This window comes from Musca autumnalis, unplaced genomic scaffold, assembly GCF_047663935.1.
Source record: "Musca autumnalis isolate F117 unplaced genomic scaffold, ASM4766393v1 scaffold_2, whole genome shotgun sequence".
NCBI classification, from domain to species: Eukaryota; Metazoa; Arthropoda; class Insecta; order Diptera; family Muscidae; genus Musca; species Musca autumnalis.
In genome coordinates, this window is record NW_027411755.1 from 249,938,372 (window position 1) to 250,010,460 (window position 72,089).

Consider the following 72,089-nt stretch of genomic DNA (forward strand, 5'->3'; position numbering starts at 1 on the left):
AAAAAATTTTAAAAATTATTTTACGGGTCCTAAAATAGACGTAGATTTTTTAAAAATTATTTTACGGGTCCTAAAATAGACGTGGATTTTTTTAAAACAGATGTGGAACATTTAAAAAAAATTTTAAAAATTATTTTACGGGTCCTGAAATAGACGTAGATTTTTTAAAAATTATTTTCCGGGTCTTTGAACAGATGTGGATTTTTTTAAATTATTTTCCGGTCCTTAAAACAGACGTGGATATTTTTAAAATTATTTTCCGAGTCTTAAAACAGATATGGAATTTAAAAAAATGCCAGGTCCTAAAACACACGTGGATTTCTTACAAATTATTTTCCGGGCCTTAAAACAGATGTGGATTTAAAAAAAACCGGGTCTTAAAACAGGCTTGGATTTTTTAAAAATTATTTTTCGGGTCTTACAACAGATGAGGAATTTTTAAAAATTTTTGCGTGTCTTAAAACAGACGTGGATAGTTTAAAATTATTATCTGGATATTAAAACAGACGTGAATTTTTTAAAAATTATTTTCCGGGTATTAAAACAGACGCGGATTTTTTAAAAATTACTTTCCAATGCTAAAAATAGATGTGGATTTTTTAAAAACTATTGAATTTCGGGACTTAAAACAGATGTGGAATTTAAACAAAAATTCCTGATTTTAAAATGGACGTGGATTTTTTAAAAATTATTTTATGGGTCTAAAACAGATGTGGATTTTTTAAAAATTATTTTCCGGGTCTTAAAACAGACTTTGATTTTTTTAAAAAATATTTTTCAGGTTTCAAAACTTTTTTAAAGTTTTAAAACAGACGAGGTATTTTTAATTTTTTTTTAAAAAACATTTTTCAATTTTAAAACAGACGTGGAACTTTTAAAAATTATTTTTATACCCTATACCACAATGTGGAAAGGGTATTATAAGTTTGTTTTGGTAAAAATTCATGTAACACCGCGAAATATTCGTCGGAGACCCCCAATGTGGTATACCAATCTTCATATCTCGACGAGATAAAGCGATTTTGAGATGTGTGTCCGTCCGTCAGTCCGTCCGTCCGTCCGTCCGTCCGTCTGTCCATTATAAATTGTAAACACGCTCCAGGCCGCAATTATGGACCGATCGTCACGAAATTTTGTATGGAGGTCGGGTTCAGATCAGAATAGATCCCTATTCTTATTGGTGATGATCGCGAAATATTTAACGGGTGAAATGGACCAAAAACATAATATTTATCCAATTTTCTAGCGGCTCTGTAGGTCTCAATAATAGTCCGATCAACGCGTAATTTTAAATAAGGTAAGAGTATATCACAAAGGAGAAGCTTGAAATTTGAGATGCGATCGGATAATATTTAGAGGGTTAAATGGACCAAAACTTTTGTGTGAAAATTGTGAAAAATTTTAATATACAGCTTATATCTTAATTCCTGGAAGTGACATTCCGGACAAGTGAGATATACTTGAAAGTGGAACGCTTGACCTTTCAATTGATGCCAATTATGTTGGTGTGCATGATCAGATAACAGAGTTACAGCCTAAAATATTCCGTTATTTGTTTGTAGTGTAATAATAAACTCGCTAGAAGTCGCAATTATACATCAATAGTCACGAAATTTTGAACCGGGTAAGAGTATAGGTCGAAAAAGATGCCTACAATTTTAAATGATGATCTGATATTCTTTAGCGGGCAAAATGGACCATTACTTTTGTATGAAAAATATAAAAATTTTATTTTGGTCGATATTTTACTTCCTTGAGGACATATATATTTCGCAAAGTAGCCTACATATGGAAAAAACTACTGACCTTTTCTCTGATCTAAATTGCAATAAAGTGTTGCTAGATAACGGGCCTATTGCCTAATATATAATGGGTTTCTGTGTAGAGAACCACATTTTTATCCCATGCTACATATTGTCTCTCCAAAAGATTATGTAACACCACGAAATATTCGTCCTAGACCCCTTATTTGGTATGCCAAAATTCATATCTCGACGAGATAAAGCGATGTGTGTCCGTCCATTAAAAATTGTAGACAAGCTTAAGGCCGCAATTATGGACCCATTGTAACGAATTTTGTAAGGAGGTTAGGTTCGGGCCAGAATAGAAATGATTAGTTTTTGGTGATGATCGTGAAATGTTCAGAGGATGAAATGGACCAAAAACAAAATTTTAACCAATTTTGTAGCGGCTCTGTAGGTCAAAATAATAACCCGCAAAATTTTAAAGAAAGTTTGAGTTTATGATGAAGGAGAAACGTACAAACCAACGTGAAGATCAGATAATACTTAGCGGGTTAAATGGACTGAAACTTTTGTGTGAAATTGGTAAAAATTTCAATAACGTAGCGGTTAAACAACGGAAGTAGTAGTACTACATAAGTGGGTTTCATTACATTTTAGTTTGTGTGAACTAAATTTTCCTTTCCTGCTACAAAAATGTCTTTGTCATGCTATACAACTTTATGGTTTTGGTTATAAGTATTATACATTACATCTCTGATATTTGATAATTAAATTTTCACAATCATTGAAAAGAAGTTCCGTGGAGAGCGATTGTCCAGGGATAGTGGTATAGGGTATCCATGGTCGGCTCCGTCCGACTATAGACTTTTCTTACTTGTTTAGGTTTCAAAACTTTTTAAAAAAACATGTTTCAGTTCTTAACATGTCTCAGTTCTAAAAACGTGGAATTTTAAAAAATTATTTTCAAGTTTGTACCCTCAGCATTTATGCTAATGAGGGTATATACACTTTCGAACGGGAAAAATGTGCCTCATCGAAATAATGGTTCTAGACGAAATCCGTTTCAGACAATTTGGAGTCGATTTAGCAATGTCCGTCCGTCTGTCTGGCTGGTGCCCACGATTTGGTCCAAAATTTGACTTTCGTAATATTTTGTCCAAATTTAGTTTAAGTTCCAAGATGGGCCATATCGGCCCACTCCCTCAGGTACCTCCCCCACGAAAGTTCGAAAATGTTCGGAAAATTTGTGCGCAGGATAGCTCTTGAATGGAGTAAGCGAATCTGTCCATACTGTGCACATCGGGAAATTCTCTGCTACAAGACATAGATGAGGTTCCAATATAGACTCTAGCAGTCCACACAGTTTAAGACCTGTTCACGAATCGCTCTGATTTGTATTGCAGCAGCTTGTATTCGCTGCCCCCATTAGGACAATACCAACTTTTAAAGGGGCAAGTCCATACATCCTCAGAAAATAGCCGGAAAATTGTAAACAACCCCCTATGGTACTGGATCAGTCGATTCAGCTCACAAGTTGGCATTCGTAATATTTTGTCCAAAATTAGTTTAAGTTTGAAGATGAGCCATATCGGTCCTTTCCTTCAGGTACCTCCCCCACAAAAGTTCAAAAATGTTCGGAAAAATTGTGCGCACGATATCTCTTGAAGGGATTAACCGATTTGATCCATATTTTGCATCGTGAAATTTCTATCAGACATAGATGAGGTGTCAATATGGACTCTATCGGTCCACTTCTTCGGGTACCTCCCACACACGATTTCGAATAAGTTCAGTTTAAGACCTGCTCTCGAATCGCTTTGATTTTTGTTCTGACAATTTATACTAGCTACCCCCATTACGACGTTGTTGTTACCAGTTGTTTGAAGGGCAAGTCCATACTTTCTGAGAAAATGGCCAAAAGTTGTAAAAAAACCCTATCTGTAGTTCGAAGATGTGCCATATATGTTCCCTCCTTCAGGTACCTCTCCCACAAAAGTTCAAAAATTTTTGGAAAAATAATGTGCACGATAAATCTTGAAGGGAGTAACCGATTTGGATCTTCTAATATTTTGTTCAAATATAGTTTAACTTCCAAAATAAGCCGTAAAACAAAGTTCAACATTTTTGTTTAAGTGGAGTTTAGTGTCCGTTCGAAGATCTTTTGCAAATTTATACCGATGCTACTCGTTGGGGTCCTGTTTACAGCGATATTATATATTCAGTGGACAAGTCCTGACATTGTGGTACAAAAGCCCTAAGTTATAAGTTCTAAGTAAAATTCTGAAAACCCTCTAAATAGCCGGTATTTCATCTGTCCGTATACGAAAGTTTCAATCCGCATAGGCTGAGGGTATATCTCTGTCGGCTTAGCCGACTGACACCTTTTTACTTGTTTAAATAAGTTTTAGGTCTGAACGCAGACGTGGATTTTTCGAAAAAAAATTTAGAAGTGGAGTTTGCAGAATTTTTTTTTCACGTTTTAAAACTGACCTCGATTTTAAACATTATTTTTAGCTTTTAAAAAGACGTGGATTGAAAAATGTTTGGGGTTTAAAACGATAGTGAATCTTTAAAAAAATATTTTTCAAGGAGTTGAGTTTTAAAACATTAGTCTTCAGGATATGTATTTGTTAAACAAAATATTTTTCAATCAAGGATTGTTTTAAAAAAATATTTTCAGGACGAGGATTTTTGTTAAGAAGTAATTTTAGGATGTAGATTTTTAAAAAAATTTCTTTCAGGATGTGGAATTTTTAGCAAATATATTTCAAGGGGTGGATTTAAAAAAATATTTATATATCAGGGTGAGGCTTAAAGCAATGATGTGACATAAAAAATATTTGATAGTTGATTTTTTATTTATTTTATTTAAAAAAATATTTCAGGGTGTCGGTTTTCTTAAAAAGTATTCTTTAGCACGTGGATTTTTCCAGGACGAGGATTTTTAAAAAAATATTTTTCATGACTGGGATTTAAAATTTGTTTTCAGGACGTGGATATAAAGAAAACATTGTTCAAGATGTGGATTTAATTTTTTTCAAGATGAGTATTTTTAGAAAATGTTTTTTCAAAACGTGGGTTTAAAACATTTTTTGAATTTAAAACATTCAAGACGGCGATTAAAAAAATTATAGTTTCAGGGCGTAGATTAAAAAAGATATATATTTCATGACGTGTATTAAATTTTTTAGAATGTATTTAAAAAATATTTTTTGGTACAGAACTCTACATGCTACATCCAATTAAGATAAAAAACTACAAAATACCTGAAATCGGGCGGTATCATATAATGGCTATATCAAAAAGGAAAGCCCGATGTATCACATCATAGAACTTTACGCATCTGTGTAAAATTTTAGCATCTTAAATCAACTTTTTTATGCTGAAGTAACATATCATCTGGTGGAAGCTACATATGTCTTCAAACGGTTGCACATTGGTCTGTCATGGTTTAATCCATCCCTATGTATACCCTTCCCTCTTAAAGTACTACCTTATTAAGCAAACAAATACTCCCAAGATGCCCAAAACAATTTCAAATCTAACTTCCTTGGAATTTGAAAAATCGCAAAGCATAGTGGCATGACATTCAATTTTTGTTTGCGATATTTGACATTATTTATTGAATGCTCATGTGGTGTTCATGTATTGGCGGCATTGTTTGTAACTGTACTCAGTCAATACTGAAATCGATGCCTAGGCTTTGCTTTAAATGGTCTGGGTTGGTTGGTTTTTTCAATTTCCAGATTTTTGTTCATTTTGCCATTTAATGTATCCCTCGAGTAACACTTAAACGAACGATTGGGTTTGGCAATCGTAGATTCTCCCATAAGTGTTCGTTGTGTAAACATTGAGAGTACATTTGGTGTGATTGCTGTTGCGTAGAGAAGAAACAACAGGAACTACAGCAGCGGCAGCATCAGTTTGCACCAATATGATGTCATTCAAAGCTACGTGATGTTGTTACCGATGATGATTAGTTTAGGGGGGAGTGTGGAGGAAGAAAGAGAGTTTGGTTGAAGCTGCCGCATCCTTTGTTTGCAAGGACAATTTCCATAACAAAACCGGGCCATAAATGTTGTTGTTTGTTTGATATTAATTTCATTTTGGGTGAAATGGTGGTGATGATTGTTTTCGATGTTTTGTTGCCCCCTCTTTAATCTGCTGCGTAGTTTTGGTGTGATGATTTTGGTCATTTAGTTAAATGGCAAAATGACCCATATGAAACCTAGAAGCAAGCATTTAAAGACCAACAAGTGTTTAATATTATCGGTTCAATGCCCAAACAAAGCCTAACTTTCAATGAGTTTTATAGCCATTGCTCGGCAATGTATTTAAGTTTTATTTTTATTATTATGACTTTTTGCTTTGTTGGGATTTCACATGTTGAAAATTAGATAATTAGGCTATTATAAAAAGATGAGAGAAGAAGAAGAAGATCTAGGAACATAGATTGCCTGTAGGTATGTATTTTTTGCTCACTGGTAACATTTGTTTTATGCATTCATAAAACTTAAAGTCTAAATATTTAATGGGATTTTTAATGCCATTAAAACCATTCACTTTAACCGCCCATTACGGCAGTGAGTTTGTCTTTTAATACTTTTGCTGCTGCACTCTTTTGGTTTATCTTTAGGAGAAATTTGAATTATTGTCTGTCTTGATGTGTAAAAGTGCGTATTTACTTTTAGTGCACCCTTTAATATTCTTTAGCAAACTAATACACCATTCATAATATGGTGGTGTAGTGTGTTAATTATCCTCGGATGACCTCTAAAAAATATTCTTACAAATCTAAGTTCAAAAATTATTAAAGAGTGACCCCCAGTCGTAAAGCCCAATTAAAGCCATTTTTCGTGATGTTTTCCAAGAAAAATATTCAACTTTTTTAGTAGATGTTCTTTATCTGAAAGACCATATCTTAACCTACTTCCTGAATTTTTCTTGTTGAAAAATATTACGTAGTTTCGAGGCAATTGACCGTCTACCAAACTCTGTTTTTATTAAAGCGGTTTGCGGTGCCAACCCTAGCTCGAAAACTTATAAACCGATCGTCGCATATTTTTGTATGCTTATTTAGAACATAAAGAGCTAGTCCTTCATCGATCGATCGATTTTTTTTTTTTTTTAAATACGTATTAGGTTTTACGGAAATTATGGAACGAAAAATCAAAATTTCAATTTTTGGCTTAAAAAACTGAAGTTTTTGCTCATAAAACAGGCATTAACATTTTTAAAAATAAAATCGATCGATTAGGATTAGTTTTTGATGTCCTTCATAAGCCCACAAAATTTTATGAGAACCGGTTTATTAGTTTTTGAGCTAGAGTTGGCACCGTTTTAGAAATGTCATTTCGAGAAAACACGTTTTAAGTTTCTATGCAACATACAAATCACAATGATTTTTTCCCTTCCAACACTCCCCAGCAAAAATCCTCATTACAAAACTCCTTTCCCACCCATTATTTTAACAAGGGCATGTCGCGCGAAATATCTGGTTATTTTGTAACTACTGAAATAAGTAGTCAGAATCTACTCAGTATCTTCTTATTTCAGTGGTTACCATATACTTTGTTCAGTGGTTACAACCAGATATATCGCGCGACATGCCCTTGTTAAAATAATGGGTGGGAAAGAAGGTTTGTAATGAGGATTTTTGCTGGGTCATATCTCAGTCAGTTTAGTTCCGATCGACTAAATATTTTTACCACATATTCTATGTTACTTATACTTTATTGTAGGTCATTAAACATTTTTATGATTTTCTGAAATTTGCAAGTGGGCGTCCGTCACCCCTTAATGAAAAATGTCGTTAAAAACGTATTCCTGAAATTTGCGTTTAAAAAATATTATTAAAAAATATTCTTTAAAAGATATTTCTAAAAAGTCTTAAAAAATAGTTTTTAAAATGTGTTAAGAAATCAATGATCCGTAAAAAATTCTTAAAAATATTATAAAAAACTTTTTGCAAAACATATTCTTAAATAAATATTTGTAAATACTCTATGGTTACAAAAAAAAAAAAAAAAATAACAAATCCCCGGTAACAAAAATATTTTTAAAAAATCCATGATTTCAAAAATATTTTTAAAATTCACAGCTACAAAAATTCCGGTCACAAAAAACCACTTTAAAAATACTTAAAAAATTATAAACAATTGCACCTTAAAAAGTAAAAAAATCCCCTTTAAAAGATTTTTAAAAAATCCACATCCTTACATATTTCACAAAAGAGATTTTGGAAAATCTACGACCTTAACACTTTATTTAAAGAATCCATGTATTAAAAAAAATGTGTTAAAAATGTATTTTCTTAAAAGATCTATGTTCTTAAAATATGTTTTTAACCAATATTCAGGTTTAAAAAACACGCCTTTAAAAATGTATTTAAAAGACTCATGTCATTTAAAGATGTTTTTAAAAAACATTCAGGTAAAAGTAAAATGTCAAAGTAAAAATGTTTTTAAAATATACACGTCTTTAAAAATATACACGTTTTTAGAATTTTTTTTAAAAATATCCACGTCTGTCAAAATGTTTTTAACTATCCACGTCCCTAAAAAATGTTTTTAAAAAATCCGCGTCCTTAAAATATGTTTTTAACAAATCCACGTCCTTTAAAAATGTTTTTAAAATAATTCACAGTTGTAAAAATTATATTTAGAAAATTCCACATTTTTTTTAAAGAATCCACGTTTCCAACAAATGTTTTTTTAAAGAATCCACGTTTAAAAAAAGGTTTTTAAAAAATGCATGTCGTTAAAATAATCAACTATTTTCATAATCCACCTCTTTATAAATATTAAAAAAAACACATTCTCTAAAAAGAATATTTTCACAAGTCCACATTCGTTTCCTTTTAAACAAATATCCACGTTTGTCTCCATATAAAGATATTTTATTAAATAACCAAATATCCATATAAAAATATTTAAAAAATCTACGTTTTTGTTAAAAAATATTTAACAAAAAACCACGTCCTTGAAAAATATTTTAAAAAACCACGTCTTCAAAAAAAATAATAATAATAAATAAATAATTTAAAATGCACGTCTTCAAAAAATATTTTTTGAAATCCACAATCCTAAAAAAATTTAAATATTAAAAATATTATTTAACAAGTAAGAAAAGTCTATAGTCGGACGGAGACGACCATGGGATACCCTATACCACTATTCCTGGACAATCGCTATCCACGGAACTTCTTTTCAATGATTGTGAAAATTTAATTATCAAATATCAGAGATGAAATGTATAATACTTATGACCAAAACCGAAAAGTTATCTAGCATGACAAAGACATTTTTGTAGCAGGAAAGGAAAATTTAGTTCACACAAACTAAAATGTAATGAAACCCACTTATGTAGTACTACTACTTCCGTTGTTTAACAGCTACGTTATTGAAATTTTTACAAATTTCACACAAAAGTTTCAGTCCATTTAACCCGCTAAGTATTATCTGATCTTCACGTTGGTTTGTACCCTTCTTCTTCATCATAAACTTAAACTTTGTTTAAAATTTTGCGGGTTATTATTTTGATTTACAGAGCCGCTACAAAATTGGTTAAAATTTTTTTTTTTTGGTCCATTTCATCCCCTGAACATTTCACGATCATCACCAAAAACTAATCATTTCTATTCTAGCCCGAAACCAATCTCCTTAAAAAACTTGTTACAATCGGACCATTATTGCGGCCTTAAGTTGGTTTAAAATTTTTAATGGACAGACACACATCGCTAAATCGTTTTATCTCGTCGAGATATGAATTTTGGCATACCAAATAAGGGGTCTAGGACGAATATTTCGTGGTGTTACATAAACTTTTGAAGAGACATTATGTAGCATGGGATAAAAATGTGGTTCTCTACACAGAACACATTATATATTAGGCACTAGGCCCGTTATCTAGCAACCACTTTATTGCAATTTACATCAGAGGAAAGGTCAGTAGTTTATTTTCCATATGTAGGCTTCTTTGCGAAATATATATGTCCTCAAAGAATTAAAATATCGACCAAAAATAGAATTTTTAAATTTTTTCATTTTTTCATTTTTTTTCACTATTTTTTTATGAAAACTAAATCCACTTTAATATTTTGCTATACCTATTAGTTTCGCGATATTTTGAATATATTTAATTGCACTTAAAATATAGATTGTACTCACAACAAAAAATATTAGTCAAATGTTCCGACTTTTGAAGCTATTCTCCAAAAGATCGCGTTCGAATGAAACAAAAACTAATATATTTTTAAAAAGGTCAGAGTTGCCAGATGTTGTACCAAAATTTTGACATTCATTTTTTATTTTTGGCCAATGAATGGATCCACTGTGCATTGTAAAGGGGGTCAGTTAATTCAAGTTAATTAAAAAAAATCAAAGTGATTCGAGAGCATGTCTTAATGTTAACTTATCCGAAATTTTGTGTGGGAGGTACCCGAAGCAGTGGACAAATATAGTCCATATTCGAACTTTGAAGAGTTATCGTGCGCACAATTTTTCCGAACATTTTTGAACTTTTGTGAAGGTAAATATGTTAAATATTAAATATTAAATAAATATGTTAAAAATTCACTATTTTTAATAAAATAAAATATTATTAAAAAGCTAAATTATATTTTCAAAGGATTAAAAAATAATTTCAAAAAATGCACATCCTTAACAAATTAAAAAATAATTTTAAGAAATTCACATCTTTAGCAAAATATTTTCAAAAATTTTACGTCCTCAAACAACTATTTTCAAAAATTCTCCGTCCTTAAAAGTTTGTTGAACAAATATATTAAAAAATGGATGTAGTTTTAAAAATACGTACCTATGGGTACGAAAAGTACTAAATGGTACTAAATTTTGTACAATTTGTATTTAGGTTGAACGGATAGAGCTGGAATCCTGTAATTTTGAACTAAGTCTACTGTTGGAGAGTAAAATGGAAGTAGTGTTGAAAATTCGTACTTATGGGTACGAAGAGTACTAAATGGTACTGAATTTGGTACAATTACGATTTGGGCGAACGGATAGAGCTGGAATCCTGAAATTTGAATTAAGGCTGCTGTTAGAGAGTAGAATGGAAGTAGTTTTAAAAATTCGTACTTATGGGTACGGCAAGTACTAAATGGTACTAATTTTTGTACAATTTGTATTTAGGTTGAACGGATAGACCTGGAATCCTGAAACTTTGAATTAAGGCTACAGTTGGAGGGTAGAATGGAAGTTGTTTTGAAAATTCGTACTTATGGGTACGAAAAGTACTAAATGGTACAAAATTGGGAACAATTACGATTTGGGCGAACGTGTGGAGCTGGAATCCTGAAATTTTGAACTAAGGCTACTGTTGGAGAGTAGAACGGAAATAGTTTTGAAAATTCGTACTTATGGGTACAAAAGTAATAAATGATACTAAATTTGGTACAATTATGATTTAGGCGAACGGATAGGGCTGGAATCCTGAAATTTGAATTAAGGCTGATGTTAGAGAGTAGAATGGAAGTAGTTTTGAAAATTCGTACTTATGGGTACGACAAGTACTAAATGGTACTAAATTTTGTACAATTTGGATTTAGGTTGAGCGGACAGAGCTGGAATCCTGAAATTTTGAATTAAGGCTGCAGTTGGAGGGTAGAATGGAAGTAGTTTTGAAAATTCGTACTTATGGGTGCGAAAAGTACTAAATGGAACTAAATTTGGTACAATTACGATTTGGGTGAACGGATGGAGCTGGAATCCTGAAATTTTGAACTAAGGCTACTGTTGGAGAGTAGAACGGAAGTGGTTTTGAAAATTCGTACTTACGGGTACGAAAAGTACTAAATGATACTAAAATTTGTACAATTATGATTAAGGCGAACGGATAGAACTGGAATCCTGAAATTTGTATTAAGGCTGATGTGAGAGAGTAGAATGGAAGTAGTTTCGAAAATTCGTACTTATGGGTACGAAAAATACTAAATGGTACTAAATTTGGTACAATTATGATTTGAGCGAACGGATATAGCTGAAATCCTGAAATTTTGAGCTAAGGCTACTGTTAGAGAGTAGAATGGAAGTAGTTTTGAAAATTCGTACTTATGGGTACGAAATGTACTAAATGATACTAAATTTTATACAATTTGGATTTAGGTTGAACGGATAGAGCTGGAATCCTGAAATGTTGAATTAAGATTGATGTTGTAGTATGGAGAAAAGTGATAAATTTGGTACAATTAAGATTTGGGTCTCGGATAGAGCTGAATTTCTGAAATTTGGAATAAAAATTGTTGTTGGAGTATAAGATTGGCTACTGTTGGATTGTAGAATGGAAGTTGTTTTTAAAATTAGTACTTAAGTTTAGTTTAAAGTGGTATTAAATCTGGATTTAGGGTGAACGGATAGAGCTATAGCCCTGATATTTCGAATTAACATTGATGTTAGAGTATGGGATTGAGATAATTTAGAAATTCGTACTTCGTAGGCTACATTTGGAGTGTAAAATGGAAGTAGTTTTGAAAATTCGTACGAACAGAGCTGGAGTAATGAAATTTAAAATTAAGCTTGCTGTTGGGGTGTAAGATGGAGTTAGTTTTGCAAATTCTTACTTACTAAATTTGGTACGGTTTGGATTTGGGTGAACGAATAGAGCTAGAAACCTTAAATTCGTAATTGAGATTAATGTTGAAGTGTAGGATTGAGGTAGTTTTGTAAATTCGTACTTAGGGATACGCAAAGCACTAAATTTGGTATAATTTGGATTTGGGTCAACGGATAGACCTAGAATCCTGAAATGTGGAATTGAGATTTCTGTTGGAGTGTAAGATTGTGGTAGTTTTGGAAATTCATACTTATGAGAACGAAAAGTACTAAATTTGGTACAATTGGGTACCGATAGCAGTGGAATCCTGTTTTTGGATTTAAGATTACTGGTGAAGTGAAGGATTGATGTAGTTTTGGAAAATCGTACTATTGGGTGTAGGGAATCTGTATTTTTTTGTATTTGTGTCCAATGTTGCTCTCGCTGTTAATTTTCAGTGTTCGCCCTTTCCATATTATATATTGTTTATTTGTTTTTTATATCCTTTCCGCATACGAAGTAGCGGGCACTTCGCGAGTATTTAGTAAATACGTTTTCCTTTAAAATGTATTTAAAAAAAATGCATTAAAGAAATATTTTCAAAAAGTACACACCTTAAAACAACATTTTCAAAAAATCTACGTCAAAACATCCAAGCTTGGTTCTCATTAGAAAATGTTTACAAAGTCCACGTTTAATTCTTTTTATAAAAATATGTTTAGCAAATCCACATTTGGACCTCTGACTGCCTATAAAAAGTGTAAAAATTTACGTTAGGTCCTTCTATAGCATTTTACAAAATAGTCTTAAAAAGCCCAGATTTTAAGACCTGATTATGCTTGAAAATAATCTTTTAAACCTGAAGACATAAATGTACACGTTTGCAATTTCTATGGTCTTTTAAACTATATAATTGTGTAGAGTGTAAAACAATCGCCAATCCATACCTGAAAGCCGCCTTTAATTTATCATTTACACGCAATTGTAATTACATTAGCCAACTTGGCATATGTTAAAGTACCAGCCAATTTGGGGACGATACCACTCGCATAAAAGCAATCTTCAGAGTCTGAGCAAAAATTTGAAATTCTGTGAATCCACAAATAAGCGTCATTTAATATACAAACTTGCCCATAAATCACTTTGCAATGTAATTGTTCCATTTACAGTTTTATGTCAGAAAGATTTAAGCAAAGCGGAGAACGATTTACTATGTATGAATGTTGCACATAGGCAGCTCATAGTAACTATTCATATGGCAAAATGTATGCAGAAAAATATATGTGACAGACACCTCGAAATGCATTAACTCATTTATAACGCAGGCGAAATAGCACAGCCTTTATCGATATTATGCTATAGCATATTCGTCCTCTGGCCAATAGTGTCTATGGTGCCTGCTGTAGGGGGTTTAAAGTAATTGCATTACATCTTCACATTAGTGTTTTAAAAAAGAGGCGGAGACTCCATGCTCCACACCTGAAATCACAATTAATGCCAAAGAGAAAGTTAGCTTGTTTTCCTGGGAAACATGTTAGCTTGTTTTCCTGGGAAACATGGTTCGTAAAATCAATAGGACAACTTTTTCTAATGCGACACTGTTAAGTACATTCATTATCACAATTCGTGTGATTTGGTGCACAATTTCATCCTTCTACGAAAAAGATGTTAGTATAGAAAATTTAATCGTTCTACGACGAAGAATTTCGCTTTTCTATGGGAAAACTGACATTTTCTATATGAAAAAACATCTTCAATAACCTCTTCCATGGGAAAACTTATCCCAGATTAACAAACTAATCTCCGATTAAATTTTTTATGAAAAAAAGCATCTCCGATTACCTTTTCTAAAAAAACTCATCTCCTATGAACTTTTCAATGGGAAAAGTCATCTCCGATCATTATTTTCATCTACTATGACATTTTCTCTAGAAAAAGTTATCTCCGGTGAACTTTCTAAGTTATCTCCTATGACCTTTTCTATAAGAAAACTGATCTCCGTTAAACTTTTCTGTTGAAAAGCTTTAGAATTTCCTTAAAGTTCTTCCACTGTGTTACGCTTGGAGAAAGTTTTTAAAATACGTCTGTTGAGTTGGATATATAAACCCACAATGTGTATGCTACATAGGCCGAGGGTGTTAATGGAAGTAATAGAGCACCTTTAATAAAATTGCAAATGCATGCTGCGATGGAGGTTTATTGAGGAAAAGCAACCCCATAAACCAAGAAGAGGAAATTAAACATAGTTTTTCCTGAGATTTTTATAGCTTTGAAGCACTTTTGGAAATGTGTTAACTCCTCCATACCTCCCATAACAGCATTACAGATTTTTGTTCTTCAGATTGGCAAAAGGATATTTGTTAATTACTGATAAATGTCTGTCGCTCTGGCCGCCTTGAAGGACAGGTGGCGTACTTCCCAAACTGGATTTTTAAAACATTCCTTTTACTCTTCTTTAGAAGACTTTAGAGTTTCTGTTGTTGTTGGAGTCCACCTTCAATTTGAAATTCATGGCAAATGTAGTGTTTATGGTTTTAAGGATGTGCGTGCAGCTCATAGCGATCCATGTCCGCCTGCTGCTATACACGTGCCATCAAAATGCACGTGTTGCATATTAGCGCCTTTGTCCTAAGCAGAACACTTTAGTGCGAAGACTGTGAGTTAAAAGCAAAGCAAATGTCATTCATAAGAACAAGGGTAATTGATTCTTTAAATAAATAATTTTTTTCTAGTCTTCTACTTGGTTTTCTCTTCATTCCATTTTAAGTGGTCACAATGTGTAAATATTTCAAGTGACCAAAGTGGTGTTTGTAGATAAATCCTGTTTCAGTAGGATTTAATTTGAAATTGAAACCAAATATTTTAATGGCGACATATGGAAAAAGGACACTTTGTTTTGAAATACCCCTTAGAAAAATACAAATAAAAAGAAGAAAGTAAAAAATAGAATTTATATAGAGATTTTCAAATTGAATTCATTTATTTGGTGGTCCTTTGGGCTAGTACTGCATCACTTATATATTTTTAGAAATGTTCATTAATTTTTGAGAAGATTTGTCAAAATTTTAAAATTTTCTAAAACTAAACACGGTGCTCTTGAAGCAACTTTAAATTGAAGTGCTTACACTTGGGAAGTTTTTGCTCATTCTGAAACTACAATGTGCATAGGTGAGAACAATCAAAAAACAAAACAAGTGAGAAAAGGCTATAGTCGGTACGGGGCCGACTCTGTGACACCCTACACCACTACCTCTGTGAATAATCTTTTCACTTGAAAACATTTCTTTTATGGAGGTACCAAAGTTTTCACCTATCTGGCTTTTATACCAAATGACTTAACGCGAACTGAACCAAAATAATTAATATTTAATTTTATATTTGACTACTGTCGACATCACCAACATCAATAGGCTTCTTTCTCTGTGAGAAAATTCGTGATGATCCGATCAAAATTCCGACCTGTAGTGTGATTGCAGAAAAAGTGGAAAAAAGGGATGCATTAACGACTATTGCGATATCTCTATTATTTGACTACCTACGCCAACCTACTTCGCATAATTTCAAAGATGATATTTTCTACTTTCAGGCTTTGCTTTTAGAAGGTCCCCAACCAAAGGTGTGATATTCGTCATTATTATTAAAATCGCAAAAATGAGAAGTTGGGTTTTATTAGCGACTATTGCGATATCTTCGCAGTTAGACCACCTACGATAACCTACGTTACATTGTTGTAAAGGTGATATTTTATACTTTCATTGCCAGGTTTTGCTTTTTGTAGACCCTCTATAGACGCTGAGATATTTGCTTTGGAATAAAATGTTGACTTTTTCTCCAAATAAGTTTTTGCTCATTCCGACCCCAAAATATTATCCGACCATCATCAAAATAGGCTTATTCCTCTGTGATACCCACATTAACCCTCGAAATTTCGTGACGATCCGATCAAAATTGCGCCCAGTAGCGTGATTTCCAAAAAAATGGAAAAATGGGATGTATTATCGAATATTGCGATATCTTCGTTATTTGCTTACCTACGCCGACCTAGTGTGCATCATTGTAAAAGTGGAATCTTCTACTTTCATAGCCAGGCTTTGCTTTTGGAAAGTCCCCAGCCAAAGCTGTGATATTCGTCATTATAACTAAAATCGCAAACATGAAAATTTGGGTTTTATTTGCGACTATTGTGATATCTTCGTTGTTTGATCACCCACGAGAACCTACTTTACATCGTTAGAAAGGTGATATTTTATACTTTCATTGTCGGGTTTTGCTTTTGGTATACCCCATATAGAAGCTGAGATATTCGCTTTGGAAAAAAACGTTGTCTTTTTATCCACATAAGTTTTTTGCCCATTCCGACCACTAAATATTATCGGACCATCACCAAAATCAATAGGCTTCTTCCCCTCCGGGACCCCCATCAACACCCAAAATTTCGTGACGATCCGATCAAAATTGCGACCTGTAGCGTGATTACAAGGTTTAGATGGACAGACGGACAGATGGACAGACGGACGGACGGACGGACTGACGGACGGACACACATAGCCAGATCGACTCAGCTCGTCGAGACATTCATTTTGATATATATAAGTATGGGTCTACGACCATTATTTCGATGCGTTACAAACTTTTTGGCCAAAACCAACTTATAATACCCTCCCCACACAGTGGTGTAGGGTATAAAAATCCACGTAATTACACATTATTTTTAAAATATCCAAGTCCATAAAAAACATTAAAAAATCCACGTTCTTTAAATCTTAAAAAAAATTTTAAAAAATAACGTCCTAACAAATATTTTTAAAAAATTCACGTCCTAACAAATGTTTTAAATAAATCCACGTCTTAACAAATATTTTTAAAAAATGCACGTCAAATATTTTAAATAAATCCTCGTCCTTACAAATATTTTAAATAAATCCTCGACCTTACAAATATTTTAAATAAATCTACGTCCTTACAAATATTTTAAATAAATCCACGTCCTTACAAGCATTTTAAATAAATCCACGTCCTTACAAATATTTTAAATAAATCCACGTCCTTACAAATGTTTTAAATAAATCCACGTCCTTACAAATATTTTAAATAAATCCACGTCCTTACAAATATTTTAAATAAATCCACGTCCTTACAAATATTTTAAATAAATCCACGTCCTTACAAATATTTTAAATAAATCCACGTCCTTACAAATATTTTAAATAAATCCACGTCCTTACAAATATTTTAAATAAATCCACGTCCTTACAAATATTTTAAATAAATCCACGTCCTTACAAATATTTTAAATAAATCCACGTCCTTACAAATATTTTAAATAAATCCACGTCCTTACAAATATTTTAAATAAATCCACGTCCTTACAAATATTTTAAATAAATCCACGTCCTTACAAATATTTTAAATAAATACACGTCCTTACAAATATTTTAAATAAATCCACGTCCTTACAAATATTTTAAATAAATCCACGTCCTTACAAATATTTTAAATAAATCCACGTCCTTACAAATATTTTAAATAAATCCACGTCCTTACAAATATTTTAAATAAATCCACGTCCTTACAAATATTTTAAATAAATCCACGTCCTCACAAATATTTTAAATAAATCCACGTCCTTACAAATATTTTAAATAAATCCACGTCCTTACAAATATTTTAAATAAATCCACGTCCTTACAAATATTTTAAATAAATCCACGTCCTTACAAATATTTTAAATAAATCCACGTCCTTACAAATATTTTAAATAAATCCACGTCCTTACAAATATTTTAAATAAATCCACGTCCTTACAAATATTTTAAATAAATCCACGTCCTTACAAATATTTTAAATAAATCCACGTCCTTACAAATATTTTAAATAAATCCACGTCCTTACAAATATTTTAAATAAATCCACGTCCTTACAAATATTTTAAATAAATCCACGTCCTTACAAATATTTTAAATAAATCCACGTCCTTACAAATATTTTAAATAAATCCACGTCCTTACAAATATTTTAAATAAATCCACGTCCTTACAAATATTTTAAATAAATCCACGTCCTTACAAATATTTTAAATAAATCCACGTCCTTACAAATATTTTAAATAAATCCACGTCCTTACAAATATTTTAAATAAATCCACGTCCTTACAAATATTTTAAATAAATCCACGTCCTTACAAATATTTTAAATAAATCCACGTCCTTACAAATATTTTAAATAAATCCACGTCCTTACAAATATTTTAAATAAATCCACGTCCTTACAAATATTTTAAATAAATCCACGTCCTTACAAATATTTTAAATAAATCCACGTCCTTACAATTATTTTAAATAAATCCACGTCCTTACAAATATTTTAAATAAATCCACGTCCTTACAAATATTTTAAATAAATCCACGTCCTTACAAATATTTTAAATAAATCCACGTCCTTACAAATATTTAAAAAAAATCACGTCTTGAAAAATTATTTTTGAAAAAACTACATCTTTAAAAACTATTTTTAAAATATTTTAAATAAATCCACGTCCTTACAAATATTTTAAATAAATCCACGTCCTTACAAATATTTTAAATAAATCCACGTCCTTACAAATATTTTAAATAAATCCACGTCCTTACAAATATTTTAAACAAATCCACGTCCTTACAAATATTTTAAATAAATCCACGTCCTTACAAATATTTTAAATAAATCCACGTCCTTACAAATATTTTAAATAAATCCACGTCCTTACAAATATTTTAAACAAATCCACGTCCTTACAAATATTTTAAATAAATCCACGTCCTTACAAATATTTTAAATAAATCCACGTCCTTACAAATATTTTAAATAAATCCACGTCCTTACAAATATTTTAAACAAATCCACGTCCTTACAAATATTTTAAATAAATCCACGTCCTTACAAATATTTTAAATAAATCCACGTCCTTACAAATATTTTAAATAAATCCACGTCCTTACAAATATTTTAAACAAATCCACGTCCTTACAAATATTTTAAATAAATCCACGTCCTTACAAATATTTTAAATAAATCCACGTCCTTACAAATATTTTAAATAAATCCACGTCCTTACAAATATTTTAAATAAATCCACGTCCTTACAAATATTTTAAATAAATCCACGTCCTTACAAATATTTTAAATAAATCCACGTCCTTACAAATATTTTAAATAAATCCACGTCCTTACAAATATTTTAAATAAATCCACGTCCTTACAAATATTTTAAATAAATACACGTCCTTACAAATATTTTAAATAAATCCACGTCCTTACAAATATTTTAAATAAATCCACGTCCTTACAAATATTTTAAATAAATCCACGTCCTTACAAATATTTTAAATAAATCCACGTCCTTACAAATATTTTAAATAAATCCACGTCCTTACAAATATTTTAAATAAATCCACGTCCTTACAAATATTTTAAATAAATCCACGTCCTTACAAATATTTTAAATAAATCCACGTCCTTACAAATATTTTAAATAAATCCACGTCCTTACAAATATTTTAAATAAATCCACGTCCTTACAAATATTTTAAATAAATCCACGTCCTTACAAATATTTTAAATAAATCCACGTCCTTACAAATATTTTAAATAAATCCACGTCCTTACAAATATTTTAAATAAATCCACGTCCTTACAAATATTTTAAATAAATCCACGTCCTTACAAATATTTTAAATAAATCCACGTCCTTACAAATATTTTAAATAAATCCACGTCCTTACAAATATTTTAAATAAATCCACGTCCTTACAAATATTTTAAATAAATCCACGTCCTTACAAATATTTTAAATAAATCCACGTCCTTACAAATATTTTAAATAAATCCACGTCCTTACAAATATTTTAAATAAATCCACGTCCTTACAAATATTTTAAATAAATCCACGTCCTTACAAATATTTTAAATAAATCCACGTCCTTACAAATATTTTAAATAAATCCACGTCCTTACAAATATTTTAAATAAATCCACGTCCTTACAAATATTTTAAATAAATCCACGTCCTTACAAATATTTTAAATAAATCCACGTCCTTACAAATATTTTAAATAAATCCACGTCCTTACAAATATTTTAAATAAATCCACGTCCTTACAAATATTTTAAATAAATCCACGTCCTTACAATTATTTTAAATAAATCCACGTCCTTACAAATATTTTAAATAAATCCACGTCCTTACAAATATTTTAAATAAATCCACGTCCTTACAAATATTTTAAATAAATCCACGTCCTTACAAATATTTAAAAAAAATCACGTCTTGAAAAATTATTTTTGAAAAAACTACATCTTTAAAAACTATTTTTAAAATATTTTAAATAAATCCACGTCCTTACAAATATTTTAAATAAATCCACGTCCTTACAAATATTTTAAATAAATCCACGTCCTTACAAATATTTTAAATAAATCCACGTCCTTACAAATATTTTAAACAAATCCACGTCCTTACAAATATTTTAAATAAATCCACGTCCTTACAAATATTTTAAATAAATCCACGTCCTTACAAATATTTTAAATAAATCCACGTCCTTACAAATATTTTAAACAAATCCACGTCCTTACAAATATTTTAAATAAATCCACGTCCTTACAAATATTTTAAATAAATCCACGTCCTTACAAATATTTTAAATAAATCCACGTCCTTACAAATATTTTAAATAAATCCACGTCCTTACAAATATTTGAAATAAATCCACGTCCTTACAAATATTTTAAATAAATCCACGTCCTTACAATTATTTTAAATAAATCCACGTCCTTACAAATATTTTAAATAAATCCACGTCCTTACAAATATTTTAAATAAATCCACGTCCTTACAATTATTTTAAATAAATCCACGTCCTTACAAATATTTTAAATAAATCCACGTCCTTACAAATATTTTAAATAAATCCACGTCCTTACAAATATTTTAAATAAATCCACGTCCTTACAAATATTTTAAATAAATCCACGTCCTTACAAATATTTAAAAAAAATCACGTCTTGAAAAATTATTTTTGAAAAAACTACATCCTTAAAAACTATTTTTAAAAAAAAATCCACCAAATTAAAAATTATTTTTAAAAAATCCGCATCTTTTAAAATTATTTAAAAAATTCACGTACTTAAAATAATTTTTTTTAAATCCACGTCTTTAAAAATTAAAAATGTTAAAAATGTTTTTAAAAAATCCATGTCCTTAAAAAAAGTATTAGAAAATCCACATACTTAAAATGTCCTTAAAATAATGTTTTACAAAACCCACGCTTTTAATAAGCATTTTTAAAAAATCCACGTCTTTAAAAAATTGATTAAAAAGCATTATGTATTCTGTGGTGAAATTAACAATTTCCACTAAACTTGTTTTTTTTTGCCTCCTATAGGACTTCAATTCGTCTTCCCATTTTGATGTCTTGCTGTTCCTGTATTTGAAGATAAATTTCGTTTTCCTGTTAGTCATGTCACATGTTTTGCGTAATGAAATAATACTAAAACGATGTGTGTGTGGGTGTTTAGATATTCCTGGCACATAATAATATGGCCAAACTTATGGCACTTTCGTCATATAATAGCTGGGAATATGTTCTTTTTTATTATATTTTGAATGATAAAACACGTAATGCCATTCCATTAAATCAAATGTATTAATCTAATGAACCACCAATGTTTTTATCTAAGTTGAGCTGTTCTTTCGTTCATACGTTTTTCTGCACAAGAGGATTTTCCTTGATACCACTCATCCAGCTAGAACTGCAACATATTGGTTACAAAGCAAACAAAACAACAACAGACAATTGTAGGATCCGAAACACCCTCTCCAGCAAATAGGTAATACATCCAAGCATCCCGCTACAATTGTTACAACAACAGAACAAATTACTTAATCCACTTAGGAAACTTTACAAATTGAAGAGAAAAAAGAGGAATAAATCCAACAGCAGCAGGCAGCAGTTACAAAATTGGGAATGAAGAAAAAACTTTTTCCTACAAATAAATCCCACCCTCATGTGGTCTCATCTACAAACAAAAAACCAAAAATGCAAAGAAATTACATAAAACAAGAAATTCTAAGCACATTTTCATCAACTAAATGACTTTCCAAAATGGGAAGAAGAACAACAAAAGCCCTGTCATCGTCGTCATACATACCAAATGTTGGCAGCCATCCTGGTCTGGCCTTATGAAGGCCATACACAAGAAAACAAAAAGAACAAACTGTCGCGTTTCTCATCAAAAACTGTGTTGAGGTAACAACACAAGTTCGCATAACATTATTGGAACTTATAGCAACCATGACAACATCAACAAATCCTCCATTGCCAAAGACAAGGGACACTGGACGTTGTTGTTGTTGCTATTCTAGTGGCAACAAATGCAGAAATCCAATATTGAAAACACACAAAAAAATAAATCTACCTAATTTATATACATATCATTATTGATTACATTGGTAACCTAATGTCAGGATTTTGTCAAAAGCTGTAACATAAGTCGCAAGCACAGTGGCCAATGATAAATGAGTGGGATTCTGAGAAGACTAGTAAGTAGTAGTATAGTATTAAGAAGGATTTTTAGCATTTCTATTGGAAGACCTATTGGTTTGCCATGAGAAGACTGGTTGGTCTTCTATGATCAGATCCATCGGTATTCTATGAAAGCATATGCCAACGAGCCGGGCTTCTTTCTAAAATTTAATTTAAGTACACAATTTAAGGATGTGGATTTTTAAAACAAAATTTAAGGACATGGATTTTTAATACAAAATTTAAGGACGTGCAGTTTTAATACAAAATTTAAAGATGTGGACTTTTAATGCAAAATTTAAGGACGTGGATTTTTAATACAAAATTTATGGATGTGGATTTTTAATGCAAAATTTAAGGACGTGGATTTTTAATATAAAATTTAAGGACGTGGAGTTTTAATACAAAATTTAAAGATGTGGGTTTTTAATGCAAATTTAAGGACGTGGATTTTCAATACAAAATTTAAGGACGTACTGTTTAAAATTTAAAATTTAATTATGTGATTTTTTAATGCAAAATTTAAGGACGTGGATTTTTAATACAAAATTTAAGGACGTGGAGTTTTAATACAAAGCTTAGGAACGTGGATTTTTAAAACAAAATTTAAGGACATGGATCTTTTGAAACGAAATTTAAGGACGTGGATTTTAAAAACTAAATTTAAGGGCGTGAATTTTTAAAACTAAATTTAAGGACGTGAATTTTTAAAACAAAATTTAAGGATGTGGATTTTTAAAACAAAAATTAAGGACGTGGCTTTTTAATACAAAAATTAAGGACGTGGAGTTTTAATACAAAATTTAAGGACGTGTATTTTTAATGCAAAATTTAAAGACGTGAATTTTTAATACAAAATTTGAGGACGTGGAGTTTTAATAAAAAAATTAAGGACATGGATTTTGAATGCAAAATTTAAGGACGTGGATTTTGAATACAAAATATAAGGATGTGGATTTTTAATACCAAATTTAAGGACGCGGAGTTTTAATACACAATTTAAGGATGTGGATTTTTAATGCAAAATTTAAGGACGTGGATTTTTAATACAAAATTTAAGGACGTGGAGTTTTAATACAAAATTTAAGGAAGTGGGTTTTTAATGCAAAATTTTAAGACGTGGAGTTTTAATACAAAATTTTAAGACGTGGATTTTTAAAACAAAATTTAAGGACGTGGATTTTGAATGCAAAATCTAAGGATGTGGATTTTTAATACAAAGTTTTAATACAAAATTTAAGGATGTGGAGTTTTAATACAAAATTTAAGGAAGTGGATTTTTAATGCAAAATTTAAGGACGTGGAGTTTTAATACAAAATTTTAGGACGTGGATTTTTAAAACAAAATTTAAGGACGTGGATTTTTAATACAAAATTTAAGGATGTGGATTTTTAATACAAAGTTTTAATACAAAATTGAAGGATGTGGATTTTTAATGCAAAATTTAAGGAAGTGGATTTTTAATATAAAATTTATGGATGTGGATTTTATACACAAAATTTAAGGACGTGGAGTTTTAATACAAAATTTTAGGACGTGGATTTTTAATACAATATTTAAGGATGTGGATTTTATACACAAAATTTAAGGACGTGGAGTTTTAATACAAAATTTTAGGACGTGGATTTTTAATACAATATTTAAGGACGTGGAGTTTTAATACAAAACTTAAGGACGTGCATTTTTACAACAAAATTTAAGGACGTGGATTTTGATACAAAATATAGGGATGTGGATTTTTAATACAAAATTTGTGGACGTGGAGTTTTAATACAAAATTTAAGGAAGCTGATTTTTAATGCAAAATTTAAGGACGTGGAGTTTTAATACAGAATTGAAGGATGTGGATTATTAAAATAAAATAAAAGAACGTGCATTTTTAAAACAAAATTTTAGGACGTGAATATTTTGAAAACATAAAAGGTGGATTTTCTGAAAACACAAAATCGGACGTGGTTTTTCTGAAAACAGAAAATCGGACGTGGTTTTTCTGAAAACAGAAAATCGGACGTGGTTTTTCTGAAAACAGAAAATCGGACGTGGATTTTTGAAAAAAAAAAAACAAAATTTGTCGTGGATTTTTGAAAAAAAAACAAAATTGCTCGTGGATTTTTGAAAAAAAAACAAAATTGGTCGTGGATTAAAAAAAAAAAAACAAAATTGGTCGTGGATTTTGAAAAAAAAAAATTGGTTTTGGATTTTTTGCAAGTATTTTTTTGAAAACACAAAATTGGTCGTGGATTTTTGAAAAAAAAAGCAAAATTGGTCGTGGATTTTTTGCAAGTATTTTTTTGAAAAAACACACTCGAACGTGGATTTTTTAAAAATATTTTTTTGAAAACACAAACTCGGACGTGGATTTAAAAAAGAAATTTAAAACACAAACTCGGACGTGGATTTAAAAAAGAAATTTAAAACACAAATTCGGACGTAAATTAAAAAAAAATTAAAACACAAACTCGGACGTATACTTTAAAAAAAATTGAAAACACAAACTCGGAAGTGAAATTTCTACAAATATTTTTTGAAAACACAAAATCGGACGTAGATTTTTATACAAATATCTTTAGAAAACGCAAAATCGGACGTGGAGTTTTTGCAAATGTTTTTTAAAATACTAAATCGGACGTAGATTTTTTACAAATATTTTTTTTTTTTTTTTGAAAATACAATGTCGGACGTGGATATTTTTTGAAAACACAAAATCGAACTTGGATTTGTTACAAGTATTTTTTGAAAACACAAAACAGGCGTCCATTTTTTATTCTATTTTTTATTTTTATACCCTCAGCCTTTAGGCTAGAAAGGGTATATACACTTTCATACGGGCAAAATGTGCCCCATCGAAATAATGGTTTTAGACCCCAATTATGTTTGGACGAATTGTGTTTCAGACAATTTGGAGTTGATTTAGCAATGTCCGTCCGTCTGTCTGTCTGGCTGGTGCGCACGATAACTCTCCAACGGATGAACCGATTCGGTTCAAAATTTGGCTTTCGTCATATTTTGTCCAAACTTAGTTTAAGTTCGAAGATGAGCTATATCGGTCCACTCCTTCCGGTACCTCCCCCACAAAATTTCCAAAATGTTCGAAAAATTTGTGGGCATGATAACTCTTGAAGGGAGTAACCGATTTGCTCCATACTTTGCACATCGTGAAATTTCTACCAGACTTAGATGGGATTCTAATATGGACTCAATCGGCCCACTCCTTCGGGTACCTCCCACACAAAATTTCGGATAAATTCAGTTTAGGACCTGCTCTCGAACCGCTCTGATTGTTGTTGCAACAACTTGTATTCACTTCCCCCCATACGACGGTACAAGTTTCATCCGGGGCAAGTCCATACTTCCTGAGAAAATGGACGGAAAGGTGCAAAATGTCCCTATGACGCCTTTTGTAGTGATTGGAGCGCAAAATAACTCTCAAACGGATCTGTCGATTCGGTCAAAAATTTGGCCTTCGTAATATTTTATCAAAACCTAGTTCAAATTCGAAGATGGGCTATATAGGTCCACTACTTCATGTACCTCCCCCACAAAACTTCAAAAATGTTCGGAAAAATTTTGCGCATGATAACTCTTGAAGGGAGTGACCGATGTAATCTATACTTTGCACATCCTAATATATCTACCAGATATAGATCAGGTTCGAATATGAACTATATTTGTATGCTCCTTCTGGTACCTCTCACACAAAATTTCGGATAAGTTCACTTTAAGACCTGCTCTCGAATCAATTTCATTTTTGTTGGAGCGATTTGCATTCGCTACCTCCATTGCGACGGTAAAAGTTTTTTCAGGGGTAAGTCCATATTTCTTGGGAAAACCGCCCGAAAGGTGTAAAAAACCCTTATGCCACCATATGTGGCGGTCGAACTGTTCAACCGATTTGGTCCAACATTTGGTCTTCGTCATATTATATCCAAACATAGTTTCATGGGCAATACCGGTCCACAACTTTCGGTACACTCTCCCCAATATTTAAAAAATGCCACTAAAATGCCAGGATGATATCACTTGAATGAGGCAACCAATTTGGTCCAAACTTTGGATCTTCTAATATTTTATCAAAATTTAGTTTAACTTCCAAAATGGCCCATATCGGTCCTCCCTAAGGGTACCTGCCCTACAAAAGTTCAACATTTGTGTCTTAGTGCAGTTTATTCCTAATCCACATTTTTGTCGGCAAGTTCAAATGACCAAAAAGGGCCACAAAATTCTGAAGAGAACATAAATCCATTCGATCTGTCCGGAGGTGAAAGTTTCGCTTCACATTGGCTGAGGGTATATATCCGTCGGCAAAGCCGACTGACACTTTTTTACTTGTTTAAACACAAATTCGGACAAGGATTTTTAAAAATATTTTTTGAGAACACAAAGTCGAACTTTTATTTTTGAAAAAATATTTTTAAGGATTTTTTAAAAATATTTTTAAAAAACATAAAATCGGGGAAAGATTTAAATCGAACTTTGATTTTATAAAAATATTTTTAAATTTTTTGAAAAAATTTTTTGAAAACGCAAACATGGATTTTTTAAAAATATTGTTAAATATGTGTTTTGGAACGTTAGGTGTTCTAGATGAAAACCTTCTGCTAAAAGATTACCCATCAGTCTCCTATATGAAAGTGAAGACAACTTGATCTATAAGAGTAGGCCTGTTGGTATTCTTAGGGAATTTTGTAAAAATATATGTTTGATAAGTTATGAACCACTGTTCCGTTTGTTTTATGACCTGTCATTGATGCAATATCATATTATTTTCTCCTTCCCCTTCCGAATAGACTCTGGCAACAGTTGCGAAATTAATCTCTTCCATTTGGTATATTTAACTGTTAAGGGAAACTTTATCAAATGAGTGAACCTAAAGACTGCTGTAACTGTTTTCATAGCAATCAATGCCAACTGAATCAAAAACAAGTTAAAAAAGAATGGCCACTAAAGTGCTGACATTGATTGTTTTCCGTTCTGGGTGGCTGCATTACATAGACGACGATAAAATCAAAATGGACAAATTGTTGATGCCGAGTCATTTGCATGAGTCACAGTGAATCAATCGTTGTTGGTATGACCTTTCATTTCAGGTGTGGACAAGTGAAAAACCAATAAAAAATAATGTTAACAAAAGCAACAACAAGAACAAATTCAAAAAAATTTTGTGGCACCATTCTGCAAAGATTCAACTGTTCTGTGATAAACAAAATAATTTTGGAAAAATTGATGACATTGAATGTCTGATTTTTTTAGGTTTTTTTCAACTTCTTTTTTATTTTTGTTTTTCTCTTTGTGTGAAATTGCTGTAGGAAGTTGTTTTTATAAAATCAAATTTTAATGTTGTCGTCATCGCCTTTCTGCTGTGGTGTAGTCTGAAAAAGATATTTGAAGAAAATGCACCAATCACCAATTCCCTATATCATGAGTTTTTTTTTTGTCAACAGAAGGTGTCACAATATTTGTTTGCGATTTGTTTGTGTCTTAGTTTGTTATTGTTGTTATTCTAAATCAATACCGTTAAGCTGGGTACACATTGTCAGTTTTGAATGTCGATATTTCGCAATTATCGATAACTGTCAAACCGTCCAACAACCACAAAACATTTTGTGGTTGCGTGATGAATGACAAAAATGAACGGCCACACTAGCAAGCAACAAGAAAGCTGTCATTCAAAACTGACAATGTGTACCCAGCTTTAGTCAAGTGGAGCCATCCATTCATTTGTTCGTTTTTATTTTGATTTGATCTTCAAATCACTATTCGTCGCATCATTCTTCATTAAATCATACAGAAGAAAATAAACAAATATTTTTATGGTCCTACTACGTTACGAGTTTCATTTTTTTCCTTTTCTAGACTCGTTGGGCATTACCTGATGTTGCTGACAATTGTCATTTATTTGCTGAACTTTTCTTTTAGCCAAACTGCACAAAAAAAGTTGTTTTCTTTTCAGAGAACTTATTTAAAAAGTTTTTTTAGTTATACATTTACAAACCTATGGCTTAAGTGACTGTTTTATGGATGTTTTGTTAAGAAATGTGAGGCAGATGTATTGAACTACAAACGTACATTTTTAATTTTTTATAAGGACGTAGATTTCTTATGAATATCTTTTAGGGACGTGGATTTTTAAAAATATTTTTTAAGATCGTGGATTTTTTTAAATATTTTATAAGGACTTGGATGTTTTAAACATATTTGATATTTTTTAATACTTTTTTTTTTTTTGTATGGCTTTAGTTGACTTTTGGACTTAGTCTTCCTTCTTAATTTAGTTTGGCTTGAGGTCAGTGCAATAAAAACAATTTATAATTTTTGTTTATATATCGTTTTTATTTTCCAATATTTCGATCGACGTCGTCGATCATCATCAGGGATTATACTTTAAAAGAACAAATAACAATAATTTTATAATTATAAAAACCTTTCATATTTTATGACAATAATTACCTTTCTTTTTGTTCTCGAAAAACGGACTTTACTTCCACATCGATTCACAGGTATTTTCCAACTAAACTTTTTGGTGTTTTTCTACTATGTTTCTATAAATTTGTGCACAGTGTTCTGTGTCTGATTTAAAATTCATTCTGTTTCCAACTGGGACATTGATAATGTGAAGCATCTCTAACATATATCTTCGCTTATAATTGTTTTCTTGGGTTAAAATGTCAACATTTTTAAAATCAGGTGCATGTCCTGTTGTTGCACAGTGTGCGGCAAGTGCTGTTTTCTGTTCCAAAGGTTTGGCTTTTGCTTTCTGGTCAGATTTGTGGGCGCTTAACCTAGTTTTTAGTTTTGATTTTGTTGTCCCAACATATACTTTTTGGCATATGTTGGACCCGTCACCATTGCATTTTATTTTGTATACGACGTTGGATTTGTCGTCTCGAGGAATTTTGGACTTCATTCTACTAAAGAGGTTGTTATTTGTGTTAGTACTTCTCAATGTCAATTGATATTGTTCCTTATTGTATAGGTTTGAGTTAGATAGTCTTTCAGAAAAACCAGGTATATAGGTTGAACGCTTGTAAATTTTAGCTGGCTTTTGCTCAATATTTTCCCTTCTTTTGTGTCTAACATGTCCGATAAGTTCCTCAACCGTGCGTGTTGGAAAATCATTCATCTTTAGAATATTTTTGATTTTGTTTATATTTTTTGTGTGAAATTTATCGTCACTGATATTTAGTACCCTTTGTATGAAATTGGTGGCCGTATTTATCTTGATTCTGCGTGGATGTTTAGAATGATAATTAATTAATCTACCTGAGGAAGTAGGCTTTTGGTACCAATCTATTAATAGTACGTTGTCTTGTCTTAGAACAACAGCATCAAGGTAAGGTATTTGGAGGTCTGATTCACATTCCATTGTAAATCGTATGTGCTTGTTGTACATATTTAGTGTCTTCAATGTGTTATCTATTTGATCCTTCTTTATTATGCAAAATAAGTCATCAACATATTTTGTTAATAACCTTGGTTTTACAGGTAACATTTTCATCGTTTCATCCAGTAACCCTTCCATCACGATATCAGCAATAATAGGGGAAATTGGTGAGCCCATTGGCATCCCTTTTAATTGCTCAAATATTCTGTCGTTGTATACAAAGTACCTTGAGTCTTTTATGCATATCGTTAAAATTTCTATAAATAGATTCATGGGGATTACAGTATGTTCCTTGATAATATGCCACTTTTCTTTTATAGCGTTTATTGCCAAGTTCACAGGAATACTGGGAAACAAAGATATAACATCAAAGGATATTAGCATCTCACTATCGTCAATGTGTTGGTTGTTTATCCTCGATTTAAATTCCACAGCGTCTTTTATATTATAGTTAGATTCCATAGTTAGGCATTTTAGAATAGATGCCATATATCTAGACAACTCGTAGGTTGGTGAGTTCGTGAATGAACATATTGGGCGCAATGGGATCCCTTCTTTGTGGATTTTTGGTAATCCATATATTTTTGGGGGAACAGCAGTTCTTGTTAATAACCGATTTTTGTCCGTTTCAGAAATTATGTTTAGTTCGAACAATTTCATAACCATCCTGTTGTTCTTTTCCTGCAATCCTGTTGTAGGATCTTTTCTTAGCCAAATCAACATGCATCTTTATAAAAACATTAAACAAAAGTATGACAATAAAACTCGAAACTTCATCAAACAGTTCTCAAAATGTAACAGGCAATCAGGACGTGTTAGATCAACAACGACATTCCTCATCAAATGTAAAGAAGCAGGTATTATTCCCAATTTTATTTCAAACACAACTAAGCACATATACAATATATTTAAAACCAACAACACAATGTCAGTGAACACCAGAACGCAGATAGACAAACTTCTGTACAATTTCCATATTAAAATACTCAAGTTGGTAATACAAGAAAAACACAAACAATCAAACCTTACAAGAAAAACTCTAACATACACAAAAGACCGTCTTTCAGGATTGCAGGAAAAGAACAACAGGATGGTTATGAAATTGTTCGAACTAAACATAATTTCTGAAACGGACAAAAATCGGTTATTAACAAGAACTGCTGTTCCCCCAAAAATATATGGATTACCAAAAATCCACAAAGAAGGGATCCCATTGCGCCCAATATGTTCATTCACGAACTCACCAACCTACGAGTTGTCTAGATATATGGCATCTATTCTAAAATGCCTAACTATGGAATCTAACTATAATATAAAAGACGCTGTGGAATTTAAATCGAGGATAAACAACCAACACATTGACGATAGTGAGATGCTAATATCCTTTGATGTTATATCTTTGTTTCCCAGTATTCCTGTGAACTTGGCAATAAACGCTATAAAAGAAAAGTGGCATATTATCAAGGAACATACTGTAATCCCCATGAATCTATTTATAGAAATTTTAACGATATGCATAAAAGACTCAAGGTACTTTGTATACAACGACAGAATATTTGAGCAATTAAAAGGGATGCACAAATCTGACCAGAAAGCAAAAGCCAAACCTTTGGAACAGAAAACAGCACTTGCCGCACACTGTGCAACAACAGGACATGCACCTGATTTTAAAAATGTTGACATTTTAACCCAAGAAAACAATTATAAGCGAAGATATATGTTAGAGATGCTTCACATTATCAATGTCCCAGTTGAAAACAGAATGAATTTTAAATCAAACACAGAACACTGTGCACAAATTTATAGAAACATAGTAGAAAAACACCAAAAAGTTTAGTTGGAAAATACCTGTGAATCGATGTGGAAGTAAAGTCCGTTTTTCGAGAACAAAAAGAAAAGTAATTATTGTCATAAAATATGAAAGGTTTTTATAATTATAAAATTATTGTTATTTGTTCTTTTAAAGTATAATCCCTGATGATGATCGACGACGTCGATCGAAATATTGGAAAATAAAAAAGATATAAAAACAAAAATTATAAATTGTTTTTATTGCACTGACCTCAAGCCAAACTAAATTAAGAAGGAAGATTTTTTAATACTTTTAAGAACGCGAATTTTTTTAAAATATTTTTAAGGACGTGTGTTTATTAACATTATTTTTTAAATATTTTAAGGACGCTGATTAAAAAAAAAGTATTTTTAATATTATATAAGTACGTAGAAGATATTTTCAAGGTTGTGGATTTTTCAAAAATATTTTTTAATATTTTAAAATACTTGGATTTTTTAAAAATATATTTTTAGTTTTTTTAAATACATAGATTTTTAAACATTTTTTAATAGTTTCTAAATACGTGGTTTTTAATAACACTGTGAACCGAAATTTTGGGGATGGAAAATTCCTATTGGAGATGAAAGCCCTTGGTGAGTATATACAGAACCCTGAAGGACAGATTCGCCGTGAGTCGAACTTTCGCGATATGTCGTGATGAATATTTTGCTGGAGACCCTAAAAGCCATCTGGAATCAGTGTTATATCTTTGTTCGCTGTTATTTAAGCTTATATTTAAGATGACATGTCTTCAGTCAAATCAAATGAGGATTTTTTTCGTAGAACATTTCGACCTTCTAACTCGCTTCCTTCAATGTCCTTTTCGTCCTTTATTTCAAGAACCGTAATAAAAGTGGCACAAGATGACATTTTTCAGCTTCGGAATATTCTACAAAAATGTCGCTCGGAAGATTTTAGGTACGGTTCCCAAAGACATAAAATCGATAAAATCTTGTTTAAGCGGTCGATTTTCACTTTTATCCGAATCTTGCTCAGACAGCCCTATATCTATTTATTTCAATGTATTATTTTTAACCTATTGATGACCTAGAATTCTCGGAGTCATTAAAACAGTTGGAACTCGTTTTACTAAGCACGTTAATTTCATTATTTTTTGGAATAAAGATCCGGATATCCGTATTATGGAACCGGTTATTCTGATATTAAAACCGAATTTTTATCCGGTTTTTATGAACCGATTAACCGTATATTTATATCATTAGAAAGCTATTAAGATTGTCAATCAGATATGATTAATATGCATTAGACATTTTAAGCGACTTTGGTGCTGGAACAAAAAAAACCGTATTTTTGAACCGTTTCTTAACGTTTGTGAGGATAAATTTCTGTGCGTGAAAAAATTACGATCCTGACCTGGGGGGTGGAAATTTCTTTTTGTAGGTGAAAGTCCTTGGTGGGGACATACAGAACCCTGAAGGGCAGATCCGCCGTGAGTCGAACCTTTGAGTTATGGCGGGTTGAATTCTGGGATGGTGACCCATTATTGCAAGTGTAAAAAGTTACGTAACTGAATTTCAAGTGGGTTTAGGGTTCTACAGGGACAATATGTGCTATGTCGGCGTAAGATTATTTTCGTGATATGCCCTAGCCAAATCGGATGAAATTTTTTTGTTTTAATATTTTATCCCCGAAATTGCATCTTTCCTTTTCTTTAAACTATATTTTTATACCATTTTCAACAACAAGGATATAAACAACAAGGCAGGATAAGAGTAAGACACTAAATGTTCTACAGAAATCGTCTTAAATCGATTTGACTTAGCACATACTGTCCCAGTAGAACCCTAAACCCACTTGAAATTCAGTTACGTAACTTTTTACACTTGCAATAATGGGTCACCATCCCAGAATTCAACCCGCCATAACTCAAAGGTTCGACTCACGGCGGATCTGCCCTTCAGGGTTCTGTATGTCCCCACCAAGGACTTTCACCTACAAAAAGAAATTTCCACCCCCAGGTCAGGATCATAATTTTTTCACGCACAGAAATTTATCCTCACAAACGTTAAGAAACGGTTCAAAAATACGTTTTTTTTTTGTTCCAGCACCAAAGTCGCTTAAAATGTCTAATGCATATTAATCATATCTGATTGACAATCTTAATAGCTTTCTAATGATATAAATATACGGTTAATCGGTTCATAAAAACCGGATAAAAATTCGGTTTTAATATCAGAATAACCGGTTCCATAATTCGGATATCCGGATCTTTATTCCAAAAAATAATGAAATTAACGTGCTTAGTAAAACGAGTTCCAACTGTTTTAATGACTCCGAGAATTCTAGGTCATCAATAGGTTAAAAATAATACATTGAAATAAATAGATATAGGGCTGTTTGAGCAAGATTCGGATAAAAGTGAAAATCGACCGCTTAAACAAGATTTTATCGATTTTATGTCTTTGGGAACCGTACCTAAAATCTTCCGAGCGACATTTTTGTAGAATATTCCGAAGCTGAAAAATGTCATCTTGTGCCACTTTTATTACGGTTCTTGAAATAAAGGACGAAAAGCACATTGAAGGAAGCGAGTTAGAAGGTCGAAATGTTCTACGAAAAAATCCTCATTTGATTTGACTGAAGACATGTCATCTTAAATATAAGCTCAAACAACAGCGAACAAATTTATAACACTGATTCCAGATGGCTTTTAGGGTCTCCAGCAAAATATTCATCACGACATATCGCGAAAGTTCGACTCACGGCGAATCTGTCCTTCTGGGTTCTGTATATACTCACCAAGGGCTTTCATCTCCACCCCCCAGACTTTGAGCTCCATTTTGTTGCATAGTGTAATATTTGTCAAGGGAGTCGAATTTTAAAAAATGTGTATTTTTATTTATTTTTATAAACAAAGCACTTTTTAGGGTAATCAAAATCAACTCAAAATTTTTTTCCGATTTTTCGTTTTCCCGGAAAGTGGTAATATTTTAAAATACTTGGGAACAAGGGAACAATTTTTTTATTTGCCGACAGATTAGACTGTATACATATACCAAAAGTTGTTTAAAATTTAATCTTTTTCATCCATAAATATTTTTTGAAAAAAAGTGATTTTACTGTTCGAAAAATCGAACACCAAGTATGAAATTGGTTAAGTATAATATTCTAAAAATATTGTTTAAGGATAATAATTTAAAAACATTTTTTACGGATAATATTTTAAAAATATTGTTTAAGGTTGTGTGTAAGGACTTTTCAAGCATTATTGAGTTTTTAAGAATATTGTTTAAGGTCGTGGAATAATCATGGCAAAAATAAACCTACAGAATCTCCCAGAATTGTCAAAAAAAAAAAAAAAAAAAAAAAAAAAAATCCAATTTTATTATATATCTAATACAAGAAGTTTTATTACAAAACATCTGCTTTATGATTCCCCTCATTCCTCTCTTAATAAGAACAATCAAACAACCTGTCCCCTAGTGCCACTAAAAATCCAAAATTTATTTAAAAACAAATAACAAACAATTTAAACGTTTCCTGCTTGAAGATGACCATTGACCATTTCTATAATTATCTTAGGACTCAAATTAGAAAACAAATATCAAATCTTCTTCTACAAAATCTTCACCAAAAAATGAGTACGTGTCTACTCAAACTATCCCCCTCTCTTTCTCTTAAAGATTTCTCATGACAAATACTCTGGGGACACATTACAACAAATAGCAGCAAACTTCAAAACTTAAATGTGGCCTTTGGCTAGAATTTCTTTTGCTTTTCATTCTCTATTTCCTGCAATTAGATATCCCAAGATTTTATTTATTTATTTTTGGAACCAAAACTCGCCCCTTACATTTTTTTAAATAAACGTTTTAATTTTATTTGTTGTTACTCCGAGACACACAGTGTAATGAACAATAAATTGTTTTCCCACTTAATTCTTCTTTATTTAGTTTATCTTCCTGCCTCAACAACACTCATCATGAATTGTCAAAGTTAGTTAAGCACAACTATGTGGACGACGCCACAGTTAACACCACGAACATTTTGAGAAGAATCGAAAATTTGTAAAAATGAGTTTTCGAAGGCCATTCAGTTACTAGTTAGTCACCAAGGCAGCCTGCCTGCATGAAGTGTCATTATTAAATTTACATCATTTGTAAGATGAATTTCTAGAATTTACATGCAGGCTGTGTAAATGCCACTTAAAATATTTACAAGTGTTAAAAAATATTTCGCTTCACTTTTAGGGCGCATGAGGATTGCGATGTTGTTGCTCTTCCTTGCAGCTTGACGTCACTAAATCCCACTAGACAACATTCATCAAACACAAAAAAATTATTTTTAAACTTGTTAATTTTCACTTCTAACTTAGCCACTCCACTCCAAAAATATGAAGAAGTTACTTTTACAAATAAGACTTCATAAATTGGATAAATGTTGTTCAAACTTTGGAAGTATTGTTGGGCGAAGTAATTGGGGAAACATTAGGGTGTATAACAGGGATGATCAAAAACCTAATAAAGTATGTGAATTAAAAACATTAAAAACATAATATGGATTTGAAAGATACGAAGATTCTTTTAAATTAGAAATATTTAGAAATTTATTTAGAAATACATATATTTTTTCATTTTTAAGGATTTAGAGTCAACAATATTAATTTTGTAAGACGCACAGAGGGGAAATTTGTGTTAAAAGTTGATCAAAAGCCCTAGAAAGCTCATTTATAGTCCGATTGATATAAAATTTTGCACAAAGCATATCTTCTGTACAAGGATTAATCCTATAGAAAATAATGGAAATCGGTCCAGATTTGGATACAGCTTCCATATATATTCGCATCTGATATGAGATAAAAATGCACCAAAATCACTGAAATTTGACACATGCAACCTGAACTAGCCTAAAAAAACATTGAGCCAATTTTCCAACAAATCGGTACAGATGAATATATAGTCCCATATACATATATTTCATTCCAAATTTTATTTTTTGAAACTTACTTAAATAATTTTTTTCTCAATTCACATGAGAAAAGCCGTGAATGTTTCTGAATAATGCAAACATATTTGATAGGTGTTGGTTTAGTCTGATAAATAAGAGCCCCAGTTATCAGGCGAGGCAACATTTAGTGTGAGTAAACCTTGCAATTCCATATAAAAATATTTCATATTTTAGTTGAGAAAAATTAGATTTTTTCGAAATGGCGCAAATATGCGCAATTTTTTATGATAGAATCTGATATTTAAGACTCAAGCGCATAAAACATTAGAAGAAACTATGGTCGGGAAACGACGGGGAAATATACTTTTTCACTATTGAAATTGTAGTAATCTTAAAAATTATCATAAAAAAATTTCATAAAGAGGATATGTATCACCACTATTAAAGAGCAAAGATGTAAAATCAATCTGAAAATTTTAAATGCTAATCTTGTTCGGAGACTGTACAAAAACAATAAATCTTGAAAAATATAAACTTTCGCGAAAATAATGTCATTTTAATGTTCACCTAATTTCTTAGTTTTCGAAAATTTACTTTTTGTTTTCAGTATGACTGAGTTCAATCGACTGCTGCATTGGATTGGTTAATCTTACAAAGTCAAGAATGGTTATAGTAAATGCAGAAAAGAGTCTGGTTGCCGTTTATCAACATTTTTTTCATAAAAAACCGATTTTCATATTTTGAGTTTTGAGCAACTTTAGGCCTATGTTTCCCCTCTGTGAGACGTGGATTTTTTAAAATTTTTTATATTTTTAAGGAAGTGGATTTAAAAAATATTTTTTTTTAATTTTTAAAGGCGCGTATTCTTTATTTTTTATTTTTAACGGAAGAGGATTTGTTAAAAAAAGATTTTTTGTTATTTTTTAAGGAAAATATTTTTTTTTAATTTTTTAAAGTCGTGTATTTTTATTATTATATTTTTAACGGAATCGGATTTTTTTAAATATATATTTTTTTAATTTTTCAGGACGTGGATGGATTTAAAAAAAAAAAATAATAATTTTTATGGACGTAGGTAGATTTAAGGATGTTTTAAAGAATTTTAAAAAATGTGTCGAAACTAGCATAGTTTGGACTTATAATTACATTTGTATTTTCTGATTTAATTTGAATTTTTAAATCCATAACATAATATAAATCATTAAACAAAATTGTGAATTTAAAATATTGTGAATTATCGAATTTGTTTTATAACACATTTCTAAATATGATATTGTGAATTATCTTCTGAACAATATTTGTAAAACATAGAAATTTAAATTTCCTGTTTTGTAACCAACGTAAGACTCGTCCACTTTTTGCACAACCTTACACTGGTAAGCTCTTTGGAAGCTCCAATAAATCGACCTGAATTTGAATCTCTTTTGGTGACTTTTAATTGGCAATCATGGAGTTGTTGTCTCCAAAGATATTAAGGAATTTTATTCAACGGAGACTAGTTTTGTTGCCTTTTATCTTCTCTTGAAGTGGAATCCGTATTAGGAGATATACAGTCCACATTAAATTCATACCATTTGGATCAATCTATTACTCCACCCCCCACTTTTCTTCAAAATGTGTTTCAGGGTCTGTTTATGTATGTCGATAAGAAAATGAATGCGTAAGAAAAACTACCAAATTTGAGTGTGTTTTTCAAATTTGTTTTTTGTTTTGAAGCAAAAGCAAATGAAATAATATTTCCAAAACTAAAGTTTGGGTGTGTTTCATGCGCACACATTTTCGTTTCGAAATACATAAACAAGGGGTTAATATTTTCAGTGGCGTGGATTCTTTAAAGAGTATTTTTTTATTATTTTTTTCACTTTTTTAAGGAGGTAGATTTTTAATTTTTTTTTTAATATTTTAAGGACTTAGATTCTCTAAAAATATTTTTTTAATATTTTAAGGACGTGGATTTCTCAAAAAATATTTGTTTATGGACGTATATTTTTTTTAAAAATATTTGTATACCCTACACCACTATGTGGAAAGGGTATTATAAGTTTGTTTTGCCAAAAATTCATGTAACACCGCGAAATATTCGTCGGAGACCCCCAATGTGGCATACCAATCTTCATATCCCGACGAAAATTGTAATCAAACTCCAGGCCGCAATTTTTGACCGATCGTTACGAAATTTTACATGGAGGTCGGGTTCAGACCAGAATAGACACCTATTGGTGATGATCGTGACAGATTTAGCGGGTGAAATTGACCAAGCCATATATATATAATATAATTGCTCCACAAACATCCCATATGGGACAAGGGAGACTTCTCTCATATCAATGAGTGCACCCCGATTCATATTCGCTCAATGATATGGGACCTACTGTTTATCGCTGAGTCCGAACGGCGTGTCTTAAGACACCACTTTATAGAGAAGTTTTACATGGCTGAATGTCGCCAACATTACTGAGGGGTATTTTGCCACCGATGAAAATGTTGATGTTGACTGGCCGGGGAATCGAACCCACGAGCTTCAGCGTGCACGGCGGGTGTGCATACCATTGTACCACGGTGGCACCCAAGCCATAATTTTTATCAAATTTTGTGACGGCTCTGTAGGTCACATAAATAGTCCGATCGCCTCGAAATTTTAAATAAATTAAGAGTATATGACAAAGAAGAAGCTTGCACATTAAGATGATGCTCAGACAATATTTAGAGGGTTAAATGGACCACAACTTTTGTGTGAAAATTGTAAAAATATCTTAAATCTTTATTTCTGGAAGCCACATAGCGCGAATGTGAATTATATTTGGAAGACGATCTCTCGGCCTTTCCATTGATGGCAATATATTGATGTACGAGGTCAGATAACAGAGCTACAGCCTAATATATACAGTTATTTGTTTGTAGTGTTATCATAAAGACGCTAGAGGTAAGAGTTTCCCAGCAAAAATCCTCATTACAAACCTCCTTTCCCACCCATTATTTTAACAAGGGCATGTCGCGCGAAATATCTGGTTATTTTGTAACCACTGAAATAAGTAGTCAGAATCTTCTCAGTATCTACATATTTCAGTGGTTACCATCTTACTTTTCCAGTACTTACAAAATAACCATATATATCGCGCGACATGCCCTTGTTAAAATAATGGGTGGGAAAGGAGGTTTGTAATGAGGATTTTTGCTGGGTTTAGGTCGAAGAAGATGCCTGAAATGAAATGAACCATTACTTTTGTATAAAACATATAAAAATTAAATTTTGGTCCATATTTTAATTCCTGAAGGGCATACTAGGGGCACTAAAAGACCTTCTGTCCTAGGCAACTGCGTGACATTTGACATTTTGTTTTTTTTTTTTTAAATTTGACAGTTTTTAGCTTGTTTGAATCAATGTGTAAGAGCTCGCATTGTCATGATGCTGAACGATTAGATTTCTCTTGTTCGTTTTTCGAAGTTCCCAGGAGACTGCAGGCAAACAAATTGTAGTGTACCACTCAGAATTAGCCGTGCCATATATAGCTCAAGCCGTATAGTCGCCACCTGGCCAGTTTTGCCGAAGGAACAGGGGACCATGAAAATTTTCTTCCATGAAAAATTTTCGTTGGATCGGGCTTGTTTCGAAGACCCCAATTGGTCGATTCCTGTTTTGTTTCGGGCTCCTAAGCATAGATCCAAGATTCGTCGTCTGTGACGATCTTATAAATGTCACAAATTTTTGTACAAATCCACAAATTGAGCGATTGACCAATTTTGCTGGATCCTGGGAGAAAAATCAATTTTTGGGGTGGAAGAAACGCACAAGGATGCCTCTATCTCACGGTATATAACATGGCGATCTTGCATTATCCGTTCACGCACGGCTTAATTTTTTTCTGGCACAACGGCCGATTTTGTGCGACCATCACGACCTTCGTTTTTTAGCGATTGTCGGCCACGATTGAATTTATTAAGCCAGTTTTTTATAATGGTATAGGATGGCTCTTTATCGACATACACAGATTTAATTTGATCAATGCACTCTTGCCGTGATTATCCATGTCGAAATTTGTGAAAAATTATAGGACGAAAATGTTCACAGGTAAATTCTTTTTTTTTTTTGCAAAGTGATTTTTTATTGTCGTATGTCAAACGACGCCTGGCGACACTGTGTGTTGCCTATTCCAGAAGGGTTTTTAGTGCCTCTATCATGACAGAGAAATTCCCTGTTCTGGCATTATTGCAAATTACGTGGAACCTCAGCATATTAATAGTACAATTGGATTTTTATACATATATTGCAGAATGGAGTCGCTTAGTCATTTTTTTGAAAAATTTACTCGGCGCAGCTGTCGTTAAAGTTTTTTTAATATTAATTTTGGTGAAGGCGAAGGCACCTCCTCCAACCGCCTCCTGACGTGTAATTGAATATGCATTTTTCCGGCCAGGCAATATACAATTTTTAATGATGGCAAAATACCCATCAGTAGTGTTGGCGGCATTTCCTGAGTATTTCAGCTATGAAAAACTTTTTTACAAGTGGAGTCTTATGACACGGTAGAATCCACAAAGTTATTTCTTACAATAAGTTTATTTGGTGAATAAAGGAATTTTGATGTGCTAGTAGCTAATTGCAGGGTAGTGGTGTAGGGTATCACATGGTCGGCATTTGCTTACTTGTTTAATTTTAAAGATGTCTCATAGATGAGTAGCATGCATTTTGTGGAACATATTCTTATAAAAAATCATAAAGTCTTCTTATAGAAGATCAGAAGGTCTTGTCATAGAAGACCGGAAAGGCATCTTATAGAAGATCCGAAGGTCTACTCTTGAAGAAGAAAAGGTCTTTTAAAAGACAACCAAAGGTATTCTCAGCAAGGCTAGATTATCTTCTCACAGAAGCCCAAATGGTTTGGTCATAAAAGGTGACAATATCGTCCTTAAAACCCCATAAATTCCTCCCTTAGAAGATTAAGAGGCTCAAAGGGGCAATGAGGTCTATTATGTTTTCTCACCGGACACTTTGGGGTGTCATACAGCTCCTCCCACATTTTTAAATTATTAAAGGGGACTGCCATTGAATGTCCTCTGATAAGGTTATGTATGTAGCTCAATTAGAGACTAGTTCAATTGCACAGAAAAAATAGTTGATCTCAATCAGTCGAATTTATTCCTCTAAGTACACTAATAGCGAACGAATTGTCTGAAAATCGAGCATTGGAGTTTTTATATCCACAGCATCACAAACCAACTATCCTAAAACTATTCTTCAAAGGAACAACTACAAAGTATTATGCCCACTTAAAATTCTAAGCGGTGCTTACTACAAATCCTGCACAGTCATGCATTCATCAATTTTAATGGGAAACGTTTCAATCAGTCCTCTTAAAATTGCTTTGGTATGTCAAAACAAAAGTCTTAGCCCGCCAAATTACCTTTCTTTGTTGCAGCACACACTCGAGAACATTGCACAAAATAGGGAAATTATCTCTTTTCAAAGATGTGAAACTCAATAAAAATGCAATGCCATAAGCAACGACAACATAAAAGCGTTCCAAAGAACAATGCCGTTCTAACAAGAATATAAATTAACAACACTGCTGCACTTAATTGGGATAGCTGTTGTATTATGGGCTTCCAAAACCCGCATTTCCTTGCTTCCGAAAAAAATCCAAGTAAACCTCACTTATTCTTCTTTTCATTGAAAAGGCGGAATTATTAGATTTGTTACAACCGGTGGACAACAGACTTACCTGGCATAATTGGCTGCTACTGCCCTTGCTGAAGCTGCTTCTAGACTAATTTCGAATACCAATACATCCTGAAATTCACCGGAATCCTCTTCGAAAACTATGGGCAATGTTAAAGGTCGATCGTTGCGTTCATTATTGTTGTTCCATTTTAAAGCTGCAGCTGATGCGGATGATGCCGCTGCTGTTGCGGATGAATTATTGATGATGCTGGTAGAATGTGGCAATAGACCTGCCTGACTGATGTGAAGCCTGTGCCACAGACAGTTGTTACATGGCAGCCTCAGTTTCCATGTCCATTATGTCACTTGTGATTGCTTCGCCCTGTTGGCCTGATGCAGCTGCTGTTGCCTGTTGGGTGGTAAGATTGTTGTTAACCGGTTGACCAGTTATGACGCCTTCATCATGGGCACGATTTGCGGGTATCTTCTCCACGTTATGTTTCTCCATGTTATTACTTAAAAGCTGGCCTCAATTTCGTGTGCTATGCGTGAGGGATGCTTGCATTAACTTTTGATGTTGTTGTGATGGTGTTGCAGTTTTCGTTCTCTTAACTGCTGATACAATATCGATTCATGTTCTCCATCGTATTTGGTTCTTTGGAGGATTATATGCAGCTTGTTTGGCCGGAAATTCCATGCCTTGACAAAGGCGGTGGAGCCACATAAGCTGGAGGCTGTTTGTGTGTCAGTTTGTTATTGTAGTGGTGTGACATGTTAGCCTGTTCCAGTTTTTCATGGCTAGACTTTTTGTGAGTTTTATGGCCCTTGCTACCTACACTTGCACATTGAGCCACCTAAGCCAGCAATATCTTCTTTAACAATCTCGATGGAGGCAATGGTGGAGGTATAGTTTTTTGAAGGTGGAGGTAGTGGTAAGTGAGGTCTGTCCTTGATAGTCTCATAGACATCATTTAAATGAGCTGGTGGCGGAGGAAGTTGTTATGCCGGGATCGGAAAATTGAAAATACGATGACTGATGTCCGAACCCCAATAAATATAATTTGATTTAATGTCTTATGGGGCTTTTGTGACCAATTTTGCGAACCATGCCGGCATTTTTTTGCATTTGCATGAATTGTTGGTGCTGCAGCTGTTGTTGTTGTTGGTGCAGCAGTAATTGTTGCTGCTCATTTTCTGCTGCAAATGTTGTCTGACTCAACAAGTTACACTCGTAAATGTCATTCAAGAGTATGTGGCATTCTTTGAAATTTGATTGACTGTTGATGTAGGCTGCGGCTGGTTTTGATGGAGATGTGAAGAATGTTTTAGTTGTTGTTGCTGCTGTTGTGGTTGCATCTTTTGATGTTGAATTGGAATACTGCTCATTGCTTGGGAATTTAGAGATTTGATGTTTGTTAGCCATTGCTTAGGCGTTGTTGCTGATGTCCTGGCGAAGACTGCAGAAAGTGACTCTGCTGTGGCTGTATGTAATAGGCAAGTGTAGAAGCCCCACTCACTTGCTGTTGTTGTTGGCCAGTTGCATTCACATTTGGTATTTGATACATTTGCAATGTTTAAACTGTAGTAGGGTAGTTGGAAGTACATTTGTTTCTGTTGTTGTTGAAATTGCATTCTTCGTTGCATTGAATGTTGATATTTTGACTACCACCTCCACCACCGGCTGCCATTTTATTCCCTGGTGCATGTACAATGACGGCTGTAGTTCTGTTAGTAGAATTTGTTGTTGCAGCTGCAATATTGAGTGTGGCAACATCATTACGTTTCACATCCGCATGCCGTGTACGATGGACAGAGGCCTAGAAAGATAAACGGAAAGAAGTAGAATGGAGAAAAATATGTTAAATATTTCTGTTAATTACGGAATTTGTAATCATCATTGTTGGAAAAATTCTTTTTGGGTTTTAAATTAAATTCTGAATTATATTTTTCTGAGGCAGAGAGAGTGAGAAAAAATGTGCACTTGGGGAGGATGTAAGTAAGGTCAACCTTTTGGCTATATTTTTTTACAAAAGCTCAGATGGACAAATATTTTTAAGAGGTATCAAGTATTTAAACCGTTGCGATTTTTGAGTGCTAAAGAGGGCCAATAAAAGGGTTCCAATGCAGAGAAGTCATATATAAGGCCTTTTATCTGCAAAAGATTCATTAAAGGTCTTCTATGCGCAGAAGACCCAGTTAAGGTATCCTATCCGTCAGGGACGTACGCAGGGTAGGGGGGGGGGGCACACGGGGAGCCAACATACAGGTCGCATTTGTTGACCGATTTCGCTGAAAATTGGGGAATACCATTTTTTTAGCCGTCGGAAGATCAAGTTCGAAGATGGGCTATATCGGTCCAAGTTTTGGTATAGCCCCCATATATATTTTCGGCCGATTTCACGTATTTTCTGTAACACACACGCTATATATGTCCGATTTCGATGAAATTTGGAATGTGTGACTGAATTCAGTCTAGAAATAAATGTGCCAAATTATATCGAAATCGGTTCAGATTTGGATATAGCTCCCATATATATGTTCGCCCGATTTCACGTATGCGATGTACCAATCACGCTATATACGTCCGATTTTAATGAAATTTAGAATGTTTGACTGAATTTGGTATAGAAATAAGTGTGCCAAATTATATAGAAATCGGTTCAGATTTGGATATAGCTCCCATATATATTTTCGGCCGATTTCACGTATTTTCTGTACCAAACACGCTATATATTTCCGATTTCGATGAAATTTGGAATGTGTGACTGAATTCAGTCTAGAAATAAATGTGCCAAATTATATCGAAATCGGTTCAGATTTGGATATAGCACCCATATATATTTTCGGCCGATTTCGCGTATTTGCTGTTCCAAACACGCTATATAAGTCGGATTTCAATGATATTTGGAATGTGTGACTGAATTCGGTCTGGAAATAAATGTGCCAAATTATATCAAATCGGTTTAGATCTGGATATAGCTCCGATTTATATTTTACATAGGGTATCATATAGTCGGCCCCGCCCGACTTTGATCCTTTCCTTACTGGTTTTCTTATAAAAATGTGTGTATGTTTGAAGATTTCCAATTAAAAGTTATATTTTTCTTACGTTTCTGGACAGAAAAATGTTCATCATTAACAAGTTTTGTAAGAAAATATTTTAAAAAATTTTGTTGGTATGCTGTTTTTGAGAGAACTTCCAATGAAATCTGAATTACTTCTTCATGTCATATCAAATGCGAATTCCATAATGAATATACTCCAAGTTTATGTCATAATGGAAGTACATGAACAAATGCCTATTTGATAAAATGTATGAAGGGTCGATCCTTCGTGGACTACATCTTGAAAGCCAATTAGAGATTGTTTTACTGCCATCGCCAATATTTTGTTATTCTATTTTAGACAAATTAGCTGCATAACAGTATGAAAAAATAATGAAGACAGATGAACTTTTGTGCGTCACTTTATTTTTTTCCTTATCATCACCGAAGCCTCAGACTTTAAGGCTACGAGATTATATACACTCGGACACGATACAAATAGGTGTCATCAAAATAATGATTTTAGACTCCACATATGTTTGGACGATATTCGTTTCAGACAAGATGGAAGTACTTACCACCGTCCATCTGTATCTCTGTTTGTCTGGCAGGTTGGAACTCATGATAACTCTCGAACGGATCAACCGATTTAGTCTAAGATATGGATCTCGTAATGTTTTGTCCAAATAAATTTAAGTCCTATCGGTAGCTCTGCCATAAAAGTTAAAAAATATTCCCTAAAATGGTCGAAGTGACTAACCGATTCAGTCTAAAATCGAACCTAATATGGACTATCTCGGTCCACTCCCAAAATTACTTCCAAAAGTAGATCAAGTTCCAAGAAAATATGTTTGGACAACATCTTCAGGTCCCTCATACAAGTCTAACTTAACTGCAGTTTAAAGACTGTTCGAGGATCCTTTGGACATTGTGTAGTCTTGTTTACAGCGATATCCTATTTTTCGTGGACAAGTTCATGCTTCCTGACAAAGCTCTAAATACTACGGTGATCAACTAAAATAACTTATGGCCGCGATAACTATCGAGAAGGAGTGTCTCTCAAAATAAGATTCATTTCCAAAATTAATTAGCTTATTATTAGCGAATAATTATGTGGGGTTCAATAAGGATCGATTGTTATTTGTCAAAACTATACAGAACTATGTCCATCAAAGTGTTTGTCATCGAGTCCAAAAACTTCTAATCGTACAATTAAGAACAAAATTATAACGTTTCTTTTGTAACATTATATTAAAAGTAAAAATAGTTTTCCGGTAAATAACACTGTGCAACATTTTTAAGGTATTCTTGTGCAAACAATTCGAAGTGAGGATTTTGTGAAAGTACAGACCCAAAATACAACAGCCCTAGTTGCGTTTTGTGGAGTCAGACCCAGCTTGGATTTTATGGCCTCATCTAAACATTGTTAAATATTGTCTTTTTAAAGCAACTATTGGGAATTGAATCAAGAAATTAAAACCGCAATTCGTGCCGCGAAAAATGCACAAATAAACAGAGAATGCCAGGAAATTGAAAGATTACAACTTCTCCATGACGATTTCAATCTCCACAAAAAATGAAAGAGGCATCCGGTATATATGCAAAAAGAACGTCCGCGTTTATTTGCGACGTTAATAATGTAGCTCACTACGAACGTGAGGATAAGAGTAAACTATGGAAGAGATATATCAGAAATTTATTTACTGACGAGAGTCGAACCCTGTTCCTAACCAATACTCACCAAATCGGTATTCCAGGAAGACTAATCAATTAGGAAGAATTGGAATCGGCAATAAAATCTATGAAAGACAAAAAGGCACCGGGGCCAGATGATATACCTGTCGAAGTACTCAAATTAATAGAAGGAAACAATCAACAACTACTATTGGGGTTGTTTAACCAAATTTATATTACCGGGGAATATCCGCAAGATTGGCTCCAATCAACATTTATACCTATACCCAAGAAAAATAATGCGAATACGTGTGGTGACTTCAGGTTAATTAGTTTAATGAGCCATGCCCTGAAAATATTTCTAAAAATAATACACAGAAGAATATACCCACTATGTGAGGCACACATGGGGCAGACGCAATTTGGATTCAATGAAGGTATGGGAACGCGAGAAGCACTACTTGGACTTAACGTATTAATACAAAAATGTCGAGAAGTTCAAAAAGACGTATATATTTGCTTCGTGGATTATGAGAAAGCATTTGATACGGTGAAACATGATAAACTGATGAATATCTTGACTTCTATTGGGCTAGACGAATGGGATATAAGATGCATTAAAAATTTATACTGGAATCAAGTAGCAAATATTAATGTAGATGGTGAATTAACAGACAATGTTCAAATTTCAAAGGGTGTAAGACAAGGATGTGTTTTGTCTCCCCTTCTATTCAACATATATTCAGAACAAATATTCGTAGAATCCATTGCTAGAAAGAACATTGGTATTGCTACAAACAATACGCTAATTAATAACATCCGTTACGCCGACGATACTACGTTACTAGCAAGCAGTTTTGCGGGGCTACAAAGATTATTAGATGTACTTGTGAAAACAAGCGAAATATATGGATTACGTATTAACATAAAAAAGACCAAATATATGATTGTGAGCAGAAAGTCTGTGGAAACAACTGCACCTATGTTAATAAGTAATACCGAAATAGAAAGAGTTAAAACGTTCAGATTAATGATCAGTGGGATATGTCGAAAGAAATCAAGTGCAGAATTGAAATGGCACGAAATTAATTTTTTAAATATAAAAAAACGCTTACAAGTCATGATATAAGCCTAACAACAAAAATGCGCTTTGTTAAATGTTACATATGGCCAGTACTATTATACTCAGCCGAAACCTGGACGGTAAAAGTAACAGATCAGAAAAGCTTAAATTCGTTTGAAATGTGGATATATCGCCGTATTTTAAAAATTCGTTGTATTGAACGTATCTCAAATGAAGAAGTGCTTAGACGCATGAATACCGAACTTCAAATTACACGTATGATAAAAACCAGAAAAACTGCCTATTTGGGCCATTTAATGAGGAATGAAAAATATAAGCTGCTCCAAGCCATTATACAGACCAATATCGAAGGAAAAAGACCCAGAGGATGAAAAGAAACAACATGGATAAGTAACATTAAAGAATGGACGGGTGTGCAAAACGAACGAATTCTTTTAAATGCCGCCAGAAACCGGAGCCTTTCGATAATTGAATAGAACATATTTAATTGTACTATAATATTAACAATTAGTTAAGTTAATTTATGTAACACTGCATTATAATTGTATGATCGCTAACATCCGAACACGGATTGGCAAATAAAGAAGAAGAAAGCAACTCAGGGCTATATCTCTGAAACCAATGTAAATCTTCTTCTGACCTCTGAAGCAAATTTGTAGATAAAGACCAGAATAAAATATTTGGAGAAATAATGAACTGGAAAAACTACATTTATTGCCTCAAATGTTATAATTAGACAGTGGAATTTTATGCAACCCCTATTTATGGTCCGATTCATGTCAAATTTTGGGACTGTGCATATTTTTGGCTTCTGATTAAATTGCAATCGAAACATATGACATATGCAAAATTATTCAAAATGCATAAATTTTTGCATATGTCACCATATTTGCTAATAAAAAATATATGGTTGAAACAACAATATATATTTTTAGATTTTTAAAATACACTATTTTGCTTTTAGAATATGATTGTTCCAACAATATCTCTTCTCTGTGTGTAGAGAAGGTCATTTACCTATAGAACACCTACAGGAGATCATGTATCTATAGAAGACCTCTAAATGATCTTCCATATATAGAAGACCTATCGAAGGTCTCATATCTTCTATCTAGGCATATAACAGAGCTATTGGAGGTATTCGATCTGAGATGGTCTTATATCTGAAGAAAACCTTAAGAGGGTCTGCCACCTTTTGAAGGATATTATATTTGTAGAAGACCTTAAGAGGGCCCTATATCTGTAAAAAACCATAAGAGGCTCTGTGGAAAATAGTTAGAAGGATGAGAACTTTAGAGCGTCTTCTACCTGTAGAAGATTTTTAGAGGGTCTTCTCTATGTAGAATACGTTTAGAGATTCTTCTATCATTAGAAGTCCTTCAGAATGCCTATCAGTAGCAGGCCATTAGAGGGTATTTTGTCAGTAGGAGACCTTTAGAAGGATCTCTCTGTAGAAGAACTTTAAGGGTCTTCTATCTGCAGAAGACCTTTTGAAGGTCTTCTGTCTGTTGAAGACCATTATTAGGCCTCCTATCTGCTGAAGGACTTCTATGTCTAGAAGACCTTAAGATAGTATTCAATATCTAGAAGACCTTTAAAAGATATTCTATCAGTAGGAGCTTTTTAGAGGGTCTGCAGAAGACCTTTAGAGGGTCTTCTACCTATTTTATATTTGAGAGGCTCTTCTATCTGTAATATACCTTTAGAGGTTCTGCTACCTGCAGAAGGTCTATTGAGTTTCTTCTACCTGTAGATTTTTTGGATTTTTCTATACATCAGCCATCTATCTGTGGGTTTTTAAAAAATATAATCATAGCTCATAAGCCATCTTAGCGTTCATTTTTAAAGAATATTTTTCCATAGCCCATTAGTCATCTTAGCGTTGAGTTTTTAAAGAATATTTTTGGGATTGGATTTAAAAAATATATATTTTATATTTGTCAATATTTGTTGTTCCCAAATTGAAATTGAAGCTTACATTTGTTTAACAATATTTATTTTTTTTTAATTCTAAAAATTATCCTCGTCTAAAAAGGCAAAATCTTTAAATAAATAAAATCAGCTGATCCAGGCTGGGGTTTGAATCCACGTCCTTGAAAAGCACAAGGAAAAAAGTGTTGTCACGGCGTGTTAGTGTTCAGAACCAAACTCATAACTTTCAAAGACAACGCTAATAAGCGATTGTCATAAGAGCCATACAATGATTGAACAAATATTCAGCGTTCTTAGATGATAGCGAAGCCGTCCCATATCCGATATGTCTGAGGAGCCTTTACCAAAGGCGAAACATGTCATGTCACATAGTGGTGGGTGTGTGGGTTCGAGTCGTCGGATTTCCTTTTTCACTTGCATTATTGATCATTAAGCTCAATTCCAAAGATAAATTAATTTAAACAAGTAAAAAGTCGTTAAGAACTTTTTATACCCTCCACCATAAAATAGTCTTAAGTAAAAGGGAATAATTAGGGTCCTTTCAAAATTTTAGGTGGAACAACTTTTCGACAATTCATAGACTCCTACTGCCTCCCACTATTGCTTAAATTACACTGTGAACACAAATGTTGGGGCAGAGATAATTCCTTTTGGAGATGAAAGCCCTTGGTGTGTGTATATTAAAAACCCCGAAGGACAGATGCGCCGTGAGTCGAACTTCCGCGTTATGGCGTGATTAAGTTTTTGCAAGAGACCCTGTAAGCCATCTTGAATTAGCATTATATCTTTGTTTGTTGTTTTTGTAGAGCACTTGAGCAACAGTGAACAAAGATATAACGCTATTTCCTGAAGGCCCACAGGGTCTCTAACAAAAATTTCATCACGCCATAACGGGGTTCATAATATACTCACCAAGGCCTTTCTTCCCCAAGAGGAATTTTCCGTGCCCCAGACTTTCACCTCCATTTTGTTGCACAATGTTATCTAATCTAATCTAAAAAAATGTGTTCAGCTAGGTGAATGGTACCACCTACGGTGCTATATCAAAGAGTCGACCTATCTTTAATTTTTTTGGCGGAAAGTTTTATAGCTGCAGGGAACTTCAAGAGTCAAATTGAGGGCAGTTTCATCAAAACAATGTATACCCTCCAAAAATGACCCATGCTGACGAATTTTAGTGACGAAATTTCGTGACAACTGAAAATTCCCGAAAATCGGGAGGTACATTTATATGGGGGATATACCAAAACATGGACCTATATTGACGATTATTTTTAAATAGACAAAATTGTAGCTAAAATTCTCAAAATACCGAAAATAGGGAGATACCGTTATATGGGGGCTATACCAAAACATGGACCTATGTTGACGATGTTTGGTGGAGATGTTTCATGACCACTGAGAACCTCAAATGGCTAATTACAGCTAGTTCGGTTAAAAATTGTAGCTAAAATTCCCAAAATACCGAAAATCGGGAGGTACCGATGTATGTGGGCTATACCAAAACATGGACCTATTTTGACGATGTTTCGTGGAGATATTTTATGACCACTGAGAACCTCAAATGTTAAATGGCAGATAGTTTGGTTAAAAATTGTAGCTAAAATTCTCAAAATACCGAAAAACGGGAGGTACCGATATATGGGAGCTATACCAAAACATGGACATATGTTGACGATGTTTCGTGGAGATGTTTCATGACCACTGAGAACCTCAAATGTCAAATGGCAGATAGTTCGGTTAAAAATTGTGGTTAAAATTCTCTAAATACCGAAAATCGGGAGGTACCGTTATATGGGGACTATACCAAAACATGGACCTATGCCCATATCCTCTGGGATATAAGTTTGTTGATCACTTTATGTGGCGAAGAACGTCAAAATACCTCAAATCTGGAGGTACCGTTATATGGGGGCTATACCAAATAGTGGATTGATATAGCCCATCTTCGAACTTGACCTGCCTATGGAAAAAAGACCCTCGGGTGCAAAATTTCAGCTCTCTATCTCAATTATTGTGGACGCTAGAATGATTGCAACAGACGGACCGACGGACATGGCTAGATCGTCTTAGAATTTGATCCTGATCAAGAATATATGTATTTTATAGGGTCGCAAATGATTAGTTCGATGTGTTACAAACGGAATGACAAACTTAATATACCCTCCATACTATGGTGGAGGGTATAAAAACAACTAACAAGTAAAAAAGTATCAGTCGGCTTTGCCGACAGAGATATACCCTCAGCCTGTGTATATTGAAACAATTTTTTACCTAAAAACGTATGTATTTAGGCAGTATTTAAAAATTTGGGCTTTAGGACCGACAAAAATGTTGATTACAATTAAAGATCAAAAGTTTTGCGGAGGAGATACTAAAAAGAATGGATCTCCAGCCACTACATATGGTACCATAGGGGGTTTTTACACCCTTCGGGCTGTTTGCTCAAGAAGTATGGATTTGCCCCTGAAAAACCATTTACCATCGTAATTGAGGCGGCGCACAGTGCGAAATGTGAGCACTTTAGTGGAACTTTACTCAAATTTTGAAGTACGTACAAATCATGATATTCATATGAAAATCCATAGGTATGTGTCCCACCATAAATACCTCATACTTAATTTTGCAATTTTCCCCGCGATACAACCAGAAATGATCGTAAAAGTTGAGCTTTTTATTCATTATTTTTTTATTTATAAATAGCACATCGATTTACTTAAGTTTATAAACCGATAGTAACAAATGTTAATCCAGTAGGCTATGACTTTTCGTTCTTGTTGTATTTTGGAGGAAATTGTGATTTTTTGGTGTTTACAGAATTGCAAAATATGATTTAGTTTTTTTGTTATTCGTCCGCAAAAAAATTGCTTTTTAATAAGTTCTTGAGAAAAAATATATATTCTTTGGAAGATTTCTTTATACCCAGCGTGGACCAGCGTACTAAAATTTATATCATTTGAAAGGTAGGAACTTCCTCTATTGGAAAATTAAAAAAATAGCTGCGATTATTTGCGATTCTTAGTAATATGCCATGATTTTCAGTATGACCCCGAAAATATCAAATAACAGTATTTTTCAAAAGTGGAGAGAAGAACCGACATTGGAAGCTGTTGTCGGTTTTGTTGTAGAAAAACTGGGTTCGCCAGTTCTAACAAATGATACTCTTTGTAGTCTGAAAACTACTCTTGCTGTTGTAATTGATACTATAAAGAAAAAATGGAAGAAATGTGGTCGATGGATGTGATGGATTTCTTAGAACTACAAATGCATGCAAACCTATAAAAGATTTTAAAAATTGTCATCCAAAAGTTCAAACCAGAAAAGTAAAACACACTGTGCAGACAACTATCTACGAGGAGTTAGCTAAAGCAACTTCTACAAGCCTATACCAATCCGGAAAACGAAACTCTGCAGCTTTAGTAAGGGAACTAGCATTTGCTTCTCCAGAAAGGGGCAGCTCAATAAAAAAGACTCGGAAATCTTTATCAAAATGTTCACCAAAATTAACACCAGGCGAGGCTCTGGCGCTGCTCATCGATGCCAACTTATCATCAAACCAATATAAAACTGTTAGAGATCAAGCTGAAAATCACGGTTGCACTTTATATCCACCGTATTATTTAGTAAGGGAGGCAAAACGGTTATGCTATCCTATGGACATTACTGTAACAGAAGTTTCAGCTGAAGTATCAGTCCAGTCCCTTCTAGACCATACTGTTGCGAGACTATGTTCAGGGCTAGAACACATTCTTTCTTCATTATCAGACGTTAATAAACTAAATATTATCGTAAAATGGGGTTGTGATTAACTATCGCCAAAAGTTTACGGACACACAAAATTCCGATGACAGTATGTTCAGTTTATCAATGGTACCAATCCAATTATGCGCCGTAAATGATAATGGAGAAAGCCACGCAGTAATTTGGAAGAATCCTGCTCCTTCATCCACACGATATTGTCGACCAATAAAGTTTATGTTTTCTAAGGAAACAATCAGTGTAATTACCTCAGAGGTAAACAAAGTGAAAACACAAATAAATCAACTTAATCCTACCACTATACTTGTTGATGGTAAGGCTTTCCAAGTTACAGCAAACATGATATTCTGTATGATAGACGGTAAAGTTGCAAATGCGATTTGGGGATGTACATCTTCACAAACGTGCTATTTATGTGGAGCTAAGCCAAGCGAAATGAACAACATAAGCAAAATATGTCAAAAAACTATAAATGAATCTCATTTATCCCTTGGACTATCACCTCTCCATGCATGGATACGATTTTTTGAATGTATATTGCAGAGAGGAAAAAATATATTCAACGAAGGTTTAAGGAGGATTTTGGCTTGCTAGATTTCACAAAGCAGCAGACCGGAAACACTAATAATGGCAATACTGCGAGAATATTTTTTAGAAATGCAGAAAAGTCTTCAGAAATTACGGGAGTTAATTTGCAATTGATCCAGCATTTTCATGTCATATTAGAATGTATAAATAGCGGTCGTAAAATTAATCCCAAAAATTCGAAGAATACGCCAAAGAAACACGTAACATATATGCTAAAGAATATTACTGGTACCCAATGCCTGTGACTGTACATAAAGTACTGTGCCATGGAAGGGATATCATAAACTACTGCATTCTTCCAATCGGAGAACTTTCTGAAGAAGCCCAGGAAGCAAGAAATAAAGACAGTAGAAAATATCGCGAACTTTTTTCAAGAAAAACTTCGCGAATTGATACAAATATGGACTTATTTCATCGACTCTTGATTTCATCGGATCCTCACATCACAAGTCTTCGTAAATCACCTAAATCGAATCATAGTGAAATTACACCAGATATCTTACAATTGTTGGACTCATTTGCAGAGACGCATAATAATAACATATCTTCAAACGAAAGTAGCCAATTAAGTATTGAGTAGAGATATTGTATGTTATTTGAATGGTTCCACAACAAAAATAAATACCTATAAAATATGTAAAATGTAACATGTAATTTTTTTAAGTTTTTAACCCAAAATTTGTTGGCTACATCAAAATTAAAACCTAAGTTAATAATATTTGAATAAAAGAATACATAATTTGTTGTTGACTTTTACTCCCTACTAAATGTGTTTTGTGAGATGCTGAACTTAAAAGTGATGTCGAAAAATTGTTGGGAAGATGTTTTCATGTTTTCCATTATATAGAAAGTTCTAAACAACATTTTCTACTGATATATATATGTACTAGGGGACCCGGCGAACTTCGTCTCGCAGTTTGTTAGGCACAGAACTTTATGGCTTTGGTTCAAACCTATAATCCTATTATTGCTATCACCTTGTTCAATGGCAAATATTTCTTTGTTTTGAACTGTTTAGGACGATCTTTGAAGCAGATGCACATTAGACAATTGTACTTTCGACAATTGTCAGTTTGACGAAGAGAGAAGGTACTGAGAGGCAAAGTGTTTCTATTTTACTCGACTCTCTCTTCTATAAACTGACAATTGCCGCGAAACAAATTAGGTAATTCTAAATCGGGATTAGGATATATTTTTTAAGCAAATAACACGTTTTGCGATGTAAATAAAAATATTTGGTAGCGCTGTTGAAGCAAAATAATATACCGCCCTACTCGTTTCATAATCGATGGTTTTCTGCAATTCTTGTTTTCACCACTGAACACGATATTTCACTCAAGCAATTGAATATAAATTTGAATTTAATGCTGAATATAGTGCTTATTTAAATTTGCGTTTTAATCAATTAAGCCATTTTAACCTATTTACCCATTTTGATCCGATCGTTATCAGATAACCACCTTCGTCTGTTTTTATACCCTCTGTTTGTAACACATCGAACTAATCATACATATATTCTTGATCAGGATAAAATTCGAAGACGATCTAGCCATGACCGTCTGTCCGTCTGTTGTAATCACTCTAGCGTTCGCAATAATTGAGCTAGAGCGCTATATTTTTGCAACCGAGCTTCTTTTTTTCCAAAGACAAGTCAAGTTCCAAGATGGGTTATATCGGAACACTTTTTAGTATAGCCCCCATATACCGCTACTTCCCGATTTTCGGTATTTTGGGGATTTTAACTACATTTTTTTGACCGAACTACCTGTAATATGACAACTTAGGTTCCTAGTAATCACAAAACATCTCAACCAGTGATTCCCAAAGTATATCCACTAAAAACAGTCAAGGTCCATGTTTTGGTATAGCCCCCATATAGCGGTACCTCCCGATTTTTGGTATTTTGAGTATTTTAGCTAAAATTTTTTATCGAACTACCTGTAGTTTGACCGTTGAGGTTTCTAGTAATCACAAAATATCCCCACCAAAAACTGTCAACATAGGTCCATGTTTCGATATAGCCCCCTATATAACTGTACCACCCGATTTTCCCTTTGATATAGCCCCATATAAGTTTCTCCCGAATTCTACTTGCACTGCAAATTCAGTATTAGATGCAATGGCTCTGGTAACATGGACAGAGCTATTCTATTAGTTGCCGTTCTTTGTGTGTTTCGGATGCTTGAAGTCTTGTCACATTAATACGTGACTGTTGTCGATTACTTGGTCACCCTATATTTATTTTCGACGTAAACAACATTGTCATATTAATATCACGAACTAATTAACGATTAATACGTATTTACCTACTTATGTCGCCGATAAAGAATTTTTCTCAGATAATTAGACCAAAAAAATCTCCAGTACCTCCGATTTCTTGCTTTTTCCAATTCTGAATATCATCCTTTTTTCGAATGACATACATACAGTGTACCAACAGTACCAATGTACATATCGTCATCATAAATGCCCGAAGACGTAACCCACAAAACCAAAACTTTACAGGAGAAGAAAAAACGTTATACAATTAAAAACTGTTTTACGGAATATTAATCTTATGAAGGCGAGTATATGGGATATTATCGATCATATACGAAGGGAAATAAGTAGTGAAACCAAAACCGCTGAATTGCTTAGTTTTGAGATCCTCCATTACAACAAAATCTGCAATATTATCCCATTTTCCGAAATGCCATTTCTTGAATAGAATCGTTGTTTTTGAACGTAGAAATTTTGCCAGAGCATGTATTTTAACTTAATGTATCAGATTACGTCCAAAAACGAAGTCCGATCTTCATGTCGTTACGTCTTCGGGCATTTATGGTGACGATATGTATGTTTGTATGTATGTATTTGGCCGTTTGTAATTGCCTTCCAGCTCTGCGGGAACTAAATTGATTGAATCGCTCCTTTTACAGTGGGGGCATCATTTTTTTCATGAAACCGTGTCAAAATATATCTGGTACAGCTTAAATATTATACCGTATACATCGGAAGTTTATCTTTTGAAGATGTTTTTACCTACGATTTAAAAGTAAAACTGTGGAAACCACTTTTGGCATTATCACCTTAGTCTTTTCAATCGGTATCTGACCGAAACCACCACTAATCTTTACAAACTCTAAACTAAGCCCTTTTAACAATTTTTCGCTGTTAATTTCCTAAAAGGACGCTAGAAAATAAATGAAAATCGATTTGATTGTGAATAAAAAATTCTATACAACTTTCAAAAATTGACAAAACAGAGGCGTACAATGGACCCTCAGGGCAGGTGCAAATACTATTTTCCAAATAAGTGCCAAGATTTACTCCAAACGCGAAGCTCGATAGAAATTTGTGGAAAAATTGACTTTATTGAAAAAATATGTTTGCAAATTTTTCGCAAATTTTCGCGATTTTTTTAGGTTTTATCCTTTTCTGCCATGAGACCATTCCGAATTGGTGCGAATTGTCAAAATCTGTTCAGCCGTTCTTGAGTTATAAGCGTAGTAACTAACATCATCCTTTTTTATATATATAGATATACATCTGTAGAAAATGTTGTTTAGAACGTTCTATATACCTCAAATTTGTGTGTCCGTCGTATCTGGGCGCACCGGAATGTGGCTCCACGTCCATAATATTTTACCCAGAAGTTTTCTATCCACTATCGACATAAAATGCTTAAGTACATTTATATACATAAGAAAAAAGTGACTGAAACCTTGAAAATATGTCATATGGGGTGCTGCTCTTCAATGGGGGCTAAACCAAAACGCGAACAGATATTGACAATATTTTGTACACATGTTCCCCGTCCACTGAAACCCCAATATACCAATTTTCAGCAATATCGGCTGAAAAATGAACCAAATATCTAAAAATGGTCACCACCGATACATGGCGGCTATAGGAAACCGCGGAGCTATGTGGTCCATATTTATCCACATACGACCCACAAATATAAAAAACATTTTTGGAAAATTTTAGTAACCTACGTCCTTTGCATCAAAAGTTATGAGTAAAGTTCCACTAAAGTGCCCATATTTCGCACTGTGCGGCGTATGCAAGTTGCTTCAACAAAAATCAAAGTAATTCCATATCAGGTCTTAAAGTGAACTTATCCGAAATTTTGTGTGGGTGGTACCGGATGGAGTCGACAAATGTAGTCCTCATTTGAACCTGATCTATATCTGGTAGATATATTAGGATGTGTATATCTGGTAGATATATTAGGATGAGATACCGTACGAACAATTTTTCCGAATATTTTTGAACTTTTGTGGGAGAGGTACCTGAAGGAGTGGACCGATATGGCTTATCTTCGGACTTAAACTATGTTTGGACAAAATATTGCTAAGGCCAAATTTTGGATAAAATCGGCAGATCCGTTCGAGAGTTAGCTTGCGCTGCAACCACCTCACACCGTGTCATAGGGGTTTTTTGCAACTTCAGGATATTTCCTCAGGAAGTATGGACTTGCCCCTGATGAAACTTGTACCGTCGTATGGGGGGCAGTGAATACAAGTTGCTAAACCAAAAATCAAAGCGATTCGAGAGATGACCCTAAACTGAACTTTTCCGAAATTTTGTGTGTGAGGTACCCGAAGGAGTGGACCGATTGAGTCCATATTGAAACCTTATCTAAGTCTGGTACACATTTCACGATGGACAAATAATGGACCAAAACGGTTACTCCCTTCAAGAGTTATCGTGAGCACAATTTTTCCGAACATTTTCGAAACTTTGTGGGGGAGGTACCGGAAGGAGTGGACCGATATAGCCCATCTTCGAACTTAAACTAAGTTTGGGCAAAATATTACGAAAGCCAAAATTCATCCGTTCGAGATTAATCGTGCGCTCCAGCTCATCACAAGTGCACCCAAGAAAACAGGGCAAAAAGAAAATGAAACCGCCGCGAGATGTTATTTGCCTCGTGGTTGTAGAGAGACTCATTCATTATTTAGTTATTTGTTTCAACTATACCTTAAAATCTAACACAAAAATAAATAGACGCACAAAATGCACGATGTACCTTAAAATGCATTATGCACCCAGCAGGCATAATGCTTCGTGGGTAATAAAAATACACAATTTATGGCCGACAGTTTTCTTATCTTTAAATATAGACCCTAGTCACACAATGACCTCATGCGTCGTTGAATAGAAAACTACCAAGACAGATAAAACAATTGTACAAAATTGTCCACCCTCGTTAGCATAAATGCTGAGGGTAGAAAAATGTATAAAATATTCTGATACTAAATATGGAATGTTATTTTCTTTCTTGTCCACAATTTTAGGTGGAAATATTTTGTGACAATGGATACCTAAAATGCATCTAAAAATGTCTTCAATCGGGCGGCACCTTTATATGGGGCTATATCAAAATACAGAAAATCGAGAGGTACCGTTATATGGAGTCTATTCCAAGACATGGGCCTATGTTGACAGTTTTTGGTGTATATGTTTTGTGATCACTAGGAAACTCAACTGTAGTTCGGTCAAAAATTGTAGCTAAAATCCGAAAATATAGGGGTGCCGTTATATGGGGGCTATACTAAAACATGGACCTATGTTGACGGGTTTTGGTGGAGATATTGTGTGACTACTGTGAACCTCAAATGCAAAATTACAGGTAGTTCGGTAAAATAATGTAGCTATAATCCCCAAAATACCGAAAATCAGGAGGTATCGTTATATGGGGTCTATACTAAAACATGGACCTATGTTGTCGGTTTTTGGTGGAAATATTTTGTGACTACTGGGAACCTCAAATGCAAAATTACAGGTAGTTCGGTCAAATGATGTAGATAAAATGCTCAAAAGACCGAAAATCGGGAGGTACCGTTATACGGGGGCTATACCAAAACATAGACCTAGGCCCATATCTTTTGGAATATAAGTTTGTTGGTCATTAGGAACCCTAAATGTCAAATTATAGCTAATTCGGTTTGAAAATGTGACTAAAAATGGCAAAATACCTGAAATCGGGCGGTACCGTTATATGGGGGTTATACCAAAACGTGGACCGATATAGCCCATAATCGAACTTGACCTGCCTGCAAACAAAAGACGCATCTTGCCAAAATTTCAGCGTTCTATCTCCATTTTTGTGGATGCTAGAGTGATTACCACAGACGGACGGACATGCACAGATCGACTCAGAATTTTACGCTGATGAAGAATATATGGGGATTTCTGACTGAAATCGGATACTTTTTCAAGATGAGGTTTTTGATTTCCTTTATCTTTTGCTGTGGCGATGCTGCTCATTAGCAAAACATTTTAGTATATTTTCAGATTTTTTTTGACTAACGGATCCAGAGATATCGCGCCTTGAAAAAGTCAAGTTCTGTAAAAACTACTAATATTGGTCCAATTTGAAAAAATCTTTTTTTGTATGTTTTCTTGTTTTATCAGCTATTAAATAAAAAATGGCAAAAAATTGCACAGTGGGCTTGGAAGCTATTTTCGCGATTTAATATTTAAAATAAATTTTTATGGATGTTCGACCCCTTCGATTTTCTTTAAATTTGTTTGTATTAAACTACGTTCTATAACAAAAATTTTAAGTCCTATGTGGTGATAAATTTTTTTAAAATTTGTCAATTCAATTTTTCCTTAATACCTTTGTCCAAAATTTGTATTTCCTGTATTTTTGAAGCTAAGAGTACATATTTATCATTAGATATTGTATATTTATCTTAAAAAAAAATAGAAAAAAATGCACAGTGGGCTTTAATGGAATTTTCGCTGATGCATTTTCAAAATCGAAAAACGACGCAGTTTTTAAAATGTTTGAGATAAATTCATAAATATAAAATCAAATATTTATAAATGAAACTTTTAATTTTTTTAATAAAATAATAAATTTTGCACAAAGGTATAAAGGAAAAATTGAATTGACAAATTTTAAAATATTCAGAAAAATAGTAATCGTCCGAATCCCATCACCACATAGGACTTAAAATGTTTGTTATGGAACGTAGTTTAATACAAAAAAAAATTAAAGACAATCGAAGGGGTCGAACATCCTTAAAAATTTATTTTAAATATTAAATCGCGAAAATAGCTTCCAAGCCCACTGTGCATTTTTTTTTGCTATTTTTTATTTAATAGCTGATAAAACAAGAAAACATACAAAAAAAGATTTTTTCAAATTGGACCAATATTAAAGAAGTTATGAGTATTTCTTTGCATGTAGTTTTTACAGAATTTTACTTTTTCAAGGCGCGATATCTCTGGAACCGTTAGTCAAAAAAAAAAAAAAAAATTAAAACATTCTAAAATGTTTTGCTAATGAGCAGCATCACCACAGCAAAAAATAAAGGAAATCAAAAACTTCATCTTGTCCGATTTAACTCAGAAATCCCCATATAAACTTTATAGAGTAGCAAAAGATTATTTAATTACATTTCCTGTGTATTCTTGTACTTTAAAACTTCTCTACGATTGGTGGATAACCCACAGCCAACACATATTGATTTTCAGTGTCCATGGGACATTAGCTTCTTACGACTTGAGATATAACTTCAGAAATCAAAGGTACTCATATAATTATGGTGAATATATTTTAGCCACTTCTATGAATATCAGCAAATTATTTTATTTTGCCGTCGAAACCGAAAAAAAAATTATTGTTTTATATAAAAAGACAATGGAATTTAAATCTATTGGTTGTATAATTACGAGAATCAAATACAAAAATTCGTAGTTGCCTGTGATTTTGTATATAAAAGAATGAAAATACACGGAGTCATATGCTTTTTAACAAATTATTGCAATTTCTATACAAGAAGTTTTTTGCGTTACCGACTAAACTCGGTAAAATTAAATTGCTTATAATTTCGGTAACTATCAATATTTTTCAATAAGTTAGGGACCAAAAAAAGTAGTCGTTATGTTCTACCTTTCGCAGGAGTGCAGGCAACTTTCATTTAAACTTTCATTCATAATTTTGCGTCTAAATTTTACCGATTTTTGTCGGTAACTCAAAAAGTGAGTATGAGAATTTATAAAATCTAAAAACTAAGTAAATAATCCCAACGCTTTGAATGATATAAACATTTCAATTGCTATAGCTAAGAACGAAAACGTTAATCAATTAAAAAAGAATCTAATGCTCAAAATAGAAAAAATATTGATGTCCGTATTATCGAGGTACGAAAAATATGAGATGTCCGGATTACCGAGTCTACAATATAAAAAATCTAGTGTCCGGATTACCTCGTTGTCCGGATTAACGAGTGGAGAGAAGGCCATTGTATGTAAGGTTTTTTATGAGATATGCTTGGTTTTTGCGATATAATTTTTAAGGGTGGATTTTCAAACATAACAAATAATTTTTTTTGCTTAGGATTTTTAAATATAGAGGATATTTTTCCACTTTTTTTAATTTTGATTTTTTAAAAATATTTTTTTTCATAATTTTTTAAGTTTGACTTTTTAAAAATATTTGTTCGGTTTGGATATTGTAAATGAAAATATTCCATATTTTTTAAGCTTGGGGTTTTAAAAATATTTTCCCAAAAAAATTAAAACTTGTTTGTTTTAAAATTTTTTAATGCTTGGATTTGTGAAGTTTGAGTTTATATTTTTTTTTTATTTTTGATTTAATGCAAAATAATGTGAGAACTGATGATGATATTCAAAACTATAGACCTATCTTCCTTTGCCCTTCTTTTTAAAATACTCGTTGTTAAAAAATTTAAAACATCAAAAGAAAAATTAAGTTGTATTACTATAGATAATAAGACAATATTTTTAAATACATTTTTGAGGGGGATTATTTGAAGAATGTGGTTCCATTACATGTAGAATTATTTTATTGATCCTTTCAATAAAATCCATCTATAGTTAGTGGAACAAAACTAAATTTGTTGATAAGTTTTACATAGCTGAAACACTTAAGTAAGTAACATTTTTGCCACCGTTAAAAATGTGATGTTGTATGGCCTGGGGATCGGAAATGTAAAATGTCGATCGAATTACGTTGGTCTAGCCATCATGCTGGTGAGGATATTTACGATCTAATTTCAATTATTGCCTTCTTTTGAAATATCTTCGTAAATTTCTTCCAGTGCCTTCGAAGCATTAGAAAAAGGGCGTAGTTCATAGTCATATGTCTTATTGTAAACCATGTGGAAATAATGAATACAACTGATAACACAATCTTACAACTTCAACACACTCCGACAAAAAACAATGCAGAGTGGTAAAAGAAAACAAACAAACAGAAGACAATGAAAAACAGCAACAACAACTAACTGGAAAATAATGGGAAAACAAATAAAGCAAGATAAAAGATTTGCAAGCCCTACAAGGAGTTGCAAACAATTGCTTACTTTTTTTCTCCACATTCACTACAAGGAATATTATCATCTTGAGATTTGATTTTCCATTTCTACTGTCAAAAAACTCGTAGCTAGATTGAAAAATTGGTGTGGAACAATTGAAAAATCGAAAAAAAAACACAACAGCAAATAAAGTTATTACAACATTAAAATTCAAATTTTTACATGACAGTAGCAGCAACGAATCCCAAAGCAAGAAAAAATGGCAATCAAATACCCACCCCCATTTTTGTTCTCCAAGAAAGGAAGTAGCCTTTTGGTACAAAGAAATTCAGACGAAACATCGCATAATGTGAATCAATTTTTCATATTTTACGTTTCGCTGTGTTCAGCATTCTCCTACGAGCAAAAAAACTGATTTCAAAACACACACACTTACTACAGCCACCAAATCGCCTGTGGAGTCTTACCACTTTTAAGGAAGCCGAACAAATATGATTGTTATGCTATTTTTTCCCTATGTAAGATGTTGACATTTTCAAGTGCCATACAAGGCGAAAACAAGACTGCTCCAACACCGACCGACAGTAGACTCTCATGTGTATTTTAGTAGTGGAAACGGGATGGGGAAGTGCCACTGAAGAAGTTGTCTGTAAATCTTTTGTTTAAGATTGAGTTATGTATATGCAAATTTTTAAAATATTCGGTAGACATTTGCATTCATAGAAATTTGGGTTAACACTCAATTAATATTGGTATAACGATGAGGTAATAATAATCATAAGATAATAATAGGCAATGTGTGTCGGTATAGATAAATAGACATTGGAATAGCATTCTTAAAAAGTCCACGATGGAAAATTTCTTCTTAGAAATCTACGCTTAGATGGCTGGTTGGTTATTATTATTCTTCAGCAGGCTTTTTGCTGTCGTAATCTTCTGGCTTGCCAGTGCATATTTTATACCATCTTTTTTGCCTGATTCTGTGCTATCTTCGTCGTCGTGACTACTAGATACCAACAGCTTGGAAAAGTAAGCTTTTCTTTCATAATCTGAACGTAACCTTTCTTTGTATCATTTATCTATGTTTTAATATGGACTCAATCGTAAACATTTTTCGTACGGTAACTCTTGAAGTAAGTGGCCGAATTGGTCCATACTTTACACATCCTAACATATCTACCAGATATAGATCAGGTTCAAATATGGGCTATATTTGTCTACTCCAACCGGTACCTCCCACACAAAATTTCGGATAAGTTCACTTTAAGACCTGCCATCGAATCACTTTGATTTTTGTCGAAGCAACTTTCATTCGCTGCCTCAATTACGACGGCAAGTGCATACTTCTTGAGCAAACAGCCCGAAGGGTGTAAAAACCCCCTATGGCACCATATGTAGTGGCTGGAGATCCACTTCCATAATGGTCAATGTCGATCCATTCCTTTTAGTATCTCCTCCGCAAACTTTTGATCTTTAATCCTAATCAACATTTTTGTCGGTTCAAACGCCCATACGGTTTTGGGAAAAAATTGCAATGTATCGCATTCTGAGCAAATGTTTTGCACGTCGTCATTAATCCTTGGCCTATATGAATTGAGGCTATTGTACAAAACTACTCTGGTTTGTCTTTCTTCAGCTGAGATAGATGGGGGACCGCATTCACGCGATAATTGTTTTTGGCATCTGAGCTTACAACTGTGTGAATACTAATCAACTCTGTCTGATAGGCTTGCTGATCTAAGGATTTTCTCTTTTAACGTCGGACCTATCTCTCTCTCTAGATCATGAAGATCCCCCGTAAAATGTCTGACCTATCAACCATATGACGATTAGGATGACTTTCACGTTAACTCCCGAGCAAGTATTGCAACCAAAGCATGTCATTGTGCTGCCGTTCGAAAAGAATTTTAGTCTCCTCCTGCAGATGGTCCACTGATGACATGAGGAGCAACCTTAATGCACTTACCAAGGTAGCCTTATTACAGGTTGAATATTAATCTATCGTGTTGCACTTATTCGCGAAGCGTACTGATGCCGCATAGCTCACCACAGACCGATCTATCGTAGAGGTGGCAAGCAATCGATGAGCTTATCGATAATATCGATACTTTATTTTAATGTCACTATCGATTGATAGTTTTTTCAATCGATATTATCGGACAAAACTGAATTGGCTAAATTTCCAATGTATTTCAGGGTATTTATCATTCCGCCATAGTATTTATTTAGAATTCATGGAGTATCCATGATGTAAACCAAAATGATAGTATGTATACAATTGTTTTCTAATAGTACGTTTACATACATATAACCGGAGTTAATAAACCCACTGGGTTTCAAATTTTCATAAAGAAGGTTAACCCGGTAAAAACCTATAATATAAACATGCTATAAGACAACATCAGAATGCATATAAGTAGCTTTGTTCCAGAACTAAAAAGTTTTTACAATTTTTACGACTTTTACACATTTTATCCGAAAACCCGTTCCCGTACACAAAAAAGTTGTAAAATGTTCTCTTTAAACAAAAATGGCCTTGAATGACGCTCTCATTAAAAACTTTTTACTCGACAAATTTGAGCGTGTAAAAAATAGTAACATGGATGCCGGATTCTGATTGGCTGGTACGCCGACTTTGATATTTGTTACAGCTTTTTTGACGTTTTTTCCATTTTTGCGTTCCCGAACTTTTTGAAAAAAACTTTTGTGTGATAACAATTCTTCCTTCAATTTTTCAATTCAATTTTACAATTGTTCAATTTTTCCTTCTGTCTTTTACAAGTTTTACTATTAAAAAGTACGGGAACAAAGCTAGTGTTTTGAGATCCAGATTTTTTTTTTCAAAGTAGAGCAGACGAAGAATGGGTAATTTTTACTACGATAAAATTTTTGTTCCTTATAATTCGAAAAAATAGTAAAAATTAACAGATTTTTGAATTTCTGGAACAGACATACTTTTAAAAAAGTGCAAATGTGTCTAAACAGCTAAAAATACCCTACAGCATGCGGAACCCTTATATGGGAACTATAACCAAATTCGGACCTTCAAAGTTGACTTTTGCGGTTTTAATGGGTTTTCTTCACCAGAAGTGGGATTCCCTAACGCATTTTTTGGTTACCGACAAAAATTGGTCAAATTAAAACGCTTGCAATTTCGATAATTAACGAAATTTGTCGGTAAGTTAGCAACCAAAATAAATTTGTCGCTAAGTCCTACCGATAGCAACTGTGTTGCCAACTTTTATTCATACTTTTCATTCATTATTTTGCGTTTTAATTTTACTGATTTTTGTCGGTAATCAAAAAATGCGTTAGAGAATCCCACTACAGGAACCAATACTGGAAATTTAAGATCTATAAATATTTTTGTCACCTCTTTCCACTGTGTGTTGAAACGAAAGGGCGATAGTATCGATACTATCGATATTTTGAAATGCAAATATCGAAACTATCAAATGTTGCGGATATCTTTAGTTTGCCAGCTCTCATCTATCGAGTTATATCTGGTAAACAAGATTTACTTATATGCACATAAAGTTCTATCGGCTAGGAACTTGGGGACATTGTTCCTACATCTCAACTTGTCGCAGATAGCTGTGAGATGCGCGGAGAACGTGAATATACTATTGAATGTTTTGACTCTTGGGGTAGTTAGTGTTGGAATTCTGTTACCATCGACCAGGACATGCAGAGTTGTGCTGACCTCCGTATGGTAGACAGTGTAAATAGAAATAGGAGTTCAGACATTCACAACCGACATCCGCATACATAACGATCTCAATGCCCTCTGGTGAGTGCGAAATACAGGAAAGGAAGACATTCTACAATACCGTAGACATTATCCTACCTTGGAGAACTCCCTGTTTAACCACTCTCTAAAGTTTAAAACTTGACCAGAAGGTCAATCAATTGGGGCATAGATATGCCTGAGAAGTAAATACTTCTACCTTGACAGTAGAAGGACCACCCGACCAGTTTTCCAGACTTCGGAAAAATGTGAGTGGCTAGCAAGATGTTCAGAACTTTGGTGAGATATTTAACTCCCAGCACACCCTGCTATTTCTGTATTACCAACATTTTGGATGACTTAGCGTTCCTAATGACACTTGCAACAATATTCATTGTTAATTGTGATGATTCCTCCTCGACGGGAACAGATCTAATGCGTAGTACTCTTCACTTCGCCAAAAATTACTTGCACGCCACTTAGAATCAGACAGTGTAACGTCGTCAAACTTGTCTGAGGTCATAACTTCCTTCATTCTAGTGTTCGAGTTCCGTTATTCACAATTTACTTATTCAGGCTCCAATGTTGTAACTCTTCAGGTGATCTAGTCACTTGTTCCGCTTGTGCTCACCAACCAACCTCATAACTTCTAGTGTCAGCACCCTGGTAGAATTTTGCTGACTTTTTTGATTTTTCACTGTTTTTCCTGCGGAAAATATTAATATATACCTCATTTTTTTCGATGCATCTTTCATACTACACCACAAATTGTTTACCTAAAGTCTTCGGAGAAAGTCGAAAAACGAACAAGTAAGAACGGTGTTAAGTTCGGCCGGGCGGAACATGTTATACCCTCCACCACGAGTTTTATAGAAGAAAAATGGAACAATTAGTTTCTTTTCATTTATGAAGGAGACTAAATACCAAATTTCAGCAATTTCAAAATACCGAAATTAGGGAGTTGCCGTTCTATGGGGGCTATATGAAAACTTCGATATATACCGACAAGTTTCTGACGGATAATTTTTAGACTCAAAAAAGACTTAATACCAAACTTCCGATATTTCGGAAAGATAATGTAGCTTAAACCTTCAAAATAACGAAAATCAAGAGTAACGCTTCTATGGGGGATGTAGGAACTCGTGGACCTATACTGATAATTCTCTTCTGGAATATTTTATAACCCCATGAAAGAGTAAATAACAAATTTCAGTCATTTTGTGGGATATTGACGTCACAACCTTCAAAATTACGAAAATCGGAAGGTACCGTTCTATGAGGGCTATATCGAAACGTAGACCTATACCGACGAATTTCAGTCGGAAAAGCTTTAACTTCCATCGTAGAATAAATACCAAATTACAGCCACTTCGGTGGCTGACCTTCAAAATACCGAAAATCGGGGGATGTACCGTTCTAAAAGGGCAATATGAAAGCGAAAATTGGGATGTACGTTCTATGGGCCTATATGAAGGCGTGGACCTATACCGACAAATTTAGAGAGGAAAGTTAAATACCCCCAATGAAAACTAAATACCAATACCAAATACCATTTCGGAGGAATATTGAGGTCACAACCTCGATGAATCATTGTGCACCATGATAATTCAAGCTCTTACACATCTCCTCAAATAGCTCCTGTTTGACCAGCCAAAACGAGCTATTAATGGGTCATCTGTCCTACAGCCTTGACTTCGCAACCAATGACTTCTTCTTTTTATTCACTCACATTAAGAAAAAATGCGTGGTCAAAAATTTTTGTCGCCATAGATAATGTTGAAGCGTTCAAAATCTATGTTTTGGGGTGTCTTAATTGGAGTGCAAAAAGGGCTGCGACAATTTGTTTGAGCGTATGCTGGAGAATACTTTAATAAACAATAAAACCATTATAAATATTCGAGTTTTCATTATTAGGCCAGAAACTTATATAGTAGCTATCGTAGTTATAAGTAATGCAACTCTATCTCTTACTGTTTCACACCTGACTTCTACCTGCATATATTCCAGATACGTGCAATTAGAACCAGGTTCAAGCAAGGTAAATCGATATTGAATTAGCTGAAATCTAGTCCCCCACCCTACTTCATGTTGTAACTATCACGACGCTAAAAGCTGCAGATTTTCTATGCTTGGTTTCCTGCACTGCCGCGACCACCGATCTTACCTTGAGACGCACTGCAATTAAATTGCAAAATTAATGTGTCTATGAAACACATTCTAATGTGAAAGGTCAAAGATATTTTCATATTTTGGGTATTCAAATTGCCTAGAACATGAATGTTGAGGGCTGGATACCGGTCATACGTTTTCATAGGAGGTCGTAAAATATATCTTTGATATGATCGTAATTGTCTTCGGGCTGGGCATGGAAGCAAATGTGACAGAAATGAAGAAGCAAATGTCTTAAGCTAGGCAGATTTGATGCTGAGCAGTGTTACTTTACCGATCATAGATACTTTAAGGTACTTGCCAAGGATGACAAAGTGCAGCAGGATAAACTGAAAGCAAACAAACAAACAGAGTAATACAACAAAGAAATTGTTCAACATGACACCCTTAAATGTAAGCTACATGGGAAGCACTATGCTCGGACTAGTACTTCAGTTAAGACCTTGTCTCAAGACAAAAGACAAGGGGAGTATAATATTATACATACGTACTTATGGAGGGTTCTATTATATCAATGAGGGCACACTGATTCATAGTGGCTCAATGATATAGGTCTACATTTTATCGCCGAGTCCGAACGGCGTGTCGTATGACACCAATTGTACAGAAGTTTTTCATCGTTGAAATGCTCAGCAAATGTAAGCTAACATTACACCGAGGAGATTTGTCCTGGCCATATATTGAACCGTAGACCTTCTGAGTGCAAGGTGGACGTGGATACCTGCACCACGGTTCTATTAAACTTCGAGTATTATATTATACTGATCAAATTGAGGTCATTTTTGTCCTCTGTGGGATATTTGTGGGATCATATGTACGTAGGTAGTCTTACCTCTTTCATAGTTTTTAACAAGAAAAAAGTCGTTATGTTCGGCCGGGCCGAACTTTTTATACCCTCCACCATAAAATAGTCTTAATTAAAATGGAATAATTAGGGTTCTTTCACAATTTTAGGTGGAACAAGTTTTCGACAATGGATAGACTCCTACTGCCTCCCACTATTGCTTAAATCACACTGGAACACAATTGTTGGGGCAGACATAATTCCTTTTGGAGATGAAAGCCCTTGGTGTGTGTATATTAAAAACCCCGAAGGACAGATGCGCCGTGAGTCGAACTTCCGCATTATGGCGTGATGAAGTTTTTGCAAGAGACGCTGTAAGCCATCATGAATTAGCATTATATCTTTGTTTGTTGTTTTTGTAGAGCACTTAAGCAACCGTGAACAAAGATATAACGCTAATTCTTGATGGCCCACAGGGTCTCTAACAAAAATTTCATCACGTCATAACGCGGAAGTTCGACTCACGGCGGATCTGTCCTTCGGGGTTCATAATATACTCACCAAGGACAGACTTTCACCTCCATTTTGTTGCACAGTGTTATCTAATCTAATCTAAAGAAAATGTGTTCAGCTAGGTGAAAGGTATCACCTACGGGGCTATATCAAAGAGTCAACCTATCTTTAAATTTTTTGACGGAAAAGTTTTATAGCTGTAGGAAACTTCAAGAGTCAAATTGAGGGTAGTTTCATAAAACAATGTAGACCCTCATAAATAGACCCATGTTGACGAATTTTAGTAAAAAAATTCGTGACCACTGAAAATTCCCGAAAATCGGGAGTTACAATTATATGGGGGGATATACCAAAACATGGACCTATATTGACGATTATTTTTGAATAGACAAAATTGTAGATAAAATTCTCAAAATACCGATCATTACAGCTAGTTCGGTTAAAAATGGTAGCTAAAATTCTCAATATACCGAAAATCGGGAGGTACTGATATAATGGGGGCTATACCAAAACATGGACCTATGTTGACGATGTTTCGTGGAAATGTTTCATGACCACTGAGAACCTCAAATGTCGAATTACAGCTAGTTCGGTTAAAAATTGTAACTAAAATGCTCAAAATACCGAAAATCGGGAGGTACGGTTATAAGGGGGCCATACCAAAACATAGACCTATGTTGACGATGTTTGGTGGAGATGTTTCCTGACCACTGAGAACCTCAAATGTCAAATTGCATATCCTTTGGGATATAAGTTTGTTGATCACTAGGAACCCTAAGTGCCAAATTATATCTAATTCGGTCTGCAAATGTGGCGAAGAACGTCAAAATACCTCAAATCCGGAGGTACCGTTATATGGGGGCTATACCAAAGAGTGGACCGATATAGCCCATCTTCGA